This window comes from Melospiza georgiana, chromosome 29 (assembly GCF_028018845.1).
Source record: "Melospiza georgiana isolate bMelGeo1 chromosome 29, bMelGeo1.pri, whole genome shotgun sequence".
Classification (NCBI taxonomy): Eukaryota; Metazoa; Chordata; class Aves; order Passeriformes; family Passerellidae; genus Melospiza; species Melospiza georgiana.
The window spans coordinates 3,634,599-3,691,636 of record NC_080458.1 but is presented as its reverse complement, the minus strand read 5'-3'; the positions used below and the strand labels follow the sequence as shown (position 1 = coordinate 3,691,636).

Sequence of the window (57,038 nt, the reverse complement as noted above, 5' to 3'; positions counted from 1 at the left end):
GCAGGGTCAGCCCGAGCTGGTGGCATGGGGAGGATCAGGTGCTGCAGGTGTGTGGGATTGCACAGAGAATATTTCCCAGTTCTCTCATAATTTAGGGGAAAAAAGAAAAGGGAAGAAGTTCTTCCTAAGAGGAGCTGAGCTGGGTTATTCCACCTCTCCCCCACAGCTTCCACGAGGTCCAAACAGCACAAAAATCCCATTTAGTAAAAAAATCTACCTGGGAAAAGTTGTGTTTCCAACTCAGTACCAAGGGATCGAATTTTTTGGGCATGAAAGCAAAAAACTCCCAAGAACAAACCCATCCAAGGAATGATGTCCATGGGTGGGGACACAATTCCCTTTTTTGAGCTGCTCAGCCCCTTCTCCTCCCAAAAATACCCCAGGAAGCACCACCCAGCATCAATTAACCAAATATTGGCATTATGGAGGAAAATTGTGTTTCCCACGTTTGTCCCCTCTTTAACAGCTGTATTATGGATTAAACTTCCCAGTTTTCCCATCTTGCACCAATTATTACCGGGCGAAAAGACAACAAACGAGCCCAAAGCTGGGCACAAATCTGCAAACCATCTGTAAAGGGGATCTGAAAGGTTCGCGCGATCCTAATTAGCATAATGAGCAAAAAAATAATCAGCCTGGCTTCCTGTCAGCTCCTCCAGGTTTGCTGCCGCTCAGCGCCGCGAGTTTCAGCTCGGCTCGGTTAAATTTAAGGTCCGGCTCAAATTGGGGGTTTGGCTGGAGGGTTGGTTGGATGGAGCCGCCTCCGGCGCTGTGGATTCCCCGGGAGGGATGAAGGGCAGAAATCCCCAAGGAAATGCGCTCGGAGCCAGGAAAAGCCCAGAGGCGATGGTAAGGTTTGCTCCCGGCGCAGGGAATTGCGGCGCTCGCCCCGCACCCAGGGGTGACTTCACCCCAGTTTTGGCTCTTTGGGGTCCTCTGCTCCTGAAAAGCTTTAAAGTAAACATTTTTCACCCCCTCCCTCCCGAGGCAGCCAGCTCCACGCCTAATTCAAGTTTTGTTTTGTCTATAAAGACGCCAATTAATTATTAATTGGAGTGTGACACCGAGCCGCCTCTCCTTAACAAGCCTGGGAAGATTTTGTTATTGGATTGTTATTTGGATTTCAGTTGGATTTTGTTATGGATTTTGTTATGGATTTCGTTCCAGCCCTGCCAGGGTTCCTCAGGTCTCGACTCCCTCTCATTTCCCCAGACTGGTGCCACCTGGACGAAGCTGCAGGAGACTTTTTTTATGTCCCAAAAAAGCCTCTCCTCTCCCAAACTGCGATTAAAAGCAGCAATTCGGGAGCACAAAATTCCCGTTTGTGGGGTTGGCCCCGAGGGTGGGGGGGAACGGGACCCCCAAAATCCCATCCCCACCACCCAGCCCACCCCGAAACCCTTCCCTTTCCCCCAAAATTGACTTACCGTGCGGGGACCGCGCTGGCCCTGCCCGGTGGCCGCGGAGGCGCCGAGCTGAGAGCGGCGGGCGCCGAAAGTCGAGCAGCGGCGAATTTGGGGGTGGGAATTTCCCCTCCGGGCTGTGAGCGAAGAGCGAAACCTCCGGAGCAGGAAACGAAAGGGGCGAGAGCGACGGGCTCGAAACGAGCTCGGAAAAGCCCCGGGGAGGGCGATGGAGGCCCCGGGGGGCTCGTGGGGACCGAGGGTTGGCTCCAATCCGTGCCTCAGTTTCCCCTCACACCTTATTCCAGCTCGTTAGCGCTTTAATTTGGGGCTGAGGGGTGTTTGTGCCTCGGAGACCTCATCCCTGTAAACCAGTTAATATTCCAGCTAATGTCCCAATAATCCCGATTAATCCTCGCTCTGCTCCAGCTCGGATCTCCCGAATCCTCCACGCAGCGCCGGAGCCAAGGGAAAATCCTGGGCTGGGCGCTGGAGCCCGCCCGGGCCCGTCCCCCCGGGGCTTTCCCCGTGCGTGCCCTGCTTCTCCCAGCACGCCCAGTGCCGGGCGCTTACTGGTGCCAGCACAGCTGCAGCCACGGCCTTGGCACCGCCATAAATCCCCAGTACCAGTCCCTTACTGGTTCCCAGTGTCCCCAGTACCAGTCCCTTACTGGTTCCCAGTGTCCTCAGTGCCAGTCCTTTACTAGTCCCCAGTACACGTGGGGTCCTACCCTGTGGCTCTCAGTGTCCTCAGTGCCAGTCCCTTACTGGTGCCAGCACACCTGGAGCCTTGGCACCTCCATAAATCCCTGGGACCCCCAGTGCCAATCCCTTACTGGTCCCCAGTACACGTGGGGTCCTACCCATGCAGCTCCCAGTGTCCCCAGTGCCAGTCCCTTACTGGTTCCCAGTGCCCCCAGTGCCAGTTCCTTACTGGTCCCAGCATACCAAGGAGCCATGACCTTGCCACCTCCATAAATCCCGGGGACCCCCAGTACCAGTCCCTTACTGGCCTCCAGTACACGTGGGGTCCTACCCTGCAGCTCTCAGTGTCCCCAGTGCCAGTCCCTTACTGGTTCCCAGTGTCCCCAGTGCCAGTTCCTTACTGGTTCCCAGTGTCCCCAGTGCCAGTCCCTTACTGGTTCCCAGTGTCCCCAGTGCCAGTTCCTTACTGCTCCCAGCACACGTGGAGCCAAGACCTTGGCACCTCCATAAATCCCTGGGACCCCCAGTACATCCAGTGCCAGTCCCTTACTGGTCCCCAGTGTCCTCAGTGCCCCTTCCTTACTGGTTCCCAGTGTCCCCAGTGCCAGTGCCTTACTGGTTCCCAGTGTCCCCAGTGCCAGTCCCTTACTGGCCCCCAGTGCACGTGGGATCCTACCCATGCAGCTCCCAGTGTCCCCAGTGTCCCCAGTGTCAGTGCCTTACTGGTCGCCAGTACATGTGGGGTCCTACTCGTGCAGTTCCCGGTGTCCCCAGTACCAATCCCTTACTGGTCCCCAGTACCAATCCCTTACTGGTTCCCAGTGTCTCCAGTACCAGTCCCTTACTGGTCCCCAGTATACATGGGGTCCTACCTTGTGGCTCCCAGTGTCCCCAATACCAGTCCCTTACTGGTTCCCAGCACACGTGGGGTCCTACCCTGTGGCTGCCAGTGTCCCCAGTACCAATCCCTTCCTGGTTCCCAGTGTCCCCAGTACCAATCCCTTACTGGTTCCCAGTGTCTCCAGTACCAGTCCCTTACTGGTGCCCAATACACGTGGGGTCCTACCTTGTGGTTCCCAGTATCCCTAGTGCCAGTCCCTTACTGGTCCCCAGCGCCAGTCCCTTTCTGGTCCCAGCACAGCACCTCCATTTCAGGCTCGGGGCCTGCCGGTGGCTCCAGGACCGGGCGTTATTCCCGGGACGGGCGGGCGATTCCAGGACCCAGCGTTTTTCCCGGGCCGGGCACCTTTAAGACCCAGCCTTTTTCCCGGGCCGGGCGGCTTTAGGACCCGGGATTTTTCCCGGGCCGGGCACCTTTAAGACCCAGCCTTTTTCCCGGGCCGGGCGGCTTTAGGACCCGGGATTTTTCCCGGGCCGGGCACCTTTAAGACCCGGCCTTTTTCCCGGGCCGGGCGGCTTTAGGACCCGGCCTTTTTCCCGGGCAGGGCGGATTTAGGACCCAGCGCTCTCCCCGGGCCAAGCGGCTTTAGGAGCGCGGCGTCCCCGCCCGTGCACCTGCCCGGGAGGCGGGGACAGGTAGCGCAGGTGGCCCCGCCCCACCCGGACGCACCTGCGGCCCCGCAGCCGCTGTGGAGCCGGTGAGAGGGGAGGGGACGAGCCGGGGGTTCCGTCCCCCCCTCTGCTCTAAGGGGGTCCCAGTGCCGAGCTCCTGCCGGGGAAGGCGGTCCCGGTGAGCACCCCTCGCCCCAGGGAAAGAAGGTCCGGGGGTCGCGGGGGTCGCGGTGCGGCGCCCCTCTCTGCGGTAAGGGGGTCTGGGGTCCTGGTGTGAAGGCTTTGCCCCGGGGGAGGGGGTACGCGGGTCACGGTGCGGAGCCCCCACCATGGTAAGGGGGTCTGGAGGTCCCGGTGTGGACCCGCCCTCACGGTAAGGGGGTCTGGGGTCCTGGTGTAGATCCCCCTCTCGTGGTAAGGGGGTCTGGAGGTTCCCGGTGTGGACCCGCCCTCACGGTAAGGGGGTCTGGGGTCCTGGTGTAGATCCCCCCCCCTCACGGTAAGGGGGTCTGGGGTCCTGGTGTAGATCCCCCTCTCGTGGTAAGGGGGTCTGGAGGTACTGGTGTGGAGCCCCCTCACGGTAAGGGGGACACGGCAGGTCCCGGTGCGGAGCCCCCGGCCCGGGGGAAGGGGGAGCAGGGTGGTCCTGGTGAGGGACCCTCCTGGGGTTGGGTGCTCGGGGGTCCCGGTGCATAGGCCCCTCCGTGCAGGGGGGTTCAGGTGGTCCTGGGATGGAGCCCCCCGGGCCGGGAGGAGCCCCCGGAGCTGCTCCAGGGGCTGTGGCCGTTCTGGGCAGGGCATTGGGAGGACCCGGCCCCCATCACCCCCTTGGGGTACCCCATGACCCCCGGGACCCTCACAGAGCCCCCATCTCCGGGCACTCCCATCCCACATCCCGGGAGCAGCTCCGGGACCCTCTGGGCTCATCCCACCTGGACGGGGGAGCCCTGCAGGACCCTGACCCTGTGAGCTCCCAGCACATGCGGTTCCTCCCGCTGGCACTGAACCCCGCCGGGAGCGATCCCGCTGCTCCCCAGCTCCCCGTCCCTGCCCCTCCCGGTGTCATCGTGGCTCGCTGCCACGTGGAGCCGGTGGCCGCCGCACCTGAGGCGGTGTGGGTGTCAATCCGCATGTATTTTATTTATTTCCCTTATTTCCTCCACCAGTGTATCTCTGTTTCTGCCTCTTCCCCACAGTCCCTCCCTCCCACATCACGGGGGACGCTCCTGGAATTCCCACTGAACCTTTCCCCATTCCCCCTCCCCTTTTTTTCCTCCCCATTTTTCTCTCCTTTCCCCCCCTTTCCCCCCCTTTTCCCCCCTTCCCCCCCTTTTTTTCTCCCCTCTTTTTGTCCCCCTTTCACCCCCCTTTTAGTCCCCCTTTCTTTCTCCCTCTTTCCCCCCCTTTTTTCCAGTTTCTCCCTCCCCTTTTTTCCCCCTTCTTTTTTTCCCCCTTTTCCGACCCCAATAATAGGCTCCCCTGGGTCATTTTAATGTTGTTTTCCCAGGGCGCAGGGCCAGCCCCGTGGCAATCTGGGATTTTCGGGGTGGGATGGAGCAGAATCCACCTGGGAGTTCGCAGGGCAGGTAGCAGAGAGCGCAGGTGCACCAGGAGCTCCATGCCAAATCCACCCCAGTCTTTCAGAGGGGAAATTTTTATTTATATTCGGCTTTTTTGGCCCTTTTTGGGAAGGGGTTGTGGCCCCCTGGGAGCGGCAGCTCTTGTTGTGCACAACCTGCGCCCCCCCGCACACCTGAGCGTCCCTCCGGTGTTAATTAGCACCGACACCTAACGAGCTTCATTAGCAACGTGGCATGAAGGAAGCTCAGAGTGGTGGGGTTGATGGAAATGTTTTTTTTTTCCCCCAAAATCTTTTTTTTCTCCCCTCTTTATTGTACAGCAGCGCCGTGCAATGGAAACCTCGGGGGCACGAGGGGAGCGGGGGCACCTCCGCCCAGCCTGGGGCAGAAATCCCGAGGCAATGGCAGGGAACACCAGGGGATTGATGGGGTTTTTCCCCCGATTTTGCTTTTCCTCGCTGGATGGGGCCGGGCGCTCTTGGCAGTGAAGCGTGGTCCAGCTTTGATCCCGCGGCGCTCAAAGCGGGGACCCCGGGACCCTCCTCCTCCTCCTCCTCCTCCCCAGCCCGAACCTCCTCGCCCTTGAAGTTGTGGCAGGTGCCCTTCCCCGCCCCATTGCCGAGAGAATGAAAAGAAAAGGGGAAAAAGGAGCCGGGGGAAGGCGGGGGGGGACCCCGAAGTGGAGGAGGAGGAGGAGATGGCGGTGAATGGATCCCGCCGGGCTCGTCCATGCTCCGGCGGCCGCGGCTCACAAAGAGGAGCCGCGGGAAGTTTGGGGGTGGTGGAAAGCTCAGAGCCTCCGGCGGATCCCGGGGCAAACTCGGGAGCTGGCGCCGAGCTCCCGGCGGCCGTGGCACCGGACACGGCACCGGACACCGAACCTGCTGCTCCGGCTCCGCCAGATCCGGAGCGCTGCATGGTCTGCTCGAGTTTTCCTTCGCAGGCAGGAAAATGCCCAGGGAAAAGCTTTTTATTCCCAGCGGCCAAAAATATTTTGGCGAATGTTGGGCTCTATTTTAACTTGGCGGTGGCGGGGGGAGGCTGCAGCCTCCAAATCAGTCCCAGGAGAAACTTTTTGGGAGGGTCTCGTGTGTGGGGGTGGGTGGTACATGCTCCGGCATTTTTTAACCTGCACTTTTCCTGGTGTTTTAATTTCGGGCTGGATTTAGGGGCTGGAAGTGCTGGGGGGGGGGGAATGAATTTTACAGGTGTCACTTGTGCCAAACTTTATATTAATATATTTCTAATATTTATTGCTACATTAATGTATTAGTAACATTGTACTGCAATATTGATATGTTAATATGTCGCTAATATTACTTTACTATGTCGATATATTAATGTGTTGTTTTGCTATTGTTATTATGTTTTTATTTGATGATGATGATTATTATTATTATTATTATGTCTAGTGGGAGGTTCTCGGCCCGGGGCAGGGGGTTGGACTGGATGATCTTTAAGGTCCTTAACAAAACTATTGCATGAGCTGATCATATTTATACATTATATTTTAGGTACGACGTGATGTATTTTAAATTCAATATATTATATCTTCACTGCAGTATTTCTATTTTGACACCAAGGAGTTGCATCCAGGCCGGGAATTCACTGCAGGTGTTTCTCCTTCCCACAGGTCACTGGAGCAAAGCAGGACACCGTGATGCACCCGCAGCCCCCACATTCCTGAACCCTCCAAAACCGCCCCAAACACCCCAAAATGAGGCTGTTCCGCCGCCGCTACAGCGCCTTGAAGGTGGCCTTGGCGGGCGCCGTCTTCGTCCTCTTCCTCTTCATCCTCCAGAAGGACGTGGGCAGCAAGGAGCCGGGCGAGGAGCCGTGGCTGCGCAACATCGTGCCGGGCAAGGGCCAGGTGCTGGACCTGATGCTGGGCGCCGTGCGGGACCTGCGGGACTCGATGCCGCGGCTGCAGATCGGGGCCCCGGAGCCGCCGCCGGAGCCGCTGCCCAGCGGCCGCTCCTGCCTGCCCGGCGTCTACACCGCGGCCGAGCTGCGGCCGCTGATGGAGAGGCCGCCCCAGGACCCCGCCAGCCCCGGCGCCGACGGAAAAGCCTTCAAGAAGGATCGCTGGACGCCCGAGGAGACGAAGGAGAAGGAGCGGGGCTATGAGAAGCATTGCTTCAACGCCTTCGCCAGCGACCGCATCTCCCTGCAGCGGGCGCTGGGCCCCGACAGCCGTCCCCCCGAGTGAGAGCCTGGCCCGAAAGCCCCTGGGGCCACTCACCCCCTTAAATCTGGCCATTTACCCCCTTAAATCTGGCCACTCACCCCCTTAAATCTGGCCACTCACCCCCTTAAATCTGGCCACTCACCCCCTTAAATCTGGCCATTTACCCCCGTGAATCTGGCCGTTTACCCCCTTAAATCTGGCCACTTATTCCCTTCAACGTGGCCCCTTACTCCCTTCAGTCTAGCCACTGAGTGCCTTCAACCTGGTCGTTTATTCCCTTAAATTTCAGGGAAAGTTAAAACAGATTGAGGGCAGGATGTCACCCAGCACTGGCAGAGGATTGAATGGAGACAAAGCTAAAAGAAAAGAAATTATTTATTATTATTTCGCCCTAATTTTGGCCCCTTGGGGGGCGGGTTTAGTGGCAGCAGGCTCTTTGTGTCTCCCTGTACCTGCTCGGAGGCTCCGGCGCCTCCCCGCCTTTCCCTCCTCTCGCTCCTTTATCCCAGCGGCTCCAGCGGTCAGACTTTTTCTTTTCTTAGCCGAGTGGAACAGCCTCGGACCCCGCTGGGGTCGGGGGCAGGGAAAGAGGGAAACTCCAGAGATTTCCCCGCCTGCCCTCGGCCAGGGGCTGCCGGATTAAGGCGGGGCCCGCGCGGAGGGGTGGGATGGGGGAGACATGGGGGGGAATTCGGGATGGAAAAAGCCTTGAAAGGGATGGAGGAATCCAGCCCCCCGCGCTGGCAGGCGATTATCCGTGCTTAGCAGGTGTGGCGGTGACAAAGGGGGGACACGGAGGCCGGCAATGGGACTCACTCAACCAAAATCAATGGGAATCAAAGCAGGGACGAGTCCCGAGGGGCCAGAGCCGCTCCCCGCAGCTGCGGGGTTTGGTGGGGGGGGGATATCGGGGGTCGCTCCAGTCACGCCTCCCCCTTCACTCCCCCATTCTGCCCCCCAGGTGCATCGATCAGAAGTTCAAGCGCTGCCCTCCCCTCCCCACCACCAGCGTGGTTATCGTGTTCCACAACGAGGCCTGGTCCACCCTGCTCCGCACGGTCTACAGCGTCCTGCACTCGTCCCCGGCCCGCCTGCTCCGAGAGGTCATCCTGGTGGACGATGCCAGCACGGATGGTGCGTGGGGGACACGGGGACAGAGGGGTGCAGGGAGCACGGTGGCATGTGGGGCCAGAAGGATGCGGGGGTTGTGGTGAGATGTGGAGTCAGGGGGATGCAGGGACCATGGTGGGATGCAGGGAACACAGTGGGATGTGTGCAGGGGTTATGGTGGGATGTGGATGCTAGAGGGATGCAGGAGTTGTGGTGGGATGTGGGGTCAGAGGGATACAGGAGTTGTGGTGGGATGTGGATGCTAGAGGGATGCAGGAGTTGTGGTGGGATGTGGGGTCAGAGGGATGCAGGAGTTGTGGTGGGATGTGGGGTCAGAGGGATGCAGGAGTTGTGGTGGGATGTGGGGTCAGAGGGATGCAGGAGTTGTGGTGGGATGTGGGGTCAGAGGGATGCAGGAGTTGTGGTGGGATGTGGGGTCAGAGGGATGCAGGAGTTGTGGTGGGATGTGGGGTCAGAGGGATGCAGGAGTTGTGGTGGGATGTGGGGTCAGAGGGATGCAGGAGTTGTGGTGGGATGTGGGGTCAGAGGGATGCAGGATTTGTGGTGAAATGTGGGGTCAGAGAGGTGCAGGAGCTGTGGTGTGATGTGGGTCAGAGAGATGCAGGAGCCAGAAGGGTGCAGGATTTGTGATGGGATGTGGATGCCAGAGGGATGTAGGGACCGTGGTGGGATGTGGGTCAGAGAGGTGCAGGAGCCATGCGGGATGTGGATGCCAGAGGGAGGTAGGGCAAGCTGTGGTGGGATGTGGATCAGAGGGATGCAGGAATTGTGGTGGGATGGGGATCAGGGGGTACAGGAGTTGTGATGGGACATGGGGTCAGAGGGGTGCAGGGAGCATGGTTTGATGTGGGGTCAGAGGGATGCAGGATTTGTGGTGGCATGTGGGGTCAGAGGGATGCTGGAGCTCTGATGGGAAGTGGGTCAGAGAGGGATGCAGGAATTGTGATAGGATGGGGGTCAGGGGGTGCAGGAATCGTGGTGGGATGTGGATGCCAGAGGGATGCAGCAGTTGTGGTGTGTTGTGGGTCAGAGGGGTGCAGGAATTGTGATGGGATGTGGATGCCAGAGGGATGTAGGGACCATGGTGAGATGTGGGTCAGAGGAATGTGGGCTGGAGAGGGATGCAGGGAGCATGGTGGGATGTGGGTGAAAGGGGTGCAGGAGCCATGTGGGATGTGGATGCCAGAGGGAGATAGGAAGAGCTGTGGTGGGATGGGGGAGCGAGAAGGATGCAGGAGCCACACGGAGCTGTGAGGGGATTCAGGGGCCAGAGGGAGGCAGGATGTGGGATCAGCAGGATGCAGGGGACACCAAGCCCCTTTCCAAGCCTGGAAGCAGCAGCTCTGGGCCATTCACACTCCCAATATCCCGGGATCTCCCAGCAGCCGCTCCCCATTTGACATCCGCCCCTGGGATTTTCCCTTCCCCAGCACCGCTGTTATCCCTGCCCTGGGGACAAACCAGGCGCCCCACGAACCTCCACCCTCAGCCAGCTGTAATCCTCGTTAATTAGCACCCAGAGCTAATGAACGCGGGGTTCAGTGTCGGGGCACTGGGAGGAGCGGACTCTGCCCTTGTCCCAGATAAATTCTCCCTTTCCACCCACGGGCTCCCGAGGAGCAGGAACTTCGTGGTGCCCCAGGGCTCCACTGCCCCAGAGCTCGACTCCCACTGGGGCTGTTTGTGGGTTGGACTCATATTCCCTTCCCAGGGCGCTTTTCTCAGGGTCCCAGCTCCCACCTGGCCATTCCCAGCTCCTGGCTTGGCTGCATCTGCCAAGAAATCCCGGGTTCCTCTGGTGACCCCTTCCCTCAGGAACAGCTTGGTCCTGGTGACACTTCAAGCACAGGGATGTGACCTCCTCACCCACCCTGCCAACCCCCAGTCCCTCTCCAGAGAGGGATTAGACAGGAGGGGCTTAGACCATTATAAAACTCATTTTCTTTAGCCAAAAATATACTTGGGTTTGGGGCAAAGGCTCAGGTGTCCCTGAACCCAAACTCAGCTGCAGAGTCTGAGCAGCAGGGGATGGGGATGGGATGGGATTTATGGGATTGATGGGATGGAATTTATGGGATCGATGGGATTTGGGATGGGATGGGATTGATGGTATTGACGGGAGAGATGGGATTTGGAATGGGATTTATGGGATGGGACAAGATGGGATCAATGGGATTGATGGGATGGGATTTATGGGATCAATGGGATTTATAGGATGGGATCTGGGAGATGGGATGGGTTTGATGGTATTAATGGGATTTGGAATGGGATTTATGGGATGGGATCAATGGGATTGATGGGGCAGCAGGATGGGCTGGTGGGATGCAGGGACTGATGGCTCCAAGTGGTTTTCCCACCTGCAGAGTACCTGAAGGAGGAGCTGGATCGCTACGTGGAGCAGCTGCAGATCGTGCGCGTGGTGAGGCAGCGCGAGCGCAAGGGGCTCATCACGGCACGGCTGCTGGGGGCCAGCGTGGCCAGCGGGGAGGTGCTGACCTTCCTGGATGCCCACTGTGAGTGTCTCCCCCCATGGCACCCTGTGACACCCTGTCAGTGTCCCCTCGTGACACCCTGTGACACCGTGAGTGTTGTCCCTGTGACACCCCGTGATTGTCCCCCCATGACACCTGTGACACCCTGTGAGTGTCCCCCTGTGACATCCTGTGACACTGTGAGTGTCCCCCCATGGCACCCTGTGACACCGTGAGTGTTGTCCCTGTGACACCCCGTGATTGTCCCTCCATGACACCCTGTGATTGTCCCCCCATGACACCCTGTGATTGTCCCCCCATGACACCTGTGACACCCTGTGAGCGTCCCCCCGTGACACCCTGTCAGTGTCCCCCCTGTGACGCCTCACGGCACCATGAGTGTCCCTCCGTGACACCCTGTGACGCCATGAGTGTACCCTCATGGCACCCTGTCAGTGTCCCCCCGTGACACCCTGTGGCACCGTGACTGTCCCCAGTGTCACCCATGCGTGCGCCCCCATGACACCCTGTGGCACCGTGACTGTCCCCAGTGTCACCCATGCGTGCCCCCCCATGACACCCTGTGACGCCGTGAGTGTCCCCTCATGGCACCCTGTGAGTGCCCCCCCATGACACCCTGTGACGCCGTGAGTGTCCCCTCATGGCACCCTGTGAGTGCCCCCCCATGACACCCTGTGGCACCGTGACTGTCCCCAGTGTCACCCATGCGTGCCCCCCCCATGACACCCTGTGACGCCGTGAGTGTACCCTCATGGCACCCTGTCAGTGTTCCCCCGTGACACCCTGTGGCACCGTGACTGTCCCCAGTGTCACCCATGCGTGCCCCCCCATGACACCCTGTGACGCCGTGAGTGTCCCCTCATGGCACCCTGTGAGTGCCCCCCCCATGACACCCTGTGGCACCCCGAGTGTCCGCCTGTGACACCCTGTGTGTCCCCCGTGACACCACGTGAGTGTCCCCCCGTGTCACCCGTGCGTGCCCCGGGCTCTGTGGGTTCCCCCAGCCCCGCTCAGCCCTGCCCGTGTCCCAGGCGAGTGTTTCCACGGCTGGCTGGAGCCGCTCCTGTCGCGCATCGCCGAGGAGCCCACGGCCGTGGTGAGCCCCGACATCGCCACCATCGACCTCAACACCTTCGAGTTCTCCAAGCCCGTGCAGAACGGGAAGCAGCACAGCCGGGGCAACTTCGACTGGAGCCTGACCTTCGGCTGGGAGGTGGTGCCGGCGCGAGAGAGGCAGCGCAGGAAGGACGAGACCTTCCCCATCAAGTAAGCCCAGCATGGAATGCTTTATCCGGCTGGGTTTTCTCTTTTTCCCAGCAAATTGGTGTTTGTGACGGTGTTCACAGGGGTCTCAGGTTGAGGGAAGAGACGAGGATCTGACTCCATGTTTCAGAAGGCTTGATTTATTATTTTATTATATATTGCATCAAAGCTGTACTAAAAGAATAGAAGAAAGGATTTCATCGAAAGGCTAGCTAAGAATAGAAGAGGAAAGAATGATAACAAAAGCTCTGTCTTGGACTCTGTCTGAGCCAGCTGGGCTGTGATTGGCCATTAATTAGAAATAACCAACGTGGGCCAATCACAGATGCACCTGTTGCATTCCACAGCAGCAGATAACCATTGTTTACATTTTGTTCCTGAGGCCTCTCAGCTTCTCAGGAGGAAAAATCCTCAGGAAAGGATTTTCCATAAAAGATGTCTGCGACAGGTGTCCTCCTTGGTGCCACTGGGTGGGCGGTGCTGCCCTTTCCCAGCAGGGTTCTCCCTTGGGATTTTGGCATGGGAGATGTCGGGAGTTTGTGCCCAAGCACAGTCAGAGCTGGGGGGGTGGTGGAGGACAAACCTCCCTTGGGGCCAAAATGGACCTTAGAGTCTCCTCCAGCTGCCTCTCGCTCCGGCATTTAGGATTTCATTGCTCTCGCTCTGGCATTTAAGATTTCATTGCTCTCGCTCCCATTAAGGATTTAATTGCTGTCTCTGCCTTCTCACCCTCGGTGCCCAGGTGCCCCCGCACAGAACAGGTCACCTGTGGATCAGGCTGTGCCAAAATCCCCCCTCTTATCCCTCTGTCTGACATGCAGACAGAGCCCGGGTGGTTTTCCCACCTCTCCCTGGTGCCCCCGCTGGGAGACACCGGACACCTGGCCCCACCCCGGCCGCGGGGCTGGCTTTGTGCTCGGGTCACCTGGGCGACGCTCCCGTCCCCATAAAGGCCCCTTTCACCTCCAGCCGGGCGCTTGGCTCCCGCCGCTGTCTCGTCCCCAGCAGCTCAGCGAGTCCTTGGCGTTCATTATTTTTCCTGAATAAAAGCGAGGTTCTGTTCCAGCCTCAGATGGAAAAGATTAGGGGAAGCGGGAGGAGGGATTGGGGCACTGAGCTCTGACCTCCTCCTCTTTTTGGTGACAGGTTTTTGGTAACAATATCCTCTTTTCACTTTGAATCCATCTGGCAGCGAAGGCCCCTCCGTGTCACGCTGTCACCTCTGTCCCCTCCCAGCAGCCCAGCCAAAACCACCACAGCTGGATGGAGGGGGACTTTTATTTCCCAAAACTCAGATTTCTCCTCTTTTATTTGTGCTTTACCCCTTCTTTCCCCCTGCAGATCCCCGACCTTTGCAGGTGGCCTCTTTGCCATCTCCAGGTCCTACTTCGAGCACATCGGCTCCTATGACGACCAGATGGAGATTTGGGGGGGTGAGAACGTGGAAATGTCCTTCAGGGTAAGTATGGGGGTCCACCTTCTGAGGGCACCTCCAGGGAGCTCCCTGTTGGGGGGCCCGGGGGCCGGACCCCCCCACCTCAGGTGCGGCTTCCCCGCAGGTGTGGCAGTGCGGGGGACAGGTGGAGATCATCCCCTGCTCCGTCGTGGGCCACGTGTTCCGCTCCAAGAGCCCCCACACCTTCCCCAAGGGCACCCAGGTGATCTCCCGCAACCAGGTGCGCCTGGCCGAGGTCTGGATGGACGACTACAAGGAGATCTTCTACCGCCGCAACCAGCAGGCCTCCCAGATGGCCAGAGAGGTACTGGGGGCTGCTGCTGCTTCTGCTGGGAGGGGGTGTCAGTTTGGAAAGACAGGTGCCTGCTAAGGAAGGCAGGAGCTGCCCCGGAAATGCAAAATGTAAACCCTCCCCACCCCTCTGAATTGCTATAAATTTTAAATTAAGAGCTCTCAGGCAAAAAATATGGGAGCAGGAAACAACAGTTCTTTAATAGGGAAGAAAATAAAAGGACAAAAGAAACAATGCAGTAAACCAAAACAACACTGACAGAGTCAGAACTCAACCTGACACCCTGTGGGTCAGGCTGTTGGCGGCAGTCCCATTGGAATTGTGGCTCAGCCCTCCTGCAGTGTCAGGGGTGGTTCTGCTGGAGCAAGGGGGTTCTGGAGAAGGGTGGAGTCTTCCTCTGAAGATCCAGTGGGAAGGAGAGGCAGCTGCGGCTCCTCTGGGAAATCCAGTGGAGAAGCTGTGCTGGTGTTCCAGAATCTCCAGATTATATCTGGGTAAGAATGCTTGGCTCCTCCCTCTGGGCTCACCTCTCCCAGTGGGATGCTGCAGTGCTTATCAGCCATGCAGTGACATTCAATAGCTGTTATCTGCAGATGTGCCCTCAGAGGGAGGAGTGATTGTGGAAGAGACAAGGAAAAACTGCCCACTGACAAAAGAGAACTGCCATAGAGATGGTGACAGAACACATCTTGCCTTGCAATCTGGGACAGAGGGCTGGTCCTGCTGGGAGCTCTACCTGAGCAGCAGCAGTGGGTGGGAGACCAGACAGGTGGACAGAAACAGGCAAAAGCTTTATTTTTCTTTCCCCCTCTGGCCAGATTGTTTCCTAGTAGAAAAACATCGGGGTTTATTAATTCTTTTTTTTTTTTTTCTTAATGTTTTTTTTTTTTCAACACAAATATTGTAAAGCAGAGCACCCCTGAGGTAGGGAGTAATTGGTACCTGATTCTATTGATTCCGAAGTCTGAACAATTGCTTCATTAAAACTATTTTATATTACATTATACTATACTATACAAAAGATACATACTAAAGAAAGATTCATGACTGACTGAGACGGCCAGGACACAGCTTTGAGTGATTGGCTAAGGAATCAAAACAATCCTCAGTAGAATCCAGCTGACAAATCACGTCAGGTAATCCTCCTAATACATTCCACATGTGCAAAACAACAGGAGAAGAAAGTTGAGATAAGAATTGTTTCCCCTTCTTTTCTCTGTGCTTCTCCAGGGAAAAAAAACTTGGGAGAGAGAATTGTCTCTCTCTGTTCAGAGAATGTGAATGTACCAAAACTTCTTATTTTCTTTTTTCAATACCAGAACTTCTTATTCTTTGCCAAAAGATTTCCAAGCTCTTGGTGGAGCCTGTGGGTACCTGCCAGATGTCCCCCCCACCTTGTCTCAGTGCTGGTCACACCCGGAGGGGTGATGACAAAGCTGGGGCTGACTCCAGCTCTGAGCCCCAACCTGGAAAGGGCTTTTTTGCGATTTTCCCTATTGTTTTCTGAAGTGAATTTAATTTTCGCCCCGATTTCATTTTTTAGAAGACGTTTGGTGACATCACAGAGCGGCGCAGGCTGCGGGAGCGGCTGCACTGCAGGAATTTCACCTGGTACCTGCAGAACGTCTACCCCGAGATGTTCGTGCCCGACCTGACCCCGACGTTCTACGGAGCGGTGAGTGCCGGGAGCGCCCGGAGGGTGGGCTTGGGGGCTTTGAATTGAACCGGGGACGGGGAGCTGGTACTGCCACGTCTGTCACCGTGTCTGTCTGTCTGTCACCTCATCTGTCACCGGCTGGTGGGGCCGGTTTGGGCTCCGGCCGAGCTGGAATCCGGCAGAGCTGGTTTGGGGTGAGTCCCGGGGTGGGGAATCCGTGGGGATGTGGACTTGGGTTAAACTCGAGGGAAGAGCTGAAAACTTCCTTGAGCGCCAAACACCGTCCTGGCACAGGGAGGACTGGCAAAAATGGGGATGGGATGGGATGGGATGGGATGGGATGGGATGGGATGGGATGGGATGGGATGGGATGGGATGGGATGGGATGGGGAGCTCCATCTCCATCCCGAGAGAATCTGGGCACGGGTGGGAGGCAGGACCCCATCTCCAGCCCCCCATCCGCAGGGAAATGGAGACAGGCGGGATGTGGAGGGCTGGCTCCGTCCCTGAGGGAGCAGGGGATAGCAGGGCACGGAGCTCTGGCTGCACCCCCGAGGAACTGAGGGCAGGCAGGATGAGGGGCTGCAGCTCCATCCCTGAGGATGGGATTCCCCTGAGGCAGGAAAAGCCTTTTCCCTCAAGCTGGGTGTTGGACCCTGAGCCTGCCCCTCCTCAGCCAGGGCGATGTGACAGCAGCTGGCACGGCCAGCACCCAGCTCGGTGACAGCCAGGTGACAGCCATGTGTTGGGTGCTGGCTCCCATCCAGCTTTTAATTCACCTTCATTTCCTGAAACCTCCGCCCAGTGCCTTTCCCTTTGCTCCGCCTGCCGGAGGCGATGGCTCGGGCGTTCCTCATGTCCTGGAAAGGACACGGGACCCGGAGCCGGCGCTGGGTGCCAGAATGGTGTTTGCACAGTGATAACCCAGAGCCCTGCACGGCCAAACCCGAGCCGGTCCCACCCTGGCTCCTCTGAGCCCTTCTTTCCTCCACTCTCCCAGACTTATTCCTCATTCCTGCCCCTTTTTCCCCCTAGCCCGTCTTTTTACCCGTCTTTCCTCCCCTCCACACCCCCGTTCCCGTTGCCTTTCCCTGCCCTTTCCCCCCCATCATCTCTTTTTCCCCCCCATCATCTCTTTTTCCCCCCACCTCTTTTATCCCCCCCACCTCTTTTTTCCCCTTTCCCTCTCCTTTCTCTCGTTTTTCTCCCCTCTTCTTTGCCCACCACCACCTTTTTTCCCCCTCCCCTTTTCCCCCTATCTCTTTTTCCTCTCCTTTCCCTCTTCTTTTTCTCCCTCCTTTTTCTCCCCTCTCCTTTTCCCACCGCCACCTCTTTTCCCCTCCCAACTCCTCTCTTCCCCTCACACAGATCAAAAACGAGGGCACCAAGAGCTGCCTGGACGTCGGGGAGAACAACCACGGTGGCAAACCTCTCATCATGTACCCCTGCCACGGGCTGGGGGGCAACCAGGTGCGCTCCCCGAACCACGCCCATCATTTCCCCTTCTCCCACCCGCGGTTTTTCCCCCGGGGCGCGGCGGTGACCGCTCCGTTGTCTCTTCCCGCAGTACTTCGAGTACACGAGCCAGCGGGAGCTGCGCCACAACATCGGCAGGGAGCTGTGCCTGCGCGGGGCCGCGGGCACGGCCGAGCTGGGCGAGTGCCAGTTCCGAGGGAAGCCCGGCCGGGTGCCCGCCAGCGAGGAGTGGGACCTGGCGCAGGTGAGGAGCCCCCAGTTTACAGCGAGCTGCGAGCTCATGGATGTGCGTCCATTTTTAGCCTGTTGGTTAGGGCATATAGCTGTTAACTGCGCTGTGATGGGATCGAAGCCCATCTGTCCAGTAAATTGGAAGATCCTAGCTTAATTCAAGCATTTAGGGGGTGCAGGGTGGTGGCCCGCGGATTTTAGCAGAAACTGGGAGGGTTTAACTCTTGTTTAAAGCTTTGAAGGCCTTCGGTTTAGGTAATCCTAAATTTCTTAGAGACCTTATCATTAGGCAATGGTAATCGCCTCTGGGCCCGGTGAGGCCCCTCCGGTGCTGTTTCCCCTCGCTCACGGTTTGCGTTGTTTCTCGGCAGAACCGGCTGATCAAGAACTTGGCCTCGGGGATGTGTCTGACGGCCCGCGGGAAGCACCCGGCGCTCGTTCCCTGCGACCTCACGGACCCGCACCAGCTCTGGTCCTTCACCTAAACGGGAGCGGAGCCCCCGGCCGCGCTCAGGAAACCAGGACCCAAAAAAAACTCCCTTGTTCGCTTTAATTTAAGAAGTGAAAGCCTTAAATATGCTGCATTTCGTGGTTGCCTTGAACGGAATCCCGCACCTTTGGGAGCCGGGCTCGGCCGGGGGCGCCCCAGGGACCCCGAAAGGCAGCGAGGAGGGCGGGGACGCTCCTGCCGATGCTCCTCGGGAGCCGCTGCTCGTCCTCCCCAACCCGGCCCCAGCCAGAGCCTCTTCAGGCTTTAAAAACGTGGGTGCGCCTCCCCGGATGGGGAATCCGAGCGGGAAAATCCGGCCAGGAGGAGGATGGTGACCGTGGGGCTGCTCCCGTCGAGGGGGAATCGGGGCTTGCGGTGGCCGCTGGTGGGCAATGGGAGAAGTTGGGATCTGTGCCTTAGGAATCACGTGGATTTGGAGGGGGGAGGAAGTTAGATTCTTGCTTTTATTATTGTTATTATTAGATGATGATGATTCCTGGGTGCGATTCTGCTTGTGCTGGGCAGGAGGGGTTTTCCCTGGCTGGCACCAGAGAATCCTTCTGAACAGGATCCTGGGTGCCACATCTCCTCTGTTCCAGATTATTTGTCTATCCCAGCTTCTGTAGCTGCCACTTTTGTTGCCATATCATTTACAGTGGGGAAAAATCCTCCTGGACATGGCAGAAGGGGGGAGAACCTGTCCTAGACACTGAACTTCAAATAAAGAGATGATTTATTTTACACAAATCGTGTCTCTGGCCATTCTGAGCTCCCAATGCTCCTCTCACATTGTATCCTTCACACTTCTCGTTCTAGAAACTCCCTATTTAGCCCAAAAATGAGCGTGCAGCCCTTTGTGCCACAGCTGGGGGCTCAGCTTTGCTCTGGGGTGTCCCTGTGTGGGGCAGAGTCATGGCTGTTGTCCCTTGCTGTGTGCCCTTGGTGCTGAGAGAACAAACATGGGATTACTAGGAAATTGTGTTCCTGGGACGTTCTGTGTTTTCCTTGGAAATAAGTACAGAACTGCAGCAGGTGCTTTTGATTTCTATCACTTTTTTTGACCTGGTTGACCCCATGACTGCTGTGATCCCAAATCAAAGAGCCTGTGCCGTGAGGGCCAATGTTCCTCACCAAAACAATCTCCATTTGGAGTTCAAGGGGTAAAAAAAGACAGAGTTTTGGCCAAAACTCGAGGGTTTCTTTCAAGTTGTATCGCTGCTTCCTCCTGCCCCAACCTCATGTCCCAGGGAGGCCGAGCCCGGCCCTGCTCCAGCGCCGGCTGGGCCGGGGGCTTGGCGAGGGGCTGAAGGTCGTGCCCCGTTTGTGCCTCGATTTCCCCATCCCGGTGCCAAAGTGGCTCCATCCAGGTGTTGGATCAGCCCCGGGAACCATCGCACGAAGAGAGGCCCCGCCGAGCTGCAGCCAAGGCCTGCTGGGGCTGAGAGCGGGACCCGGCGGTGACACGGCTCGGGGACACGGGGACAGCAGGTGCCAGCGCAGGGCAGCGTCTGCCTGGCTGCGGCGCCCAGGGGGGCCCGGGGTGTCCCTGGGCTGCCCGGGCACCGAGTGTGCTTTGGCACGGGGGCCAAGGCCGCCCGGCGGGGCCGCGGCACCTGCTGCCCTTCCCGCGCCGCCTCCCGCCGCCCCGTTAAAGCGCCCGGGGCCCGGCGCTCGGTCCCGCCGCCGACAGCGCTCCACCATGATGCTGCAGCTCGTGCTCCTCGCCGCGCTCGCCCTGTGCGGTCAGTCCCGCCCGCAGCCTCCGGCCTCGGCACCCCCGAAAGCCGCCCGGAGCCGAGCCCGGCGGGACTGACGCCGTCCCTCTGTCCGCAGGGCGCTGCTCCGAGCTGGATCTCGATGGCATGCAGCGGGTGGTCGGCGGCACCGAGGCGCGCTCGCACTCCTGGCCCTCCCAGGTGGGTCGTGCCGGCGTTCCAGGGCCGGGCCCGGGGCTCTGCCCGCGCCGGGACCCCGCGCTCAGCCCCGCGCCGTGTCTCGCCCCCTCCCCAGATCTCCCTGCAGTATTACTCCGGGGGCGGCTGGCACCACACCTGCGGCGGCTCCCTCATCCGCAGGAACTGGGTGATGACCGCTGCCCACTGCGTCAGCAAGTGAGCGCCCCGGGGACCCCTCCTTCCCCTCGCCAACCCTCCTTTCCCCCGAAAGCCCTTCCGAGCAGAAATTCCGGCTGCCCCAAGCCCCAGAGCAGCCGCCCTTGGGGGGCTTTTGGGCTCCTCCTTTCTGGCCGGGCCCCCGCGGGGCTGCTCCGGGAGCGTCCCGGTGCCGCTCGGAGCCTCCCGGGGCCGCTCCCGCTCGGGCTGCCCGCAGCTCGGCGCTGACGGAGCGTTTGTGCGCCTTGCCGCCAGTAACATGCAGTACCGCGTGGTGGCCGGCGAGCACAACCTCTACAGCAACGACGGCACCGAGCAGGTCTTCAGCGTCAGCAGGATCATCGTCCACCCCTACTACAACAGCAACAACGTGGCCGCAGGGTAACGCCCGCGGGACGGGCACTTGGGGGGAGCCCGGCCGGGCTTTGCGGGCTCCTTGTAACATCCTCTCCCTCCCACCGGCAGCTACGACATCGCCCTGTTCCGCCTGAGCAGCTCGGCCACCCTGAACAGCGCCGTGCAGCTGGCCGTGCTGCCCCAGGAGGGCACCATCCTGCCCAACAACTACCCCTGCTACATCACGGGCTGGGGCCTGACCCGCAGTGAGTGACGGGCTCCCCCCGACCCCAATTGCCCCGGCACGGCCAACGGCGGCAGCCGCGGCAGCGCCCGGAGCCCGGCACGGCCCCGGCAGGCTCCGCTCGGGGCTGCGCTCGGGGCTCGCAGGTGCTCGGAGCCGGCCGGGGCCGTGCCGAGCCTCGGGGGGACGGACGGGGCCGTGCCGAGCCTCGGGGGGACGGACGGGGCCGTGCCGAGCCTCGGGGGCACGGACGGGGCCGGAGGGGCTCGGGGGGACGGACGGGGCTGTGCCGAGCCTCGGGGGGACGGACGGGGCCGTGCCGGGCCTCGGGGGGACGGACGGGGCCGTGCCGAGCCTCGGGGGGACGGACGGGGCTGTGCCGAGCCTCGGGGGCACGGACGGGGCCGGAGGGGCTCGGGGGGACGGACGGGGCCGGAGGGCCTCGGGGGGACGGACGGGGCTGTGCCGAGCCTCGGGGGGACGGACGGGGCTGTGCCGAGCCTCGGGGGGACGGACGGGGCCGTGCCGAGCCTCGGGGGCACGGACGGGGCCGGAGGGGCCGGGCGCGGGCCGCGGGCTCTGCTTTGGCCGGGCCGTTCCCGCGGCTCCGGGCCGGCGCTGACCGGCGCCCGCTCCCCGCAGCCAACGGGCAGCTGTCCAGCGTCCTGCTCCAGGCCCCGCTGCCCGTCGTGGATTACCAGATCTGCTCCAGCGCGTCCTACTGGGGCTCCACCGTCAAGAACACCATGGTGTGCGCCGGCGGCGACGGCGTGCGCTCCGGCTGCCAGGTGCGCCCGCGGCCCCCGCGCTGCCCCCGCCGCCCCCGGCGCCGCTGCCCCCCAGCCCCGCCTCACGCCGCTCCTCGCTCCGCAGGGCGATTCCGGCGGTCCCCTGCACTGCGCCGTCAACGGGCAGTACCAGGTGCACGGCGTCACCAGCTTCGTCTCCAGCCAGGGCTGCAACGTCGCCCGCAAACCCACCGTCTTCACCCGCGTCTCCGCCTACATCTCCTGGATCAACAGCGTAAGGCGGCCGTGCCGGGCCGGGCCGGGCCGGGCCGGGCTCAGCCCCGGCGCTCTCGGGGCTCCGCTGCGCCCGCCCCGGCCCCGCGCGGCTCAGCCCGGCCCTTCCTCCCTTCCAGGTCATCGCCCAGAACTGAGCCCAGCGGGACAAGCGCTCGCTGCCCCGAGCCCATGGACATCCCCTCCCTGCCCCGCGCCGCGCTCCGGCCTCCTCGCCCCCGAGCCGGCCTCAATAAAATCTCTCCTCCCTGAAGTCTCTGAGCCTCCGCGCTGCCGCTTCTCTCCTTCCTCCGCCCATCCTTCCTCCTCCCGCCCGCCATCCTCCTCCTCCCCAGCTCCCGCACCGGCCCTTCCCCGCCTCCTCCTCTTCCTCGCTCCTCAGCGAACAGCCCTGCGCAGCAGGAGCTGCCTCCGAGCTCTGGGGCAGCCCCGACGTCCGTGGGAGGCTGGAAAAGGGGCAAACGCTGCAAATCCCCTTCCCGGCCTCCAAGGAAATCGCCCCTTGGGAGAAAAGGAGGCTCAGGAGGGACCTTCTGGCTCTGCACAACTCCCTGACGAGAGGGGACAGCCGGGGGCTCGGGCTCTGCTCCAGGGAACAGAGGGGAGGGAAGAGTCTGAAGTTGTGCCATTAAAGGCTCAGGTTGGACATCAGGACATCCGGACATCTCTGGGCACACGGAGCGTTCGGGGCAGTCCCATCGGGATCTCCCCTGACTTTTGCTCCATTTCTCTTCCCCAAATTCCCTCCTTGGCCATGAGAGGTGTCAGATTCGGGCACTGCCACCCCCTCGTCCCTCAGCTGCGTCCTGGGGCTGTGCCACAACCCCCCAGCCTGGGGACACACCATCAGCACCAACGTGCCCCAAACACCCGATTTGCACCCAAACAGACACTGCTGGGTGGATCCAGCAACCTCTGGGAGTCCCCCTCAGCCCTGGGTCGTGTCCTGCTGAACAAAACACCCACGAGTGACAAGAGGGCTCTCCCAGCCCTGGAGAAGCCACGGGAGCAGTGGCTGTGCCTGGCACTGCTGAAGCCCCCAGGGCTGGGTCCAGTTCTGCCCCTCCCAGCAAGAAAAACACCGAGGGGCTGCAGCGTGTTCAGAGAAGGGAACAGAGCTGGGGAACGGGCTGCAGCAGCTGAGGGAGCTGGGGAGGGGCTCAGCCTGGGGAAAAAGAGGCTCAGGGGGGACTTGTGGCTGTGCACAGCTCCTGACAGGAGGGGACAGCCGGGGGGTCAGGCTGTGCCCCAGGGAACAGGGACAGGAGGGGAGGGAAGAGTCTCAAGCTGTGCCAGGAGAGGCTCAGGTTGATGGACATCAGGAGATGGACACAATCCCTCCCTTGGCAGGCTGTGGTCTCAGCCCTGGTTTCCCATGACAATCCAATCCCAAATGTCCCATTCCACAAGGACGTTGATTCCCTGTGCAGTGACACCAGCACAGCCCCAGCCCCAGCTGGTGCCTCTGAGGAGGAACTCTCGGGTTCATCCCCTCATAGTCCAAGGGTGCAGATCCCAAATCTTTGTCTCTTCCTGTCTCTCCCAGTGTCCACTCAACTTGTGGGAATCCATAAAATCAGAGGGGTTTGGGAAAGATGCAAAAGACCGGCCTCAGAGACAGCAGAACTGTGATTGGAACTGAGCAGCAGCCATGAGATAGGTCAGCAAAACCTCCAAAGGGTCAGCAGCTCATGGCCTCTTGTAGCACCCAGAGCTCAATCTTCATCTCACCCACAAACTGAGCTCTTCCTCGACTCACCGAGCACAGAATCCCAGACTCCTTGAGGTGGGAAAAGCCCTCCCAGACTATCGAGTCCCAGCTGTGCCCAATCCTCACCTTGTCCCCTGAGCCCTGAGCGCCACATCCAGTCCTTCCTTGGGCACCTCCAGGGATGGGCACCCCAAACTACCCTGGGCAGCCCCTGACAATGGCCAACCACCCTGTCTGTGTGTCTTAGGTGGCAAGATGTGTCTGGGGATGTGTAATTTATTATGACCTGTCAGAGGTGGGGCAGTTATCTTCTGTTCATTGGGCAGTTTTCTTTATCTCTTCCACAACGAATCCTCCCTCCAGGAGATATCTTCTCTTAATTGGCCATTAATTATCATCTGTTGATGGGCCATTAATTATTAATTATCTTCTCTTCATGGGCCAGTGAGTGTCCCTGCATGGCTGATAAAATTCCATCATCCCATTGGGAGATGTGAGCCCAGGGGAGGAGCCAAACATTCCTGCCTGGATACAATCTGAGCTTTGGGACACCCCAGCAGCCTTTGCCCCCTGCATTGCCAGAGGAGCAGCTTTCTGCTGCCCTGCATGGCCAGAGGGAGCCCAGGCCCATCTGCAGCAGCCCTGGAGCTGCAGAGGAAACTCCCCCCTTGTGCAGGATCCCTGCTGCAGCAGAGCCACAGCTGGCACTGCAGGAGGGCTGAGCCCCCGTGGGATGGGGCTGGGACACCACCCTGGCACACAGGGGGCAGGGCCTGCTCTGACCCTGGTTTTTGTTTTGTATTACTGTTTTTAATTTTTAAAATTTTCCCTAATAAAGAGCTGTTATTCCTATTCCCACATCTTTGCCTGAGAGACCATTGATTTCAAAATTATAATAATTTGAAGGGAGAGGGTTTGGATTTTCCATTTCAAGGGAGATTTCCTTCCTCAGCAGAAACCTTTTCAAACCAAGACACCATGAAGAAATTCCACCCGATGTCCAACCTGAGCCTCTCCTGGCACAGCTTGAGACTCTTCCCTCCCCTCCTGTCCCTGTTACCTGGGGCACAGCCTGACCCCCCGGCTACCCCTCCTGTCAGGAGCTGTGCACAGCCACAAGTCCCCCCTGAGCCTCTTTTTCGCCAGGCTGAGCCCCTCCCCAGCTCCCTCAGCTGCTGCAGCCCGTTCCCCAGCTCTGTTCCCTTCTCTGAACACGCTGCAGCCCCTCGGTGTTTTTCTTGCTGGGAGGGGCAGAACTGGACCCGGCCTTGGGGGCTTCAGCAGTGCCAGGCACAGCCGCTGCTCCCGTGGCTTCTCCAGGGCTGGGAGAGCCCTCTTGTCACTCGTGGGTGTTTTGTTCAGCAGGACACGACCCAGGGCTGAGGGGGACTCCCAGAGGTTGCTGGATCCACCCAGCAGTGTCTGTTTGGGTGCAAATCGGGTGTTTGGGGCACGTTGGTGCTGGTGTTGTGTCCCCAGGCTGGGGGGTTGTGGCACAGCCCCAGGACGCAGCTGAGGGACGAGGGGGTGGCAGTGCCCGAATCTGACACCTCTCATGGCCAAGGAGGGAATTTGGGGAAGAGAAATGGAGCAAAAGTCAGGGGAGATCCCGATGGGACTGCCCCGAACGCTCCGTGTGCCCAGAGATGTCCGGATGTCCTGATGTCCAACCTGAGCCTTTAATGGCACAACTTCAGACTCTTCCCTCCCCTCTGTTCCCTGGAGCAGAGCCAGAGCCCCCGGCTGTCCCCTCTCGTCAGGGAGTTGTGCAGAGCCAGAAGGTCCCTCCTGAGCCTCCTTTTCTCCCAAGGGGCGATTTCCTTGGAGGCCGGGAAGGGGATTTGCAGCGTTTGCCCCTTTTCCAGCCTCCCACGGACGTCGGGGCTGCCCCAGAGCTCGGAGGCAGCTCCTGCTCCGTAGGGCTGTTCGCTGAGGAGTGAGGAAGAGGAGGAGGCGGGGAAGGGCCGGTGCGGGAGCTGGGGAGGAGGAGGATGGCAGGCGGGAGGAGGAAGGATGGGCGGAGGAAGGAGAGAAGCGGCAGCGCGGAGGCTCAGAGACTTCAGGGAGGAGAGATTTTATTGAGGCCGGCTCGGGGGCGAGGAGGCCGGAGCGCGGCGCGGGGCAGGGAGGGGATGTCCATGGGCTCGGGGCAGCGAGCGCTTGTCCCGCTGGGCTCAGTTCTGGGCGATGACCTGGAAGGGAGGAAGGGCCGGGCTGAGCCGCGCGGGGCCGGGGCGGGCGCAGCGGAGCCCCGAGAGCGCCGGGGCTGAGCCCGGCCCGGCCCGGCACGGCACGGCCGCCTTACGCTGTTGATCCAGGAGATGTAGGCGGAGACGCGGGTGAAGACGGTGGGTTTGCGGGCGACGTTGCAGCCCTGGCTGGAGACGAAGCTGGTGACGCCGTGCACCTGGTACTGCCCGTTGACGGCGCAGTGCAGGGGACCGCCGGAATCGCCCTGCGGAGCGAGGAGCGGCGTGAGGCGGGGCTGGGGGGCGGCAGCGCCGGGGGCGGCGGGGGCAGCGCGGGGGCCGCGGGCGCACCTGGCAGCCGGAGCGCACGCCGTCGCCGCCGGCGCACACCATGGTGTTCTTGACGGTGGAGCCCCAGTAGGACGCGCTGGAGCAGATCTGGTAATCCACGACGGGCAGCGGGGCCTGGAGCAGGACGCTGGACAGCTGCCCGTTGGCTGCGGGGAGCGGGCGCCGGTCAGCGCCGGCCCGGAGCCGCGGGAACGGCCCGGCCAAAGCAGAGCCCGCGGCCCGCGCCCGGCCCCTCCGGCCCCGTCCGTCCCCCCGAGGCTCGGCACGGCCCCGTCCGTGCCCCCGAGGCTCGGCACGGCCCCGTCCGTCCCCCCGAGGCTCGGTACGGCCCCGTCCGTCCCCCCGAGGCTCGGCACAGCCCCGTCCGTCCCCCCGAGGCCCGGCACGGCCCCGTCCGTCCCCCCGAGCCCCTCCGGCCCCGTCCGTCCCCCCGAGGCTCGGCACGGCCCCGTCCGTCCCCCCGAGGCTCGGCACAGCCCCGTCCGTCCCCCCGAGCCCCTCCGGCCCCGCCCGTGCCCCCGAGGCTCGGCACGGCCCCGTCCGTCCCCCCGAGCCCCTCCGGCCCCGTCCGTGCCCCCGAGGCTCGGCACGGCCCCGTCCGTCCCCCCGAGGCTCGGCACGGCCCCGTCCGTCCCCCCGAGCCCCTCCGGCCCCGTCCGTGCCCCCGAGGCTCGGCACGGCCCCGTCCGTCCCCCCGAGGCTCGGCACGGCCCCGTCCGTCCCCCGAGGCTCGGCACAGCCCCGTCCGTCCCCCCGAGCCCCTCCGGCCCCGTCCGTGCCCCCGAGGCTCGGCACGGCCCCGGCCGGCTCCGAGCACCTGCGAGCCCCGAGCGCAGCCCCGAGCGGAGCCTGCCGGGGCCGTGCCGGGCTCCGGGCGCTGCCGCGGCTGCCGCCGTTGGCCGTGCCGGGGCAATTGGGGTCGGGGGGAGCCCGTCACTCACTGCGGGTCAGGCCCCAGCCCGTGATGTAGCAGGGGTAGTTGTTGGGCAGGATGGTGCCCTCCTGGGGCAGCACGGCCAGCTGCACGGCGCTGTTCAGGGTGGCCGAGCTGCTCAGGCGGAACAGGGCGATGTCGTAGCTGCGGTGGGAGGGAGAGGATGTTACAAGGAGCCCCCAAAGCCCGGCCGGGCTCCCCCCAAGTGCCCGTCCCGCGGGCGTTACCCTGCGGCCACGTTGTTGCTGTTGTAGTAGGGGTGGACGATGATCCTGCTGACGCTGAAGACCTGCTCGGTGCCGTCGTTGCTGTAGAGGTTGTGCTCGCCGGCCACCACGCGGTACTGCATGTTACTGGCGGCAAGGCGCACAAACGCTCCGTCAGCGCCGAGCTGCGGGCAGCCCGAGCGGGAGCGGCCCCGGGAGGCTCCGAGCGGCACCGGGACGCTCCCGGAGCAGCCCCGCGGGGGCCCGGCCAGAAAGGAGGAGCCCAAAAGCCCCCCAAGGGCGGCTGCTCTGGGGCTTGGGGCAGCCGGAATTTCTGCTCGGAAGGGTTTTCGGGGGAAAGGAGGTTTGGCGAGGGGAAGGAGGGGTCCCCGGGGCGCTCACTTGCTGACGCAGTGGGCAGCGGTCATCACCCAGTTCCTGCGGATGAGGGAGCCGCCGCAGGTGTGGTGCCAGCCGCCCCCGGAGTAATACTGCAGGGAGATCTGGGGAGGGGGCGAGACACGGCGCGGGGCTGAGCGCGGGGTCCCGGCGCGGGCAGAGCCCCGGGCCCGGCCCTGGAACGCCGGCACGACCCACCTGGGAGGGCCAGGAGTGCGAGCGCGCCTCGGTGCCGCCGACCACCCGCTGCATGCCATCGAGATCCAGCTCGGAGCAGCGCCCTGCGGACAGAGGGACGGCGTCAGTCCCGCCGGGCTCGGCTCCGGGCGGCTTTCGGGGGTGCCGAGGCCGGAGGCTGCGGGCGGGACTGACCGCACAGGGCGAGCGCGGCGAGGAGCACGAGCTGCAGCATCATGGTGGAGCGCTGTCGGCGGCGGGACCGAGCGCCGGGCCCCGGGCGCTTTAACGGGGCGGCGGGAGGCGGCGCGGGAAGGGCAGCAGGTGCCGCGGCCCCGCCGGGCGGCCTTGGCCCCCGTGCCAAAGCACACTCGGTGCCCGGGCAGCCCAGGGACACCCCGGGCCCCCCTGGGCGCCGCAGCCAGGGAGACGCTGCCCTGCGCTGGCACCTGCTGTCCCCGTGTCCCCGAGCCGTGTCACCGCCGGGTCCCGCTCTCAGCCCCAGCAGGCCTTGGCTGCAGCTCGGCGGGGCCTCGGTTCGTGCGATGGTTCCCGGGGCTGATCCAACACCTGGATGGAGCCACTTTGGCACCGGGATGGGGAAATCGAGGCACAAACGGGGCACGACCTTCAGCCCCTCGCCAAGCCCCCGGCACAGCCGGCGCTGGAGCAGGGCCGGGCTCGGCCTCCCTGGGACATGAGGTTGGGGCAGGAGGAAGCAGCGATACAACTTGAAAGAAACCCTCGAGTTTTGGACAAAACTGTCATTTTTTACCCCTTGAACTCCAAATGGAGATTGTTTTGGTGAGGAACATTGGCCCTCACGGCACAGGCTCTTTGATTTGGGATCACAGCAGTCATGGGGTCAACCAGGTCAAAAAAAGTGATAGAAATCAAAAGCACCTGCTGCAGTTCTGTACTTATTTCCAAGGAAAACACAGAACGTCCCAGGAACACCATCTCCAGATAATCCCATGTTTGTTCTCTCAGCACCAAGGGCACACAGCGAGGGACAGCAGCCATGACTCTGCCCCACACAGGGACACCCCAAAGCAAAGTTGAGCCCCCAGCTGTGGCACAAAGGGCTGTACACTCATTTTGGGCTAAAAAAGTGGGATCTGTGGATTACTGAGATTTTGGGGATTGTCGTGTGTTAGACACACAATTTGTGTCCTATCCAACTCCAGATGTTCCACTTTGTTCCCAGTGGGTCTTTTCCACCTCAGGATATCCATGATTCCATGAGTCTGGACATCTGCGAGCTCTTGGACAACACTCCTGGATTTTGGGGATCTCTGGGGTTGTCCTTTGCAGAACCAACAGGTTGCCTTTATCATCCTTGTGTGTCCCTTCCACCTCTGGTGATTCCACGTCCCGAGAGGTCAGGGACCTTTTGACAACCTTGAACTTTGGGCTTTTGTCGTCAGCGACCTTTTGTCCTGCACAGGGCTGCCCTGATGCTCCTTGTGTTTCCCTCCCAGCTGGATCCCCCATGGCCCCCCAGCCCTGTGGCCTGGCCGGGTTCCACGAGAGCCTTTTGGGGTTTTGGGGGTTCCGGGGCGCGCAGCGGATGCTGCCTGGCCTCGCCTCCAACTTCCTCCCTCCAAGCCTCCAACGGCAGCTGCGGGGCTGCTCTGGGGCCGCGCCGGGGCCATGGCCGAGGGCAGGGGCGGCAGCGCCGGGCTCTTCGCCAGGCAGGTCCAGAAACGCTTCAGCCGCGCCCAGGAGAAGGTACGGAGGTGCCACCCACCCCACATCCCACCTGTGCCCGGGTCTGTCCTTCTGTCCCCCCTCAGCAATCCCGGGGTGGCCCAAAGGGCACAGCTCAGCACCTTTGGGTGCTCACAGGGTGGGAGTTTGGGGGTTTCTGGGTCAGTGTCATCGTTACTCCAAGGGTTTGGGGGATGGCATCTCCCAAAGCTCCCCGAGACACTTTGGCTTCTCTAATGGTGGGGGGTTCTCCACCCAAAACGCCCTGCAGGGGTTATGGGGGGGCTGTGGGGCGGTGGCACAGGGTCCCTGGGCTGGCTGGCACCGGGGTGCCCAGCAGGGCCCAGAGTGGCCGGGGGTCCCAGGAAAGTTGGAGAGATCAGCACAGGAAGCGAGGGGGAAGGGCTGCGGAAACGGCACGAGCGGGACAATTCTCACTGCTTTGGGGGGGCCTCTTTCCTTTCCTATCTCCTAAAAGTAGCTGTGACTCCCCTTTTGGGGGTGACACAAAGACCCCTTTCAAACCCTCACCCACCCGGGTTTCCTGGCCGGGTCTCGGTGCTAAATTTGGCTTTCCCACGGCTCAATCATCCCGGGCCAGGCTCTGGCTGCTTCCTGCACGCTGCAAATCTCCCTCCCAGCCGGTCCTGGCCTGTTCCCAGGGGACCCAACCTCTTCCTGGACATCCCAAATCTCCCTCTGACCCAGTCCCAGCCTCTTCCTGGACATCCCAAATCTCCCTCTGACCCAGTCCCAGCCTCTTCCTGGACATCCCAAATCTCCCTCTGACCCAGCCCCAGCCTCTTCCTGGACATCCCAAATCTCCCTCTGACCCAGCCCCAGCCTCTTCCTGGACACCCCAAATCTCCCTCTGACCCAGCCCCAGCCTCTTCCTGGACACCCCAAAGCTCCTCACTCCCAGCCCTGGCTCTTCCTGCGGGGTTCAAGCTGTTTGTGGGCACCCAAAAAGTCTCTCCTGCCTGGCCCAGGCTGTTCCTGGAGGGTTCAACCTCTTCCTGGACACCTTAAATTTCTCCTCATCTGGCTTCAGTCATTTTCCAGAGGGTCACCCTCTTCCTGGACACCCCAAAACTCCTTCATGCCTGGACCCAGCCTCTTCCCAGGGGAGCTCAATCTCTTTCTGGGCACCCCAAAGCTGCCCCAGTCCAGACTCAGCCTCTTCCCAGGAGGTTCAGCCTGGACACCCCAAATCTCCCCCACTCAGAGCAGCCTCTCAGCTCTCCTTCAGCCTCCTCATCCTCCTCATGGTGTCCCCTGTGCCCCACAGCCGGGGCCCGGGGTGTTTTGGGGTGCACAGGACTGCACCCACAGGGTTTAGGGGGGGAGGCAGATTGGCGCCCAAAAATTCACCATTTTCCTGAAAGAAATAAAAGCACTGAGGAACACAGTGAGATTTTGCATTTCCACATCAATCCTGCCCCGCTGGCTCCTCGGCCCCCCCTCAGGGGGGTTTGGGGGGGCACAGCCCGGTGTCCTCGGGGTCTGGCAGGGGCCTCTTCCCCTCTCTCCCCATCACAGGTTTTGCAAAAATTGGGCAAAACGGTGGAAACCAAAGATGAGCAGTTCGAGCAGAGCGCCTACAACTTCCAGCTGCAGCAGGTGACAGGGGGACACCGGGGACATCGGGGACACCGGGGACACTGGGGACATGTCCTGATCCCCCTGATCCCCCTGATCCCCCCTCACCGCCCTGCTTTGCAGAACGAGGGTCACAAACTCTACAAGGAGCTCAAGGGGTTCGTGGGAGCCGTGAGAGGTGAGGAGCAGACCCGGGACAGCCCCAGAGAGCCGGGAACAGGGAGGGACCCGGGGCGGGACCGGGGTAATAAATCAGGAATAACAGAGGAAATAAATCATGCTACAATAAATGGATTATTCATTAAAAATCGGTATTAAATCAAAAGAAAGAATAAATAAAAATAAATATTGAGAATGAATAGATTGTAAGCTATGAATGGATAATAAAGAGAAAATAGTTAATAAAAATACTATATGTGGGATAATATATAACATATTATAAATGAGATCGATATTATATATCTTACTATATCTTACATATATTACATATGCAATCTAAATTTTTATATCTCATTATTTATTAAATACATATGGGATAATAAAGATATAAACATTATAGAGGGAAAAATAATAGAGAGATAATGAAGAGATAAAAATAATAGATATTAAAACTATATTAAATATAAAATAATAGTATTATTAATAAATGATAATATATTAATAAAAATAATATTTCAATAAATAAATACTATTTACTAATAAATACTATTAATATAATAGTATTAGTAATAAATAAATACTATTACTATTCATAATATTAGATAATAATATAACGATGTTATATTAATTATTATTAATAATGTTAATAAAATAATAATAAATACTGTATGTGGAATAGTTGATAATAAATATATATGGGATATATATTATATATAATATATTAAATAGAATAACAGATAATGCCTATGTTATATATTGTGTATATATGGGATGATAGGGACAATAAATAATTTATAATAACACACCCGGGCTAATAAACAACAACGGACAGCAGTGAATAAATTATTAAAGATCAGGACTAAATGACAATGACAATGATAATGATAATGATAATGATAATGATCGTGATAATGATAATGACAATGATAATGATAATGACAATGATCATATCATGATTGTGATAGTGATAATGATAATATTAATACGGTAATGATAATGATAATGACAATGATAACGATAATGATAACTATAATGATAGTGATAATCATAATTATAATAATGATAATGACAATTATAATGACAATGATAATGATAATGATGATTATCGTGATAGTGATAGTGATAGTGACAATGATCATGATAATGATACCGATAATGATAACGATAATGATGGTGATAATATAATTATAATAATGACAGTGATAAGGGTCATGCCGGGTGTCTGTGCCCGCAGTGATGCACGAGAGCTCCCGCAGAGTGGCCGAGACGCTGCAGGACATTTACAGCCCTGAGTGGGACGGGCACGAGGAGCTCCGGGCCATCGCCGACGTGAGCCCCGGGTGTCCCCAGGGTCCCCTTGAAGCCCGGGGGGGCTGCAGGGTGGCGGCTGTCACTGCTGTCCCTGTCCCTGTCCCCCCAGAGCAATGACCTCCTGTGGGAGGACTACGAGGCCAAGTTGGTGGACCAAGCCCTGCGGCTCATGGAGAATTACCTGGCTCAGTTCGGCGACTTCAAGGTGCCTCCTTGTGCTGTGGGGCGGGGTTGGGGACAGCGGGGGCACGGGGGGGTCCTGGCTCACCTGTCCCCCCCCCACAGGAGCGCATCGCCAAGCGGGGCCGAAAGCTCGTGGACTACGACAGCGCCCGGCACCACCTGGAGGCTCTGCAGAGCGCCAAGAAAAAGGACGAGGCCAAAATCGCCAAGGTCGGCACTCCCCGGGACAGCTCCCGCTTGGGGATGGGGACAGTCCCCCGGCCGTGGGGACAACGCCATGACCTCCCCCGTCCCTCCCGCAGGCCGAGGAGGAGTTCAATAGAGCCCAGGCGGTGTTCGAGGAGCTGAACAGGGACCTGCGGGAGGAGCTGCCGGTCCTGTACGGCAGGTACGGGCTGTCACGGGCCTGGGGACACCGCGGGGGCTCGGGGACCTGCGGGGGGCTGGGGGACACTGCGGGGATTTGGGGACATGGCAGGGATGGAGGTCACTATGGGGGGTGTCAGGGTGGGGATGTCATCGGGCTGGGGGACACCGCAAGGGCTTGGGGACATCACAGACTGAGGGGTGGGGGACACCGTGGGGCCTGGGGAAATTGTGGGGCTGGGGGACACAGAGAGGATGGGGGACATGTGGGGCAGGGGCACATGGCAGGGATGGGGAACATTGTAGGGCTTGGGGACACCACAAGGTCTTGGGGACATCGCGGACCAGGGGGTGGAGGACATCGTGGGGCTGGGAGGACATCGTGGGGCTGGAGGTCACCTTGGGGAGTGTCAGGCTGGGGATATCATGGGGCTGGGGGACACCACAAGGGCTTGGGGACATCACGGACCAGAGAGGTTGGGGACATGGTGGGGCTGGGGGACATCGTGGGGCTGGGGGACACAGCAGGGACAGGCGGACATTGTGGGATCGGGGGACATTTTGGGGCTGGGGGACACGGGCTGGGCATTGGTGCCATCACGTGGGTGAGGTCCCCCCATGCAGGGAAGAACTTGCGTGGGTCTCTCCTCAAAGTCCGCCCTGGGGACACATCGGGGGTCCTGGGGGGACATCGCCCACGGGGCCCTGTGACAGTGGGAGGTGGCAGCTCCGCGGCATCCATGGAGTGGCCCTGAGGGGACGTTCCCGTTCCGTGTGGGGCCCACAGAGTTGGGGACTCAGGGGGAGGGACGGGTGGGAGGTGGCTGAGCACCCCAGACCCCTCTGGTGTCCCCTCCCATGTCGCCTCCAATGTCCCCTCCGTGGGACACCGTGGGGCACCCCCAGACCCCTCCCTGTCCCCCGCAGCCGCCTCGCCTGTTACGTCACCGTTTTCCAGAACATCTCCAACCTCCGTGACGTCTTCTACAAAGAGATGAGCAAGGTGGGGAAGGCACCCCAAAACACCTCCCCGGCTCCCCGACATCCCCAGGTGTTCCCAGGCGTCCCCGGGTGTCCCCGGGTGTCCCCGGGTGTCCCCAGGTGTCTATGCCTGTGCTGTACCCCACCCCTCCGGAGTCCTTGCTCCTCATTTCATTCATTCATTCATTCATTCATTCATTCATTCATTCATTCATTCATTCATTCATTCATTCATTCATTCAGAGCAGCCCGAGAGCGTTCGGGGTGTCCCCAGGTCTTGGGGGCCCTGCTGAGCCCACGGGTGATGGGGAGCACATGGGGGGCACCCCCTGAAGTGTTTCTGTGTCCTCCCCCCCCCCAGCTCAACCGGGACCTGTACGAGGTGATGAGCAAGCTGGAGAAGCAGCACTCGAGCAAGGTGTTCATCATCAAAGGCGTGCCCAGGTAACCCCCGGGGAGATGAGGGGACGGGGGGGGTTAAGGGGACATTTCGCCCCCCAGCGCCCACAAATGTGATGGAGGCTCCGGTCCCACAGTCCTGGGCTGGGCGTGCGCCCGCCAAAGATGGGCTGGAGGTGCTTCTTGGTGGGCCTGGGGCATTATCGGGGTCCTGCTGGGTGGGGAAGCGCCCCCTGCAAGCTGGGACGGTGACACCCCAAGGATGAACCCCAAGCTGAACCCCTCTGTCCCCCCCGCCCCCAGCAATCGCCGCTCTCTGGTCATCTCGGCCCCCGTGAGCCCCCCGGCCATGTTCCCCTGCCCGGACAAGGCGCCCGTGCTGGACGCGGAGGTGACACCGGGGTCCCCCGGCGGGGGCGGCGCCGCCACCGACACCGACACCGAGAGCGCCGCCCCCGCGGAGCCGGGGGCCGTGTCCCCCGGGCCCCCCCCGGCTTCGCCCGCCAGCGGCGGCTCCCTGGACACGGCCTCTGTGTCCAGCGAGGAGAGCGCGGAGCAGGCGACAGCGGTGACAGGGTCCGTGTCCAGCGAGGGGACCCCGGAGGAGGTGACAGCGGTGACAGGGTCCGTGTCCAGCGAGGGAACCCCGGAGGAGGCGACAGCGGTGACAGGGTCCGTGTCCAGCGAGGGCACCCCGGAGGAGGTGACAGCGGTGACAGGGTCCGTGTCCAGCGAGGGGACCCCGGAGCCCGGTCCCGGCCGCGACAGCGAGACCCCGGAGCAGGCGACAGCCGTGACAGGGTCGGCGTCCATCAAGGAGCCCCCAGAGGAGGTGACAGCGGTGACAGGGTCGGTGTCCCCCGAGGAGCCCCCGGAGCCCATCTCCGACCCCGACTCTCTGTCCCCTGGTCCGGAGCCACCGGCGACAGCCGCGGAGCCGGGGGGTGACATCGGGGCGCGGGGAGGGGTCGAGGGCATCGCCGCCTCCCTGGCGTCACTGGTTGTATCCGAGGCCATCGCCCAGGCCGCTGGCACGCTGTCAGCAGCGCCGGGGACAGCGGCGGGCACGGCAGGGGACAGCGCGGCCACCAGCGCCGAGGGTCGGGCGCGGCCCGCGGTGTCGCCGTCCCCAGCCGCAGCTGTCCCCTGCCGTGTCCCCGGCCCCGCGGCGTGTCCCCGGGAGCCGTGCCAGCTCGGCGGAGAGCGGGGACAGCGCGGGGACACCGGGCACAGCGCGGAGGCGGCGGATGCCGAGCCAGAGGTGAGCAGGGCTCAGGTGGGAAAAGTTCTGGGGGACGCCGGGGTGGGAGCGAGGAACGCACCCAGGGCTGGGGACACCCGGGAGGGACGTGGGGACACGGGGACAAAGCCAGCCCGTGGGACACCCTGTGCCGCAGGTGGGGCCGGACCTGCCCCTCCCCGGAGCCCCCTGGACCCCCAGCCCAGGCGGGTGCCACGGGCGGGGGACTCGGTTAATTTTGGGTGAGATTCAACAGAACCACGAGGTGCCAGCGCCACCCCCGTGTCTCTCCCAGGGCTGTTCCGGGACACCGGAGCAGGACACGAGCCAGGACACGAGCCGGGACCCCTCAGGTGCTGCAGAGCCCCCCCAGGATCCCCCCGAGTTCCTCAGCGCCCTCTGATCCCAGGGAAATGCGGCTTCTTCCCCAGATTCATTCCCCAGAACGTATTTCCCAGCCCCCATCCGGTCCGAAATAAAGATGGAAAAGGTGGGAAAATCCCAAATCTCCGTCTGGGATTGCGGAGGGGTCCGGGGGGGACCCCACCGGTGGATTTGTGGTGGCTGAGGAGTGTAGGGGAGGGAGGTTGGGGGTTGTTATTCTCTGTCCCGCTCCAACACCCGTGACTCGGGGAAAAGGCGTCGAACCTGTTCCACCAGCTCCCGGAAAATTCGCTGTCATGCCAAAAACCCCCAAAACACCCCAAATTTCCCCTCCCGTGATCCAGAATTCCCCAAATCTCCGCGATGATGGGTTTGCCCCGCAGCCAGCGAGGGGTTAAACGGGGGAGGGATCCTGGGGAGGTTGATCCTCATTCCAGCCGAACTGGAAAGGCGAGGTAGGAACAGGGCAACGCCTTCACCTGGAGCCGCACGTGGTGCCGGCAGGTAAGAGCTGCAGGAGTGGGAGTTGGATCCCGGGATGTCCCTTCCCCCGAAATTCCCGATCCTGGGGGGCTTCAGGGGGCAAATCCCCGGCGCAGGGATCCGGACACGGCGGCACCGCAGCCCTGCAGTGAGGGACGGGGTGCGCGGCCGCTCCGGGGTGAAGCCGGAATGTCGGGGCTCGGCCGGGCGTTTTCCAGCGGGATTTGGGGTGGGAGGGGAGGAAAAGGCCGGATCCTGCCGCAGGGAGAGGCTGAAAGCAGGAAATCCGGCAGGAAAGCAGAGGGGGAAACGAGGGGAGCAAAGCGCCGCTCCCAGGGGATCATCCCGAGGTGAGGGACAAGAAACGAGGGCGAGCAGGAAATCCCGCAATCCGCCCGCTGGGGAGGGGACGGGGCGGCTCTAAAGGGGCTGCGGAGCACCCCAAAAGAATCCGGGGGGGATGGTTTGGTGATCCCAGCCTCCGTCCGCCGGGAGTGGGAATGGAGGGGCTGCAAAGGCGCTGCCGAGCACCCTTAACAAATCGCTAGGGCCGGTTTGCTCCTCTCCCGTCATCCAGGCTCTGGGAATGGGGATAGGGGGGCTGTAAAGGTGCTCCCAAGCACCTCTAACAAATCTGTAAGGACGGTTTGTTCCTCTCCCGTCATCCAGGCTCTGGGAATTGGGATAGGGATGGGGATAGGGGGGCTGTAAAGGTGCTCCCAAGCACCCCTAAAAATCTGTAGGGACGGTTTGCTCTTCTCCCATCATCCAGGCTCTGGGAATTGGGATGGGGATGGGGATAGGGGGGCTGTAAAGGTGCTCCCAAGCACCCCTAACAAATCTGTAAGGACGGTTTGCTCCTCTCCCGTCATCCAGGCTCTGGGAATGGGGATGGGAATGGGGATAGGGGGGCTGTAAAGGTGCTCCCAAGCACCCCTAAAAATCTGTAGGGGCTGTTTGTTCCTCTCCCGTCATCCAGGCACCGGGAATGGGGATAGGAATGCAGGAGCTGCATCCCCGGCGCTCCTGGAAGGAGTTTTTGGGATCAGAGCGGCCGAGCGGGGCAGGGTTTCCCTTGGGAACGGCTCTGGAGCCGCTCGGCCGGAGCGCAGGAATGAGGAAGATGAGGAGTTTTTCACAAGCCTGTTGTAAAAACACATTTAAATCCATCGGGATGGGAATGATTCACTGCGGCTGCCAGCCCCCTCCTTCCGGGCTGGATCCCGGCCTGGCACTGCCAGAAATTCCGGGGTTTTGGGAAGCACCGGGGCCTTTCCGCAGGGTGGGATCCATGGGGAGCATCCCTGTCCTGGAGAGAGCAGGAGGAGCTCCCCTTCCACCACCACGCGTGGTTGGATGGAAATCAAACCCTTCCCTCAGACAAATTCGGGTTAAACCTTAGGTGAGTCCAGCACTCCAATCCTCGGGCTCTGTGGGGTCCCAGGGTTGCGTTTTGTGGGTCCCAGGGTTGCGGTTTTGGGGTGCTGGGGCCCAGAACTGGTTGGTGTTCCTCACTGGCAATGCCAAACTCTTCCCAAAAAAACCTTTCCCAAAGCTCAGCCCTGCCCCTGGTTCCACCCAGCAGCGCCTTTTCCTCTTCTCCTCTTAAACCCCAGTTTATTTGGGGGGATTTAATCCCGATTTTTGCTCTGAAGCCGCCCGGGAGCAGCAGCTGCTCCGTGGGAAGGTCGAGGGTGGCTTTGGAGAGCTCTGCTGGGGGAGCTCGACAGCAAAGTTGGACTTAATGAGGGGCTGGGTTAAAGCAAAACCGGGTTTAAGGCAAAACTGAATTGAAAATGAAACTGTTTAAAGCAAAACTTGGTGTAACTCAAAGTTGGGTTTGAAGCAAAACTGAATTGAAAATGAAACTGTTTAAAGCACAACTTGGTGTCATTCAAAGTTGGGTTTAAAGCAAAACCGAGTTTTAAGCAAAGCTGGGATTAAAGCCGCTCTGGATGCAATGTAAATCTGTGTTTAAAGCAAATTCGTGTCTAAAGCAAACTCAGTTTAAAGGAAAGCTGGTTTTAAGGCAAAATCAGGTTTAATTCAAAGCTGGGTTTAATGAAAAGCTGGGCCTTAAAGTGAAATTGAGTTTAAAGCAAAATGAGTTTAAAGCGAAACTAAGTTTAAAGAAAAGCTGGGTTTAACATAGGACTAGACTAAAGTAAAATCAGGCTTAAAGCAAAATTGTGCTGGAAATAAAATTGTGTTTAATGCAAAGCTGGGTTTAAAGCAAAGCTGCGTTTAAGAAAAAAAAAATCGGGTTTAAAACGAAATTGGGATTAAAGCAGAGTTTGGTTTCAAGCAAAGCTGGTTTTAAAGCTAAACAAGGTTTAAAGTGAAACAGGCTTAAAACAAAACAAGGTTTTAAAGCGGAACTGTTCTTACAGCAAAACCGAGTTTAAAGCAAAGCTGGGTTTAAAGCACAGCTGGGTTTAAAGCACAGCTGATTTAAGTAAAACTGAGTTTAAGGAGCGGCTGCTGCCAGCCCAAGCCGGGCTTTGCCTGCTCGGGTGCCGCCCTCCCTGAGCCCTGCGGGAGGGGAACGGGCACGGCCCGAGCTCCCGGGGACCCCAGACCCAAATTCCCGCCTCCCCCACAGACCCAATTCCCGGCTGGCCCCCAGCCCCAGTTCCTGCCTCTCCCCAGCCCAAATTCCCACCTCCCCCAGCCCCAATTCCCGGCACCCCAAGCCCCAATTCCCGGCTAGCGCCCAGCCTCAGTTCTCGGGGCTCCCCCAGACCCAATTCCCAGCTCTCCCAGCCCCAATTCCTGGCTCCCCCAGCCCCAATTCCCGGGGCCCCCTCAGCCCAAATTCCTGCCTCCCCCAGCCACAATTCCCGGCCCCACCAGACCCAATTCTCGGGGCTCCTCCAACCCCGATTCCCAGAGCTTTTCCAGCCTCAGTTCCTGGAGCTCCTCCAGACCCAATTCCCGCCTCTCCCCAGTCCCAATTCCCGCCTGGCCCCCAGACCCAATTCCCAGGGCTCCCCCCAAATTAAATTCCCGGCTCCCCCAGCCCCAATTCCCGGGACCCCCAAACCCAACTCCCGGGGCTCCCCCAGACCAAATTCCCGGGTCCCCCCAGCTCCAGTTCCCGGCTTCCCCAGACCCAGCTCCCAGTCCCAATTCCCGGGGCTCCCCAAACCAAATTCCCGGCTCACCCAGCCCCAATTCCCGGCGCCCTCAGCCCAAAATTCCCGCTCCCGGCCCGGCCGTGGCCCCGCCCCGCTCCTGCCCCGCTCCCGCCGCTCGATTTCCTCTTTTTAAAAAAAAAAAAAACAAAACCCAAACAAACGGGATCGGATTCGCTCCGACCGCGCTGAGTCACGGAACCCACGCGCCCCGGAGCCGCCCGGCCCCGGAGCCACCACCGGGACATTCGGGGGGCCCGGGGGTCCCCATCGGGCACGGCCAAGGTGGGACGGGCAATTCCCGAGCTCCGGCCCCGCATTTTGGGGCATTTTCAAGGACTTTCAGGCACTTTGAAGCTCTCGAAATTTAGGAGTGAATCCAGCCAGGGGCTGGCTCTTCCCTGTCCCGGCTGCGACCCCAGCCCCAGTAATTCCAGTGCGTTACTGGTGCTGCACCACCACCCCCCTCGTGCTGCAAGTTTTGGGGTGGTTTGGGGGGAAATCACGACTTTTATCGCTATTTTTGGTAATTCCGAAGGAATCCCGAGCCTCACCTGGAAGGAGGGATCTCATCCCCACCTGAGCACAGGTGATGGGGCACTGAGCGGGAATTCACCACTTTTGTCGCTTTTTTTTGGCAGCTCTGAAGGACCCCAACCCTTCCCCTGGAAGGCGCCGATGCGATGGAGGGAGATCGGCCCCACCTGAGCTCAGGTGAGCACCTGGAGCGGCTCCTCCGGGCTCTCCCCACCTTCTCCCCCCGCTCAGCCCTCCCTGACCCCCCTCTCTCCCTGTGCCGAGGAAGACCCGACCACGCCGTACCTGAGGAAGGCTCCGACCCCTCCTGGCCATGAGGACGCCGACACCGCCGTGATCGCAGGTGAGGCCGGGCCCCTCCGGCTGAGTTATAAACTAATTAAACCATTTGATTAATAGGGAGAATTTATCCCAGAATTAAAATACAATGGTAAAAAGGCCACAAGCAAAGCTCAGATCAGAGCAGAACCAGGCTGGGTGACACAGGGGGGGCACTGGCTCCTCTCCTCTGGGCATCACCCACAGAAAACTTTTACAAAGTCTTTTTATACATTTCCAAGCTCCTAGGGTTTCTTGCTTTCTTATCATTGATCTTATCCTTTTAGCATCTTCATGTAGGTTTTCCTTTCTTGCTGAGAGTTTCCCAAAACTGGTAAATAATTCACCTTGTTAGAGGGAAATCTGCAATATTGATTCTAGGAGACACAGATTTATCTTATTGATGGTGCACATGGAATGCACATTGCTGGGGTTTGGTCAGAGGAATAATCCTGTGGAATCAACATTTCCTTCAGGCTGGGATTTTGGCGCACATCACTGTAATCTCATCAGAGGGAATTTCCCAAAGCCTCTTTTGATATGCCAGGATTTCCATCAGGTGGGATTATTGTGGCCTCAGCACGAATTTATACATATCATCTATTACAGGCTGTGTTATAAATTAATTAAACAATTCATAAGGAGAATTTATCCCAGAATTAAAATACAATGGTTAAAAGGCCACAAGCAGAGCTCAGATCAGAGCAGAACCAGGCTGGGTGACACAGGGGGGGCACTGGCTCCTCTCCTCTGGGCATCACTCACAGAAAACTTTTACAAAGTCTTTTTATTAATTTCCAAGCTCCGAGGGTTTCTTGCTTTCTTATCATTGATCTTATCTTTTTAGCATCTTCATGTCGGTTTTCCTTTCTTGCTGAGAGTTTCCCAAAACTGGTAAATAATTCACCTTGTTAGAGGAAAACCTGCAATATCCATTCTAGGAGACACAGATTTATCTTATTGATGGTGCACATGGAATGCACTTTGTGGGGTTTGGTCAGAGGAATAATCCTGTGGAATCAACATTTCCTTCAGGCTGGGATTTTGGTGCACATCGCTGTAATCTCATCAGAGGGAATTTCCTGAACCCTCCTTTGGTGTGCCAGGATTTTCATTTTACTGTAGTCTGTAATGGATGATATGTATAAATTCCTGCTGAGGCTACAGTAATCTCACCTGATGAAAATCCTGGCACACCAAAGGAGGCTTTGGGAAATTCCCTGTGTTAGGAAAATTCATCCACGAACATCAGAGGTTTATGTCCAAAGAGGAGCCAGAGGAATCCTTTTGCTTTATTCCAATAAAGGCAGAGGCCATGGGGCATTGCCCTGGGAACTCTCAGATTTCTGGAGGACACAGCCTCCTTTTTATCCCAATTTCCCTCTCTTTTCCCCCATTTCTGAGGTTCTTGAGAGGTTCAGACTCCCCAGAACACCTGATACCAAAGATTCCCCTCTAACACACAACCCTCCCTTTTAATTTTTAATTCTTATGACATTTAGGGGTTTTTCTTCCCCATTGTTTCTTTCATCTCTCAATGTCTAATTTCATTTATCAGACATTTTATTTCAATGTCTAATTTCGTTCATCAGCAAACCTAAAGTTTATTTGTAAGAACAAATCTCATTTTCCATTCATCAATCAGTGCAATCCTTCCCATTGTTTCTTTTATCTCCCAGTGCTGGTTTTATCCACCAGCAGACTCACAGCTTGTTTGGAAAGACAAATCCCTCATTCCTCTCACCTCTGATGAGATTACAGTGATATGCACCAAAATCCCAGCCTGAACATTCATCTCCACAAATGTTAATTCCACAGGATTATTCCTCTGACCAAACCCCAGCAATGTGCAGTCAATGTGCATCATCGATAAGATAAATCTGTGTCTCCTAAAATGTTCATTGCAGGAGATTTCCCTCTAACAAGGTGAATATTTACCATTTTTGGGAAACTTTCAGCAAAAGCAGCAGCAAGAAAGGAAAAACTACATGAAGGTGCTAAAAGGATAAGATCAATGATAAGAATGCAAGAAACCTTCTCCAAATCTTGGAAATGTATAAAAAGACTTTGTGAGAGTTTTCTGTGGGTGATGCCCAGAGGAGAGGAGCCAGAGTGCCCCACTGTGTCACCCAACCTGGGTCAGTGCTGATCTGAGCTCTGCTTGTGGCCTTTTTACCATTGCATTTTAATTCTGGAATTGTGAAAAATGCCAATCACTTGTTTTTAAATTTTTAAAAGTTTAATAGTATTAAAATGGGTATAACAATAGCAACATCGTTAGAGTAATAATAATTTGGACAATTTAGATTAGGACAGCATGAGACAATAAAAAACAAAGAGTTACAGACAGTCCAGGTACCTCTTCTGGGCAAAACAAGCCTGAAAAATGACCCAGGTTCAAAGGAGCAGCAACCACGGGCTCAGGGGGTTCTGTGGGAGCTGGTGCTGCATTCAGAGGCCTGTGGGCCAGAATAAAGCTCTGGATCCAAACCCTCCATCAGAACCAACTCCTTTCCTTCACCACCACCTTAAAGTTTCTCCACAGAGGGAAACCTGAGGAGCAGCCCCTGTTATGGGGGGAAGCTCCATCCCAGCACCACCAGAGCTCCTGCAGGCCTGGCCTTGTCTGCATGGGCCCAGCTGCAGCACCCAGCCAGCCAAAAGTGTCTGTGGGGTGAAACACCACACACCCACAGCCAAAAGTGTCTGTGGGGTGAAACACCACACACCCAGCCAGCCCAAAGTGTCTGTGGGGTAAAACACCACACACCCAGCCAGCCCAAAGTGTCTGTGGGGTGAAACACCACATACCCACAGCCCAAAGTGTCTGTGGGGTGAAACACCACACACCCACAGCCAAAAGTTTCTGCAGGGTGAAACACCACACACCCAGGCAGCCCAAAGTGTCTGTGGGGTGAAACACCACACGCCCACAGCCCAAAGTGTCTGTGGGGTGAAACACCACACACCCACAGCCAAAAGTGTCTGTGGGGTGAAACACCACACACCCACAGCCAAAAGTGTCTGTGGGGTGAAACACCACACACCCAGCCAGCCTAAAGTGTCTGTGGGTGAAACACCACACACCCACAGCCCAAAGTGTCTGTGGGGTGAAACACCACACACCCACAGCCCAAAGTGTCTGTGGGGTGAAACACCACACACCCCACAGCCAAAAGTGTCTGTGGGGTGAAACACCACACACCCAGCCAGCCCAAAGTGTCTGTGGGGTGAAACACCACACACCCACAGCCCAAAGTGTCTGTGGGGTGAAACACCACACATCCACAGCCAAAAGTGTCTGTGGGATAAAACACCACACACCCAGCCAACCCAAAGTGTCTGTGGGGTGAAACACCACACACCCACAGCCAAAAGTGTCTGTGGGGTGAAACACCACACACCCCACAGCCAAAAGTTTCTGCAGGGTGAAACACCACACACCCAGCCAGCCCAAAGTGTCTGTGGGGTGAAACACCACACACCCACAGCCAAAAGTGTCTGTGGGGTGAAACACCACACACCCACAGCCCAAAGTGTCTGTGGGGTGAAACACCACACACCCCACAGCCAAAAGTGTCTGTGGGGTGAAACACCACACACCCAGCCAGCCCAAAGTGTCTGTGGGGTGAAACACCACACACCCACAGCCCAAAGTGTCTGTGGGGTGAAACACCACACATCCACAGCCAAAAGTGTCTGTGGGATAAAACACCACACACCCAGCCAGCCCAAAGTGTCTGTGGGGTGAAACACCACACACCCAGCCGGCCAAAGGTGTCTGTGGGGTGAAACACCACACACCCACAGCCAAAAGTGTCTGTGGGGTGAAACACCACACACCCAGCCAGCCCAAAGTGTCTGTGGGGTGAAACACCACACACCCAGCCAGCCCAAAGTGTCTGTGGGGTGAAACACCACACACCCAGCCAGCCTAAAGTGTCTGTGGGGTGAAACACCACACACCCAGCCAGCCTAAAGTGTCTGTGGGGTGAAACACCACACACCCAGCCAGCCCAAAGTGTCTGTGGGGTGAAACACCACACACCCACAGCCCAAAGTGTCTGTGGGGTGAAACACCACACACCCACAGCCAAAAGTGTCTGTGGGGTGAAACACCACACACCCAGCCAGCCTAAAGTGTCTGTGGGGTGAAACACCACACACCCAGCCGGCCAAAGGTGTCTGTGAGTGAAACACCACACACCCACAGCCAAAAGTGTCTGTGGGGTGATCCAGGCAGAAAAAGTGTCTCTGGGGTGAAATACCGCACATCCAGCTGGCCAAAATTGTCTCAGGGTGAAACACCACTGTGACAGTATTCACAGGGGTTCTTGGAGGAGGGAAGAGATGAGGATTTGACTCCATGTTTCAGAAGGCGTGATTTATTATTTTATGATATATATTACACTAAAACTGTACTAAAAGAATAGAAGAAAGGATTTCATCAGAAGGCTGGCTAAGAATAGAATAGCAAAGAATGATAACAAAGGTTTGTGGCTTGGACTCTCTGTCCGAGCCAGCTCACTGTGATTGGCCATTAATTACAAACATCTAACATGAGACCAATCACAGATGCACCTGTTGCATTCCACAGCAGCAGATAACCAACGTTTACATTTTGTTCTTGAAGCCTCAGCTTCTCAGGAGGAAAAATCCTAAGGAAAGGATTTTTCATAAAAGACATCTGCGACACACCTCACACCCAGGTGGCCAAAAGTGTCTCTGGGGTGAAATCACTACAGTTGCCACTTTTTGGTTCAGCACCAAGGGCCGGACAAGCTCAGGCACGTCCTGTCCAGCAATATTGGTAATTATCCCAATACATCTCACCTGTCACACCTGTGCTTGCCCTGCAGTGGTGATCACCCTGGTGTTCCTGACCCTGCTCACCGTGCTGGTGGTGATTGGAGTTTACCTGTACCGGAACCAGGGCTCCTACCTCACCTACGAGCAGCCCGAGCCCGACGCCACCCCGAGGGAGGAGCCTCCAGCCAAGGACAAGGAGGAATATTTCATCTAAGGACACGCCTGGGACCCACACAGATCCCAAAATCCCCTGGAGATGGAGGATTCTATGAATTTTCAGGAGTTAGGATGCTATCTGAATTCCCTGCCATCAGGGATCTGCTCAAATTTCCTGGACTTGAAATATCCCGGAGCTGAGGATCTGCTGAAATTCCCTGGAGGTGGGGGATCTTCCTAAGTGGGATCTGCCTAAATCCCCTGGATTTGGGGCTTTACCTACATTTCCTGGATTTGGGGTTCTGCTAAATTCCCTGGATTTGGGGATCCACCTAAATTGGAAACCTGCCTGAATTCCCTGGGACTGAGGTTCTGCCTAAATATCCTGGAGCTGGGATCTGCCTGAATCTCATGGAACTTGTGATCTCTCTAAATTCCATGGAGCTGGGCCTCTACTTGCATTTCCTGGATTTGGGGATCCACCTAAATTAGAAACTGCCTAAATCCCCTGGGGTTCTGCCTAAATATCCTGGAGCTTGTGATCTCCCTAAATTCCCTGGAGCTGGAGGCCTCTATGAATTTTCAGGAGTTAGGATGATACTTGAATTCCCTGGCATCAGGGATCTGCCCAAATTTCCTGGAGCTGGGGATGCACTGAAATATCCCAGAGCTGAGGATCTGCTGAAATGTTTTGGAGGTGGGGGATCTTCCTAAGTGGGATCTGCCTCAATCCCCCAGAGGGATTTAGGGCCTTTACCTGCATTTCCAGGCTTTGGGGCTCTGCCTAAATTCCTGGGATTTGGGGATCCACCTAAATTTGAAACCTGCCTGAATTCCCTGGGGCTGAGGTTCTGCCTAAATATCCTGGAGCTGGGATCTGCCTGAATGCCTGGAGCTGGGATCTCCCTAAATCCCCTGGAGCTGGGGCTCTACCTGCATGTCCTGGCTTTGGGGTTCTGCCCAAATTCCCGGGATTTGGGGATCCACCTAAATTGGAAACCTCCCTAAATCCCCTGGGGTTCTGCCTAAATATGCTGGAGCTTGTGATCTCCCTAAATTCCCTGGAGATGGGGGTCTATGTGAATTTTCAGGAGTTAGGATGCTACCTGAATTCCCTGGCATCGGGGATCTGCTCAAATTTCCTGGAGCTGGGGATGCACTGAAGTATTCCAGAGCTGAGGATCTGCTGAAATGTTTTGGAGGTGGGGGATCTTCCTAAGTGGGATCTGCCTACATCCCCTGCATTTGGGGCTCTACCTGCATTTCCTGGCTTTGGGGTTCTCCCTAAATTCCTTGGATTTGAGGATCCATCTAAATTGGAAACATCCCTAAATTCGCTGGGGCTCTGCCTAAATATCCTGGAGCTGGGATCTGCCTGGATCCTCTGGATTTTGTGATCTCCCTAAATCCCCTGGAGCTGGGCTTCTGCCTAAAGCTGAGGATCTACAGACTGATTTTGTTTGGTTTGAGTTTATTTTTTCTTCCTTAATTTATGAAGCCAACCATGGAAGAATATGTGGGTCCCGAGAGCAGGAAAAACCCCAAGTACCCCCCAAAAAAATAATAAGAGGAAGTTCCCAACGCAGCAGGAAAAAGGAAAGAAGTGAGTAAATCCCAGCTGGCAGCAGCCAGAGGGGTTCTCAGAGGCCCAACAGAAATTTGTCACTTCATTTAAATTTTCAAAATAATCTTTATTTTTGGTTTTTAGTATAAAAATCCACAAGTTCAGTGCAGCACAGAGAGTCCGAGAGCCCTTGGGAACAGTCAGGGATGGCCACACACACACAGAACACAGATTCAGAATAAAGTGAAATATTTAAGATAAAATAAAAGCGAATCTGAGCTCTTTCTTCATCAAGTAACAACCAAAAAGAAGAAAAACACCCGACTGAGGATCCCTGAAGTGCTCCTCCCAAGCTTGTGGAGGTTTGGTTATCAATGCAGTGATAAACCCATTGATAAACCCGTTCACAAATACCCCATTCATAAAAACCCACCTACAACCACCCCATTCACAAAAATCCATTTACAAACATTCCATTCACAAAAAAATTCCTCCATAAACCACCAATTTACACCTCATTGATAACCCCATTGATAAACCCCAAACCATCCCGACCCTAAAGAGGGAACCCAAGGGATTTGGGCGCTCCCTGAGAGTTCCCACCCCGGCACAGATGGAAACAGCCTCTCGGATTTAAGGAATTCGGGTGTTAAAAGACCAGGTTCGAGTTAAACCCAAGCGTTTGCTAATTAAGCATTAATTAAACCCGGCTCTAGCTGGAACGGGGAGGATCCCACGGGAGAGGCAGCGCGGCCCTGGCACCGCTCATGGCTTTGATTGGAGCTGAAGTGCAAAAAATCCAAAATTACTGGGAGGGGGTTCAAAAAAATCCCAGGACAGAGCTCCGGGAGGAAAAGGTGGGAGAGGGTGACGGGGAACCTCGGGAGAGGCCAGGAGGGGCTCAGCTTTTGCCTCTGGGGAGGAGATTTTGCTTCTGGGGAGGGAATTTTGCCTCTGAGGATGAGATTTTTGGCTCTGGGAAAGGGATTTTGCTTCTGGGAAGAGAATTTTGTCTCTGGAGAGGAGATTTTTTCTGTTTCCTACCCCAAAGCCACCTTTCCCAAAAAGAAGAGAACCCCGGATGGCTCTAGCAGAGGGATGAGGGGGTGTGGAAGGGGAAATCCCTCCCCAGGGCTTAATTAGGCCATTCATTAATTAGAGCTGCATATAAATGAGGAAGGGGCGGGGCTGAGCTCAGCCCCATTTGTGACTGAACCCCCCAAGTGATCAAACCCCTCCCCGCTGTCACCGGGGGGTCCCTCCCACCTTTGGGGTCCCGGGGGGGAGGGGCTGAACGGGGGGGACCCCAAAGGGTCAGGGGGGACCCCAGCCCCGGCCCCCCCTCACCAGAGGCCGAAGCCGCCCCCGTTTCCCCCCGGGCCGCGCCCCTTGCGCGGGGGCAGCAGGACGGCGGCTCCGGGCGGCACCGGCACCGGGGCGGCAACCGGGGGGCACCCGGCGGGCGGCGGCTGCAAGGGAACAGCGACGGGTCACTGTCGCGATAGGGGAGGGGTCACTGTCGCGATAGGGGAGGGGCCACTGTCATGATAGAGGACGGGTCACTGTCGCGATAGGGGACGGGTCACTGTCGCGATAGGGGAGGGGTCACTGTCGCGATAGGGGATGGGTCACTGTCGCGATAGGGGACGGGTCACTGTCGCGATAGGGGAGGGGCCACTGTCATGATAGAGGACGGGTCACTGTCGCGATAGGGGAGGGGTCACTGTCGCGATAGGGGAGGGGCCACTGTCGCGATAGGGGACGGGTCACTGTCGCGATAGGGGAGGGGCCACTGTCACGATAGGGGAGGGGCCACTGTCATGATAGAGGACGGGTCACTGTCGCGATAGGGGACGGGTCACTGTCGCAATAGGGGAGGGGTCACTGTCGCGATAGGGGAGGGGTCACTGCCGCGATAGGGGAGGGGTCACTGCCGCGATAGGGGACGGGTCACTGTCATGATAGAGGACGGGTCACTGCCGCGATAGGGGACGGGTCACTGTCATGATAGAGGACGGATCACTGTTGCGATAGGGGAGGGGCCACTGTCGCGATAGGGGACGGGTCACTGTCGCGATAGGGGAGGGGCCACTGTCGCGATAGGGGAGGGGCCACTGTCATGATAGAGGACGGGTCACTGTCGTGATAGGGGAGGGGTCACTGTCGCGATAGGGGAGGGGTCACTGCCGCGATAGGGGATGGGTCACTGTCGCGATAGGAGAGGGGTCACTGTCGCGATAGGGGATGGGTCACTGTCACCACAGCGGACAGGTCACTGTCGTGACATGGGGACGGGTCACTGTCATGACATGGGATGGGTCACTGTTGTGATAGGGGACCGATCACTGTCATGATAGGAGACAGGTCACTGTCACGACATTGGGACAGGTCACTGTCATGACAGGGTGACAGCCAAGGTCACTGTCACAACAGGGGCCAGGTCACTGTCGTGACAGGGGATGGGTCACTATCGCGATAGGGGATGGACCACTGTCGTGATAGGAGACGGGTCACTGTCATGACAGGGGGACAGACAAGTTCAGCGTCGCAACAGGAGCGGGGACAAGGCTGTGTGACAGGAGGGACACGAGGCCGCTGTCACGACAGGACAGCCAAGGCCGGTGTCACAGCCCAGGCGCGCTCCGGGCACACAGAGATGTCCCCAACCCCACTGAGGGACAGTGACAGGGCTGGGACACAGCCCTGAGCCACCCCTGAGGGCTGTGACACCGGGCCTGGACACCTGTCACCTGTGCTGTGACATTGGGACACACTGTCACCTGTGCTGCCACCTGGGGACACACTGTCACCTGTGCTGTCACCGGGGCACACTGTCACCTGTGCTGCCACCTGGGCACACACTGTCACCTGTGCTGTGACATTGGGACACACTGTCACCTGTGCTGCCACCTGGGCACACACTGTCACCTGTGCTGTCACCTGGACACACTGTCACCTGTGCTGTCACCGGGGCACACTGTCACCTGTGCTGCCACCTGGGCACACACTGTCACCTGTGCTGTGACATTGGCACACACTGTCACCTGTGCTGCCACCTGGGGACACACTGTCACCTGTGCTGTCACTGGGGCACACTGTCACCTGTGCTGCCACATTGGCACACACTGTCACCTGTGCTGTCACCTGGGGACACACTGTCACCTGTGCTGTGACATTGGGACACACTGTCACCTGTGCTGTCACCTGGGGACACACTGTCACCTGTGCTGCCACCTGGGCACACACTGTCACCTGTGCTGTCACCTGGACACACTGTCACCTGTGCTGCCACCTGGACACACTGTCACCTGTGCTGCCACATTGGCACACACTGTCACCTGTGCTGTCACCTGGGCACACACTGTCACCTGTGCTGCCACATTGGGACACACTGTCACCTGTGCTGTGACATTGGGACACACTGTCACCTGTGCTGTCACCCGGACACACTGTCACCTGTGCTGCCAGCTGGGGACACACTGTCACCTGTGCTGTCACCCGGACACACTGTCACCTGTGCTGTGACATTGGCACACACTGTCACCTGTGCTGTGACATTGGCACACACTGTCACCTGTGCTGTCACCTGGACACACTGTCACCTGTCCCCAGGCTCCAGGTGGCATTTCCAGGGCAGCAGGAACCTGTGAGGCTCCAGCAGAGGGGAGCCAGGGGGGCCCAGGTGAGCAGGGCCAGGCGTGCAGGAACCTCCCCCAGCTCACAGCAAGTGCCAGGCCCAGGGCTGGGGTCACGTGGGGTCAGGTGGGGTCAGGTGGGGTCAGGTGGGGTCAGGTGGGGTCAGGTGGGGTCAGGTGAGATCAGGTGGGGTCAGGTGAGGTCAGGTGGGGTCAGGTGGGGTCAGGTGAGGTCAGGTGGGGTCAGGTGAGGTCAGGTGGGGTCAGGTGGGGTCAGGTGAGGTCAGGTGGGGTCAGGTGGGGTCAGGTGAGGTCGGGTGAGGTCAGGTGGGGTCAGGTGAGGTCGGGTGAAGTCAGATGAGGTCAGGTGGGGTCAGGTGAGGTCGGGTGGGGTCAGGTGGGGTCAGGTGAGGTCAGGTGAGGTCAGGTGGGGTCAGGTGGGGTCAGGTGGGGTCAGGTGAGATCAGGTGGGGTCAGGTGGGGTCAGGTGGGGTCAGATGAGGTCAGATGAGGTCAGGTGGGGTCAGGGGCCCAAGACCCCCCTTGCCCTGCTCCCCCCAAGGCCACCCGTGATCCCAAACCCCACCTGGATGTGCCCAAAGCCACCTGGATGGGGCTGGGACTCACCTGGGCCAGGGCCAGGAGATCTTCTGGTCCCTCCCCACCCAAATCCCCCAGACCCACCTGCACTCCCTGGGTGCTGTCAGTGCCACCTGTCCCACCCCTTCCCACCAGTCCTAAACCCACAGACCCACCTGCACTCCCCTGGATCCTGGCAGTGCCATCTGTCCCGAACCAACCCACCTGTCCCAAACCCCACAGATCCACCCGGTATCACCTGGATGCTGCCAGTGCCACCCCAAAATTTCCCACCCCATCCCAAAGTCCACAGATCCACCTGCACCCACCTGGATCCCGACAATCCCACCTGTCCCAATCCCTCCCACCTGTCCCACCCCCCAGATCCACCTGCACTCACCTGGATCCCGACAATCCCACCTGTGCCAATCCCTCCCACCTGTCCCACCCCCCCCAGATCCACCTGCACTCACCTGGATCCCGACAATCCCACCTGTGCCAAACCCTCCCACCTGTCCCAAAGCCCACAGATCCACCTGCACTCACCTGGATCCCGACAATCCCACCTGTCCCAAACCCTCCCACCCATCCCACCCCCCAGATCCACCTGCACTCACCTGGATCCCGACAATCCCACCTGTCCCAAACCCTCCCACCCATCCCACCCCCCCAGATCCACCTGCACTCACCTGGATCCCGACAATCCCACCTGTCCCAAACCCTCCCACCTGTCCCACCCCCCAGATCCACCTGCACTCACCTGGATCCTGACAATCCCATCTGTCCCACCCCCCCCAGATCCACCTGCACTCACCTGGATCCCGACAATCCCACCTGTCCCAAACCCTCCCACCTGTCCCACCCCCCAGATCCACCTGCACTCACCTGGATCCCGACAATCCCACCTGTCCCAAACCCTCCCACCCATCCCAAAGCCCACAGATCCACCTGCACCCACCTGGATCCTGACAGTGCCATCTGTGCCAAACCCTCCCACCTGTCCCACCCCCAGATCCACCTGCACTCACCTGGATCCTGACAATCCCACCTGTCCCAAACCCCCCCACCTGTGCCACCCCCCCAGATCCACCTGCACTCACCTGGATCCCGACAATCCCACCTGTGCCACCCCCCCAGATCCACCTGCACTCACCTGGATCCCGACAATCCCACCTGTCCCAAACCCTCCCACCTGCCCCACCCCCCAGATCCACCTGCACTCAGTGGGGTGCTGCCAGTGTCACCTGTCCCAAACCCCCCAAGCTGTGCCAGCTCCCCAGCTCCACCTGCCCTCACCTCGATGCTGCCAGTGCCACTTGTCCCAAACCTTCTCACCTGTCCCACCCCCCCTAGATCCACCTGCACTCCCTGGGATGTTGCCATTGTCACCTGTCCCAAACATTGCCACCCAAATCCCCAAATGCCACAGACCCACCTGGTGTGACCTGGATCCTGCCAGTGCCACCTGTCCCAAACCCTGCCATCTGTGCCAACCCCCCAGATCCACCTGCCCTCACCTGGAGGCTGGCAATCCCACCTGTGCCAACCCTCCCCACCTGCCCCAACCCTCCCCACCTGTGCCAACCCTCCCCACCTGTGCCAACCCTTCCCACCTGCACCAACCCTCCCCACCTGCACCAACCCTCCCCACCTGTGCCAACCCTTCCCACCTGTGCCAACCCTCCCCACCTGTGCCAACCCTCCCCACCTGCCCTTTCCCACCTGTGCCAACCCTCCCCACCTGCACCAACCCTCCCCACCTGTGCCAACCCTTCCCACCTGTGCCAACCCTTCCCACCTGCCCCAACCCTTCCCACCTGCCCCTTCCCACCTGTGCCAACCCTTCCCACCTGCCCCAACCCTCCCCACCTGTGCCAACCCTCCCCATCTGCCCCAACCCTTCCCCACCTGCCCCAACCCTTCCCACCTGCGCCAACCCTTCCCAGCTGTGCCAACCCTCCCCACCTGTGCCAACCCTTCCCACCTGTGCCAACCCTCCCCACCTGCGCCAACCCTTCCCACCTGTGCCAACCCTTCCCACCCATGCCACCCCTCAGCCGCCCCTGCCCTCACCTGGACGCCAGCGGTGCCACCTGTGCCCAGCCTGGCGGCGCTGCCCGCGCCCCCCTCCAGCAGCAGAGCGGGTCCTGCCGGGCACACCTGGCCCAGGGGCACAAAGGCCACGGGGGAGCCCAGGGGCAGGGGCGGCGCCAGGGGCAGGTACAGGGACGCACCTGGGCACGCTGGGGACACGGGGGGGATGCCAGCGGCACCCAGGGGGACAAAGCTGAGGCGGTAGAGCTGCAAAAACAGCGAGGGCACACAGGTGTCACCCACCAGATAGGTGTCACCCCCCAGACAGGTGTCACCCATACCCAGACAGGTGTCACCCTCACCCACACAGGTGTCACCCTCCAGACAGGTGTCACCCCCCCTATACAGGTGTCACCCCGTCAGACAGGTGTCACCCATACCCAGACAGGTGTCACCCATACCCAGACAGGTGTCACCCACCAGACAGGTGTCACCCCCCCTATACAGGTGTCACCCACCAGACAGGTGTCACCCATACCCAGACAGGTGTCACCCACCAGACAGGTGTCACCCATACCCACACAGGTGTCACCCACCAGACAGGTGTCACCCCCCCTATACAGGTGTCACCCACCAGACAGGTGTCACCCATACCCAGACAGGTGTCACCCACCCAGACAGGTGTCACACATACCCAGACAGGTGTCACCCTCACCCAGACAGGTGCCACCCCCCAGACAGGTGTTACTCCCCCCACCTAGGTGTCACCCACCCAGACAGGTGTCACCCCCTCAGACAGGTGTCACCCCCCAGATAGGTGTCACCCCCCAGACAGGTGTCACCCATACCCACACAGGTGTCACCCCCCCACCCAGGTGTCACCCTCACCCAGACAGGTGTCACCTATACCCAGACAGGTGTCACCCTTACCCAGACAGGTGTCACCCCCCAGACAGGTGTCACCCCCACCCAGACAGGTGTCACCCTCACCCAGACAGGTGTCACCCCCCAGACAGGTGTCACCCATACCCAGACAGGTGTCACCCACCCAGACAGGTGTCACCCCCCAGACAGGTGTCACCCCCCAGATAGGTGTCACCCCCAGACAGGTGTCACCCCCAGACAGGTGTCACCCCCCAGACAGGTGTCACCCATACGCAGACAGGTGTCACCCACCCAGACAGGTGTCACCCCCACCCAGACAGGTGTCACCTATACCCAGACAGGTGTCACCCATACCCAGACAGGTGTCACCCTCACCCAGACAGGTGTCACCCCCCAGACAGGTGTCACCCTCACCCAGACAGGTGTCACCCCCTCAGACAGGTGTCACCCATACCCAGACAGGTGTCACCCTCACCCAGACAGGTGTCACCCCCTCAGACAGGTGTCACCCATACCCAGACAGGTGTCACCCTTACCCAGACAGGTGTCACCCACCCAGACAGGTGTCACCCCGTCAGACAGGTGTCACCCTTACCCATACAGGTGTCACCCTTACCCATACAGGTGTCACCCATACCCAGACAGGTGTCACCCCCAGACAGGTGTCACCCTCACCCAGACAGGTGTCACCCATACCCAGACAGGTGTCACCCATACCCAGACAGGTGTCACCCCGTCAGACAGGTGTCACCCATACGCAGACAGGTGTCACCCCCTCAGACAGGTGTCACCCCCACCCAGACAGGTGTCACCCCCCTCAGACAGGTGTCACCCTTACCCAGACAGGTGTCACCTATACCCAGACAGGTGTCACCCATACCCAGACAGGTGTCACCCATACCCAAACAGGTGTCACCCACCCAGACAGGTGTCACCCCCCCACACACAGGTGTCACCCCCCCCCACCCAGGTGTCACCCCCCCTATACAGGTGTCACCCCCCCAGACAGGAGTCCCATGTGTCCTGATATTATCTATCCCACGTGTCCCATGTGTGCCATGGGTGCCACGTATCACACGTGTCCTGTGTGTCCCATGTGTCCGGTGCGTCTCACGTGTCCCACACGTCCCATGTGTGTCCCGTGTATCCCACATGGCCAGTGTGTCTCACGTGTGCCATGTGTCCCATGTGTGTATATCCCATGTGTCCCGTGTGTCCCATGTGAGTGTCCCGTGTGTCCCGTGTGTCCCATGTGTGTATATCCCATGTGTCCCGTGTGTCCCATGAGAGTGTCCCGTGTGTCCCATGTGTGTATATCCCATGTGTCCCGTGTGTCCCGCGTGTCCCATGTGTGTATATCCCATGTGTCCCGTGTGTCCCATGTGAGTGTCTCGTGTGTCCCGTGTGTCCCATGTGTGTATATCCCATGTGTCCCGTGTGAGTGTCCCATGTGTCCCATGTGTCCCGTGTGTCCCGTGTGTCCCATGTGAGTGTCCCGTGTGTCCCGTGTGTGTATATCCCGTGTGTCCCATGTGAGTGTCCCATGTGTCCCATGTGAGTGTCCCGCGTGTCCCGTGTGTGTATATCCCGTGTGTCCCATGTGTGTATATCCCGTGTGTCCCATGTGTCCCGTGTGTCCCATGTGAGTGTCCCGTGTGTCCCATGTGAGTGTCCCGCGTGTCCCATGTGTGTTTATCCCGTGTGTCCCATGTGTGTATATCCCGTGTGTCCCATGTGTCCCGTGTGTCCCGTGTGTCCCCTGTGAGTGTCCCGCGTGTCCCACGCACCTCGGGGTAGGCGGGCTCAGGGCAGGGGTGCGGCTGCAGCAGGGGCAGAGCCGGGGGGTACCCGGGGGGGGCCGGGAACAGGGGCTGGGCTGGGAACGGCCCTGGGGGGACACGAACGGCTCAGGAGAGCCGGGACCGAGCCCAAAACCGCCCTGGCAGGAAAAGGCATCGGCCCCGCGCCCTGTGCCCCCCCAGGGCATCGGCCCCGCGCCCTGTGCCCCCCCAGGGCATCGGTGCCACCACTGCCCACCCTGTGCCCCCCCGGCAGCTCCCCCATGGCATCAGCCCGGCCTCAGTGTCCCCCCAGTGCTGCCATCCCCCAACATCATGGCATCGCCCCTCACTCCCCGCAACGCCTCAGATTCACCCCTCGTGGTATCACAACCCCCCCGTGCACCCCCATGGTATCTCCCCCACCACAAATGTTCACACCCCCCCTCTCCCCCCATGGTATCTCCCCCAAATCCTCACACCCTCCCCCGTCACCCCCCCACGATATCTCCCCCCAAAAAACTCTCACACCCCCCTGTGCCCCCTTCTATGGTATCTCCCCCCCAGGGTCCCACATCCCCCCGCGCCCCCTCCCCATGGTTTCTCCCCCAGCCCCGCCTCCCGGCTCAAAGCGAGGCTGAGCACGCGTCTCTATGGCAACCCTGGCCACGCCCCCTCCGCCAGCGCGACCCCGCCCCTCACGCGCCCTTAAAGGCGCCGCGACCCCGGCCGGCGCTCCCGGCCGGGCCCGGCGGCTCCGCTGAGGGCACCGAGGGCCCGACCCGGCCTTGCCTTTGCCGTTCATGGCGGCGGCGGCTCCCGCGGGCACGGCGGGGAGCGAGGAGGAGGAGGAGGAGGCGGGGGCGGCCCGTGGGGGAGGGTGAGGGACGGGGCAGGAAGCGGGACAGGAAGCGAACGTGGTGACGTCATCGCGCTTGGGGCGGGGCCACGCGATCTTAAAGAGACCGCGGGAAAATGTGGAGGGGGGGAAATGAGGGAGGGTCCCAAAGGGGGCGGGGTCACGGGGGGAGGGGCTGGAGGGGAGGGGTCCCTAAAGGGGGTCTGGGGGCACTAAACGGGGTCTGGGGGCACTAAATGGGTCTGGGGGCCCTAAATGGGTCTGGGGGCCCTAAATGGGTCTTGGGGTCCTAATCGGGTCTGGAAAATTTTGTTTAAAAATGAAATAAATCTCGAATATCGAGAATAACAGGAAATACTGGCAGAGAATAACAGAATTT

At 59.1% G+C, this 57,038-nt stretch overlaps 6 protein-coding genes across 6 annotated transcripts; 4 read left to right on the top strand and 2 right to left on the bottom strand.

The window, feature by feature from the left end:
- Positions 1–6,917: 6,917 nt before the first annotated feature.
- On the top strand, positions 6,918–17,871 carry GALNT6 (polypeptide N-acetylgalactosaminyltransferase 6). The gene is made up of 10 exons (XM_058042034.1): positions 6,918–7,405; positions 8,350–8,522; positions 10,883–11,032; positions 12,043–12,277; positions 13,616–13,733; positions 13,834–14,034; positions 15,566–15,697; positions 17,048–17,149; positions 17,247–17,399; positions 17,758–17,871. Exons 1-10 carry the CDS (start codon positions 6,918–6,920, stop codon positions 17,869–17,871), a joined length of 1,866 nt encoding a protein of 621 aa, XP_057898017.1.
- Positions 17,872–19,562: 1,691 nt separating this feature from the next.
- On the top strand, positions 19,563–21,839 carry CELA1 (chymotrypsin like elastase 1). The gene is made up of 8 exons (XM_058042039.1): positions 19,563–19,618; positions 19,710–19,792; positions 19,887–19,987; positions 20,243–20,368; positions 20,453–20,589; positions 21,210–21,355; positions 21,441–21,590; positions 21,709–21,839. The coding sequence occupies exons 1-8, from the start codon at positions 19,576–19,578 to the stop codon at positions 21,724–21,726; spliced, it is 804 nt and encodes a 267-aa protein (XP_057898022.1). The 5' UTR covers positions 19,563–19,575; the 3' UTR covers positions 21,727–21,839.
- Positions 21,840–25,358: 3,519 nt separating this feature from the next.
- On the bottom strand, positions 25,359–27,807 carry LOC131094443 (chymotrypsin-like elastase family member 1). The gene is made up of 8 exons (XM_058042040.1): positions 27,752–27,807; positions 27,578–27,660; positions 27,383–27,483; positions 27,002–27,127; positions 26,782–26,918; positions 25,841–25,986; positions 25,606–25,755; positions 25,359–25,492 (listed from the first exon to the last, which is right to left on the bottom strand). Exons 1-8 carry the CDS (start codon positions 27,792–27,794, stop codon positions 25,475–25,477), a joined length of 804 nt encoding a protein of 267 aa, XP_057898023.1. The 5' UTR covers positions 27,795–27,807; the 3' UTR covers positions 25,359–25,474.
- A 1,402-nt stretch (positions 27,808–29,209) lies between these two features.
- BIN2 (bridging integrator 2) lies at positions 29,210–35,907 on the top strand. Its single transcript, XM_058041995.1, is given in 12 exon segments — positions 29,210–29,287; positions 30,806–30,886; positions 30,989–31,043; positions 32,259–32,353; positions 32,445–32,540; positions 32,621–32,727; positions 32,729–32,816; positions 32,818–32,906; positions 33,812–33,887; positions 34,227–34,309; positions 34,568–35,525; positions 35,800–35,907. Coding segments are annotated over 12 exon segments (1,914 nt in total).
- A 4,281-nt stretch (positions 35,908–40,188) lies between these two features.
- SMAGP (small cell adhesion glycoprotein) lies at positions 40,189–45,383 on the top strand. Its single transcript, XM_058042041.1, has 3 exons — positions 40,189–40,219; positions 40,311–40,385; positions 45,220–45,383. The coding sequence occupies exons 1-3, from the start codon at positions 40,189–40,191 to the stop codon at positions 45,381–45,383; spliced, it is 270 nt and encodes an 89-aa protein (XP_057898024.1).
- A 1,647-nt stretch (positions 45,384–47,030) lies between these two features.
- DAZAP2 (DAZ associated protein 2) lies at positions 47,031–56,605 on the bottom strand. Its single transcript, XM_058041994.1, has 4 exons — positions 56,503–56,605; positions 55,810–55,910; positions 53,177–53,404; positions 47,031–48,358 (listed from the first exon to the last, which is right to left on the bottom strand). Exons 1-4 carry the CDS (start codon positions 56,603–56,605, stop codon positions 48,233–48,235), a joined length of 558 nt encoding a protein of 185 aa, XP_057897977.1. The 3' UTR covers positions 47,031–48,232.
- Positions 56,606–57,038: the final 433 nt, after the last annotated feature.

Bases quoted from the DNA above. Each gene is read 5' to 3' on its own strand.
- GALNT6 (XM_058042034.1), top strand. From the start codon at position 6,918: ATGAGGCTGTTCCGCCGCCGCTACAGCGCCTTGAAGGTGGCCTTGGCG. The intron at 14,035-15,565 runs GTACTGGGGGCT...TTCATTTTTTAG, and splicing joins CCTCCCAGATGGCCAGAGAG to AAGACGTTTGGTGACATCAC. The intron at 15,698-17,047 runs GTGAGTGCCGGG...CCCCTCACACAG, and splicing joins CCCCGACGTTCTACGGAGCG to ATCAAAAACGAGGGCACCAA.
- CELA1 (XM_058042039.1), top strand. From the start codon at position 19,576: ATGATGCTGCAGCTCGTGCTCCTCGCCGCGCTCGCCCTGTGCG. The intron at 20,590-21,209 runs GTGAGTGACGGG...CGCTCCCCGCAG, and splicing joins GGGCTGGGGCCTGACCCGCA to CCAACGGGCAGCTGTCCAGC. The intron at 21,356-21,440 runs GTGCGCCCGCGG...CTCGCTCCGCAG, and splicing joins GCGTGCGCTCCGGCTGCCAG to GGCGATTCCGGCGGTCCCCT.
- LOC131094443 (XM_058042040.1), bottom strand. From the start codon at position 27,794: ATGATGCTGCAGCTCGTGCTCCTCGCCGCGCTCGCCCTGTGCG. The intron at 27,661-27,751 runs GTCAGTCCCGCC...CTCTGTCCGCAG, and splicing joins CGCCGCGCTCGCCCTGTGCG to GGCGCTGCTCCGAGCTGGAT. The intron at 25,756-25,840 runs GTGCGCCCGCGG...CTCGCTCCGCAG, and splicing joins GCGTGCGCTCCGGCTGCCAG to GGCGATTCCGGCGGTCCCCT.
- SMAGP (XM_058042041.1), top strand. From the start codon at position 40,189: ATGGAGGGAGATCGGCCCCACCTGAGCTCAG. The intron at 40,220-40,310 runs GTGAGCACCTGG...GTGCCGAGGAAG, and splicing joins TCGGCCCCACCTGAGCTCAG to ACCCGACCACGCCGTACCTG. The intron at 40,386-45,219 runs GTGAGGCCGGGC...CTTGCCCTGCAG, and splicing joins CGACACCGCCGTGATCGCAG to TGGTGATCACCCTGGTGTTC.
- DAZAP2 (XM_058041994.1), bottom strand. From the start codon at position 56,605: ATGAACGGCAAAGGCAAGGCCGGGTCGGGCCCTCGGTGCCCTCAGCGG. The intron at 55,911-56,502 runs GTGAGGGGCGGG...GTGTCCCCCCAG, and splicing joins CGCGGCGCCTTTAAGGGCGC to GGCCGTTCCCAGCCCAGCCC. The intron at 53,405-55,809 runs GTGCGTGGGACA...CTGTTTTTGCAG, and splicing joins CTGAGCCCGCCTACCCCGAG to CTCTACCGCCTCAGCTTTGT.